General features: G+C 41.5%; 1 long non-coding RNA gene across 1 annotated transcript; it reads right to left on the reverse strand.

Annotated features, from left to right (window-relative positions):
• Nucleotides 1–38,982: 38,982 nt before the first annotated feature.
• LOC115933576 (uncharacterized) lies at nucleotides 38,983–59,838 on the reverse strand. The gene is made up of 4 exons (XR_004069451.3): nucleotides 59,377–59,838; nucleotides 58,063–58,283; nucleotides 54,220–54,350; nucleotides 38,983–40,268 (listed from the first exon to the last, which is right to left on the reverse strand). It is a non-coding gene; the product is annotated as an uncharacterized lncRNA (long non-coding RNA).
• Between the last annotated feature and the right edge of the window lie 1,110 nt (nucleotides 59,839–60,948).

The following is a 60,948-nucleotide window of genomic DNA, read 5'->3' on the forward strand; positions in this document are numbered from 1 at the left end:
AATCTAACCTCATCTTTCAAAACTGTGTTTTTGGACAGGAGAACTTCATAATATTGGATAGAATCCACAGTAAACTGATTCTTCTGAAGGCGTTAGTGAATCTGTGGTCCTTTACCATGTGAAAAACACAGTTTGGGGTGTTAGGGTTTTGTAATTGAATCAAAGCTCAAAATACGTTGACTAAGATAGACACTGGTGTGAAAAATATTAATTAATGCTCAGAGAGAATAAATGCCTGGTAGGCTGTTATTCTAAAAAAATCTCAGAATCAGCTCATTAATTCAATATAAACATGGTGTCTTTAGTCTTTATATAGCGACTGTTTGTATTCCAGATGTCTTTGTGCTTATGAACTGCCTTTGACACACATCTGTAAGAGATCCATGAAGCAAACAGCACTAAGGGAGACTGCTCAGGCTGGGGATTCGTGGTCATCCAAAGGAACTTTTAGAAGAAAACACCTTTATACTCTTTGCTCCAAGGCTTATAATGAAAGCAAATATCTGAATCAGAATTCATGTCTCTAAAGAGAAAATGCTTCATGTAAGACTCGGCAGTGCGCTTTGGAAAGCAGTGATTTTCTAGGGAGCAGCCGGTCTTTAGCCACGTGTGACAGAAGGAACACGGAACTCGGAATTCGGGCGCCTGGTTCAGGATGGGGTGTGGAAGACACGGATGGATGTTGAAGGAGGAAGCGAGACCCTGAGTATTTCCTAGAGGAAGAGGAAACCTTGTTTCAGGTTGGCTGGTGTGGGAGGGTGTGGACAGCCATGGAGGGCTGCTGAAGAAGGCAGACACCCTTAGAAATGTAGGTGAGTTAAGGATGCAGTGTAAGTGCAGAACCCGCTTGGGGTGTGTGTTCATAGAAATGTGCTTGCACAACGTGTGACACAAAGACACCATTAGGATGCAATATGGTCAGTATTCCACCTCACTAAGCGTCACAACAAAAAATCTCAATTCGCTGATTTCTTTTGCTCCTGCAAGGTGGTTTCTCTGTCCTGCTTTTTATTGGTTTTGTCCCCGTGGCATGTCCTCCAGCCAGTGGTAGCTTTCTAACATAGTGTTCACCTTGCACTGCCATTCTGGGTATTATGAAAAACTCAGGCCATGGGTTGCAGATGAGGTATCTTCCTTTTGTGTATCTTGAGACTGGTCTGTATCTGGGTCACTATTCACGCAGCTGCCTTGTATACTACACCTAACTGCTGCGGTTCGCACAGCAGTTGAAGAAGCTTCCTCAGAGCACATAGCACACAATGGCCATCCACTCCACCCCGCAGAACCTGTAGGAATATGGTAAACAGGAACGCTGTCATCTCGTGGGTCATAGTGGCTTTGGATAACCATAATTTCAATCCTAATACTGCCATCGAGTTCATTTGTGATTTTGGAGCAGTCGTTTATATTACTGGTCTGGCCGGGCGCAGTGGCTCATGCCTGTGATCTTGGCACTTTGTTTGAGAGGCTGAGGTGGGAGAATTGCTTACGCCCGGGAGTTTAAGACCAACCTAGGTAACACAGGAAGAACCGTCTTTAAAAAAAATTAAAAATTAGCCAGGCATGTTGGTGCATGCCTATAGTCTCAGCTGCACATGAGGCTGAGGTGGGAGAATTGCTTAAACCTGGGATTAAGAGGTTGAGGCTGCAATGAGCCATGATTGCACCACTGCACTCTAGCCTGGGCAACAGAGTAAGATCCTGTGTCCAAAAACAAGACTGTTTGCCACTTGTTTGTCAAAAATGCAAACAATGAATATCGGTTGAGCCAAATACTGATTTCTAAGCTAAAAAAAAAGTAGACTTACTCATTGTTATTTGATACAGAAATTTAAAAGCCCTAAAAAGATGTTAACAGGACACCTACCTGAGTCCAGGTTGGCCAAGGACCTTAGAAGATATCAGCTACCTTTGCAGACAGCGTTGCCTGCTTGCACAGGAGTCACCCACTTTTACATCCCAAATCCACCTCAAACTCAGCAATCTCTGATCAAGTGCAGCAACTTCACCTGGCTCCTGATGACCCCTGACCTTCTGTGAACTCCCTGCTTCTGCGGTATCACCAACCCCCATCCAGTTACACAGACCATGTCCTCTGCCTTCGTCCTCATGGTCCATTTTCCACCTAAATATCTCTTAACACCACTCCTTTCTGCACACCTGCTCATCCCAGCCATCATCTCATGCTTGTATTGGCCCAGATTTAACTCTCAACATTCCTCTGAAATAAAGACGGTTCTGCTAGAGTTGCTAGTGTGGGCCTTGGGGTGAATTCTCAGTACAGCTCTTTGATTCAGTCAATAGTCTTTCTAGTGCCTCAGGAAAATTAGAATAAGGAACAAAGTTAACACGGCAGGAGGGGGCATGTCAGGAAGACTGGGTTTGTCAAAGGTCCTGATGGCTTTGCCAGACATTTGTACAATGCTCCTCTAGTCACTACAGGGACCTGCTGACAAAGCACGTGAGCCATTTGTCAGAAATCACTCAACTTCATGATGCATGTGCGCAAGTGAATACCATCCAATAGCTCAATCTAAACACTGTCTGTGTCCTGGCATCTGGTAATTCACTCTTCCAATGTGTAAACAACTTCCCTGAGCAGTAAATTTACCCCTTTCTTTTTAAAAGTTAGGTAAGATCTCTCCTGTAGGGAGAAGCTTTGTTACAAAATAGCATCCTAGCACACTACTTCTTAAGAAAGTTCAAGGAAGTCAACAATCTGACCAAATATTATTCCATGGTAAACACCTGGGGAGCCCCAGCCCTCCACTCTCAGAATCCCCTCAGACTCCATTCAACCTTCTTTCTCCTCCTTAGTTATCCAAATCGTTCAGAGAAAAGAATCCGTGTGAAGAAGGTAAGTGAGACATCCCAGTCACAAACCTAGGAGGTGGCAAAGCCAGGGATCCAGTCCAAGTCCACACAATGCCAAAGTCATGCTCCATGCCCTGTGTCATACCTTTGAATTAGTCTGAAAATAACCTGTATTAATCATTAAGAAGAAGAGTCTAACCTGAACCCAGGTAGTCATCACAGCTGGTGACACTTTTCAGAGGTAATACTTGCCGCATAAACTGTAGCATGCATAGGAAATCACAAGGAATACAACATCTCAGGGCCCCAGGATGAGCATGCATCAGTAAAACTTCCTTAGGAGCCACACTCCACCTGTGCTCATACATAGCAGTCCCCCCACAGCTGAACACAGCTTCTCCTCAAGCACACGCAGAACACTCTTCAGGACAGAGCGCATGTTCAGCCACGGATAAAGTTCTAACAAACTTAACAAGACTGAAATCATAACAATCACCTTTTACAAACACAATGATATTAAATTAGAAATCAATAACAGGAGGAAAGCTGGAAAATTAAAAAATATGTGGAAATTAAACAATGCATTCTTGAACAACCAAAGGGCCAAAGAAACTTTTTAAAAAAATTAAATATCATGAAACAAACAAAAGTGTTTTCATCCTCCCCAAAACTTTTATGCAGCACAAGTAGTTCTGAGAAGGAGGTTTTTAGTGATGAATGCCTACATTAAAAAAAAAGATCTCAAACAAACAAATAAATTGGATAAAACAAATTGGATAACCTAGAAGAAATGGATAAGTTTCTAGCAACATACAACCTACCAAAACCAAATCATGAAGAAAGAAATCTGAACAGACCAATAACAAATGAGAGAATCAATAATCAAAAATCTCATCAAAGAAAAGCCCATGATCAGATGGCTTCAGGATTGAACTCTAACAAACAGTCAAAGGAAAATTAGTGCTAACATTTAAATTACTCCAAAACCTGAAGCTAGAGAAAATACTTCCAAATTCATTTTATGACCCCAGCATCACCCTGATACCAAAGCCAGACAAAGACACCACAAAAAAATGATAGTCCAATATCTCCAAGACCATAAGAAAATGATAGTCCAATATCTCCAAGGAACATAGATATAAAATTCACGATAAAATACTAGGCAAAGAAATTCAACAACAAATTAGGAAGATTACACATCATGACCTTGTGGGATTATCCAGCAGATGCAGGGTGGTTAAATATACAAAAATCAATGTGATGCCCCCCTTTAATAGAATGAAAAATAAAAAACTCCCTCTTGTCTCAATAAATACAGAAAAAACATTTGACGAAGTTCAGTTCCCTTTCATGATGAAAACTCAGCAAAGGAAGTTTAGAAGGAAATTTCCTCAACATAATCAATTCCATTTATGAAGACTGTAGCTAACAGCATAGTCAATGGGTGAAAATGGAAAGATTTCTCTCTAAAAATCCAAAAGAAGGTAAGGATGCCCACTCTTACCACTTATTTTCAACATAGTCCTGGAAGTACTAGCATGAGAAATCAGACAAGAAAAAGGAATAAAAGTCATCCAAATCAGAAAGGTAGAAATAAAAACATCCCTACTGTGGATGACATGATCTGGTATGTAGAAAACCCTAAAGATTACACACACACACACACACACACACACACACACACACACACACACACGTTAGAAGTAATAAATGAATTCAGAGAAGTTGCTGAATACAAAATCAACATCCAAAAATAAGTCTCATTTTTTTACATGAATATTGACCTATCCAAAAAAGAAATCAAGGAAATAATTCCATTTATGATAGCCTCAAAAAGAATGAAATACTTATGAATAAATTAAACAAGGAGTTGAAAGATACATACCCTAAATGTAAATTAGTTCAACCATTGTGGAAGACAGTGTGGCGATTCCTCAAAGATCTAGAAGCAGAAATACCATTTGACCCAGCAATCCCATTATTGGGTATATGCCCAAAGGATTATAAATCATTCTACTATAAAGACACATGCACATGTATGTTTATTGCAGCACTGTTCACAATAGAAAAGACTTGGAACCAACCCAAATGTCCATCAGTGACATACTGGATAAAGAAAATGTGGCACATATACACCATGGAATACTAGGCAGCCATAAGAAAGGACGAGTTCATGTCCTTTGCAGGGACACAGATGAAGCTGGAAAGCATCATTCTCAGCAAACTATCACAAGAACAGAAAGCCAAACACTGCATGTTCTCACTCATAAGTGGGAGTTGAACAATGAGAACACATGGACACAGGGAGCGGAACATCACATACTGGGCCTATTGGGGGGTGGGGGTCAAGGGGAAGAAGAGCATTAGGACAAATATCTAATGCATGAGGGGCTTAAAACCTAGATGACGGGTTCATAGGTGCAGCAAACCACCATGGCACATGTATGCCTATGTAATAAACCTGCATGTTCTGCACATGTATCCCAGACCTTAAAGTAAAATAAAATTTAAAAAAGAAAGATATGTACCCTAAAAACTATAAAACATTAGTGAAATAGAAAGACATAGAAGAAGACACAAATAAATGGGAAGGTATTTTAAGTTCATAGATCAAAAGAATTGACATTGTTAAAATGCTAGAGAGGCCAAGGCAGGCGGATCATGAGGTCAGGAGATCCAGACCATCCTGGCTAACATGGTGAAACCCCGTCTCTACTAAAAATACAAAAAATTAGCCAGGTGTGGTGGCGGATGCCTGTAGTCCCAGCTACTCAGGAGGCTGAGGCAGGAGAATGGCAAAAACCTGGGAGGCAGAGCTTGCAGATTGCGCCACTGCACTCCAGCCTGGGTGACAGTGAGTCTCCATCTAAAAAAAAAGTCATAATACCCAAAGTGATAAAGAGATTCAATGCAATGCCTATCAAAATTTCAATGGTATTTTCCACAGATATAAAAAAGTCCTAAAATTCATATGGAATCGTAAAAGACCACAAATAACCAAACTAAGCCTAAGAAAGAAAAATAAAGTTGGAAGCATCACACTTCCTGATTACAAATTATATTAGAAAGCTAAAGTAATGTAAATAGCATGGCACTGGCATAAAAACAGACACATATGCCAGTGGAAAAGAAAAGAGAGCCCAGAAATAAACCGTGGCCAACTAATTTTCAACAAGGGCACCAAGAAGACCCAATAGGGAAAGGATAGTCTTGTCAATAAATTGTGCTGGGAAAACTGAATATCCACATGCAGAATAATGAAATTAGATCTTTATCTCGCACATACATGAAAACACACTCAGAATGGATTAAAGACCTGAAACTGAAAGACTCTAGAAAAACAATTGGTTTTGCTCCTTGACATTGGACTTGGCAATGATTTTTTGAACGGGACAGTAACAGCACAGGCAACAAAAGCAAAAATAAACAAGTGGGATTACATCAAACTAAAAAGTTCCACACAACAAAGAAAATGATAAAAAAAAAAAGGCAGCCTACAGTTTAGGAAAAAATATCTGTAAAGCATATATCTGATAAAGGTTTAATATCCAAAAAATATAAGAAACTTACACAACTAAACAACAACAGCAACAACAAAAACCCATGATCCAACTTGACCCTCAGTGTGGTGGTACTGGGAGGTGGGGCCTTTGGGAAAGTGATTAATGCCCTCATAAAAGAGGCTTCAGAGAGAGTTCATACTCTTCCTACCCTCTGGCCCTCTGTCCCTCCCTCCATGTGAGGACACAGCCTCCGCTCCCCCAAAAAGCAGCAGCAGTAAGGAACCACCTTGGATGGAACCCCTAGGGCCTCACCAGACCCCAGTCCTGCTGGTGCCTTGATTTTGCACCTCCAGCCTCCAGAGCAGAGAGTTAAATTGCTGTTCTTTATAAATTACCCCATCTGAGGTATTTTATTATGGCAACACAAAGAAGCCAAGGCAGCTAGAAAGGAAATGAGCGAGACCACAGGAGGAGGTGCTCACGCAACACCCTCTATGTGAGGGCACACAGGCTCGGTGGGAAGAGCTAAGGAGGGCATCTCACGTCAGCTGAGAATATTCCTCACCAGCCACTGATAACGAGGGGCTCTCGCTGGCAAGAGGCCAAGCACGGGTGTTTCTCCAGCTGTCAGGAAGCATTATAAGAGTTATATGAACATGTATTAGTCTGAACCATATGAAATTGCTATTTGACCATTTTTGATGCCAAAAATATGGATTTGATAATATTCAACTTTGTGTGTCTTCTTGACATTTCAGTATTTTTGTTGTTAAATAAAATTGTTATTATTATATTTTTTCATACTTCATATTGTTTATATTGATAACTAAATATTTTTCAAATCATAATCATTTCTTATTTTTTATTTTTGAAATTTGTTATTTTCATTTTAAAAATAACTCACTTCCTTGTATATATAGTAGTTTTGTAAATGTTATACTTTGAGACAGAGTCTCATTCCCTTACTTCTTCAACCAGGCTGGAGTGCAGTGGCATGATCACAGCTCACTGCAGCCCCGACCTCTTGGGCTCAAGGGATCCTCCCACCTCAGCCTCCTGAGAAGCTGGGACTACAGGCATGTGCCACCATGCCCTGCTAATTTTTGTATTTTTGGTAGAGACAAGGTCTCACTATGTCACCCAGGCTGCTTTCAAACTCCTGAACTCAAGCAATCCTCCTGCCTGGGCCTCTCAAAGTGCTGGGATTACAGGTGTGAGCCACATTATAGTTTTATAGCTCTTTATTGTCTAGTTTCAACTCTCCTTTTATTGTGGTTTCATTTTGATTTCATTCAGACCATCGACGGGGCTGCCCGAAGCCTCTGCACTGCTCACCCCCACCCTTCTGTCTCCACCAATGATCAATGATAAATTTTAAAAATAAAATAAAATCTTAACATGGAGAATCATATCCCCTACCTGCATATATTCTCTCCATGACAAAAGTGCCCCTGAGCTCCTGTTACATCACACACATCACCTGGACTTGGATTTGCAAACTCAGACCCCTGCAGACACAGGCAAGGAACGACGTGCATGTGGCCTCTGGTCTGTGGCTCTGGCCGGCTGAGTCAATGCTGGGGCGGTTTGGATATTCTGGAGTCAGAATCATCCTGTTTCAAGGAAAACTGGCAATAGAGTTTTTTACATAAACTCCTGATTTCTGAAAAATGTTAGCCTACTTTTTAATGCTATGAGGGCCAAACAAAATATGTGAGTAAGCCATATTTGCCCCCAAGGCCTCCAGGAGGCCCCTGATGAGAAACTCTGAGACTCTGAGGGCCTTGGTGGCCTTCTGCCATGCAGATTTCTTAGACGTTGGCTTAGCCAGGGAGAGAGCTACCAAAACCCCTGATAATAAGGTCACAGATGCTTTCTCCTGGTCAGGATTGAGGAGGTTATTCCTCCTATTTCATAGCAAAATGCACGAACCCGCACTTACTAAGCAGGGAGAAATGGTGGGGGAGGGAAAAGGTAAAACAAGTAGAATCAATCTTTGCAGGTTTCTTCAAGCAAAGTGCACAGAGGTGGCAGCCGGCAAACGCACGCTCTGGGCTGCTGGGAACGGGGCCATCCTCTCGTGAGCTGGGCCAGCCTGTTTGGAAGCCTTGAAACGCCCTTTGCTCTTTTAGTTTACATCTAGACAGAGGCTGGCGTGCACCGCTCCAGTCTTTCCTTGGGTCAATCACTGTGTGGGAAGAAGTCTGACCAAATTAGACCCATGGAGATGGTAGAAGGAGGAGCTCCAAGTGCAAGCAGGGTTTGAAAGGAAAAGCAGTGCAGACAAGGGTGCAGGCGCTGTTCTCTTCAGAGCTGCCTGCTCCTCCTCCCCTTCCCTGGGATCACCCGGCTCATTGGCCACATGGCATCCTTCCAACCCCGTGGGGCCTTGATCCACAGCTGAGGGCCTAGGGGCAGTGGTGGAGAAGAGGAGGCGAGAGATCAGCCTCATCTTTCCAGGCGCAGTGGCTGTGCACACCCTCCGTCAGCCTGGGCACGGGTCATCTCCAGCATGCGGTACGAGAGCACGGCTGAGGACACATCCACTGTGAGATTGTTGATCGTGTCTTCCTCGAATCTCACTTTTAGTCAAAGATAGTAGGGGGTAAAACTATTGTTTTTTATTTATTAAAAATTAAAATACTGTGAAACAAGGGACAAAATTCATATACATTTTAATATAACATATCAGTGTTCAAATAATCATCCTAATGCACCCAAATGTTCTCTGGCCTCAGGCTCTGTGGATCACAGGTCACTCCTTGCCTTCAAGCGCATCAATAAATTGATGCCAGACAGCACCTTCCCCACAACCGCAAGTTTCTTGTTTGCTGTCAACAAAGAGAAAATATGTTTTCTAGAATCCATGTCACAGAGAAATCTGGGGGAGCCCTTCTGAGAGTTTGTTCGCAACAGCCCATCAGGATTCACTTCAGGGGTGGCTTTCAGTCATAGGAAGGTGCTCATGAAATCTGCCAGGCTGCACTGAGGATCGGGTTTTGGTTTTGTCCGTGCAGGCCGGACCCCCGTGATAATGTGGCCCCGCCTGAGTCCTGGCGAGGACGCTACCTCTGGCTCTCGGTCTCTCTCCTGCCCACTGGCTCTTCCTCACACCTGACCTCTGACTCCACCCCTCACATCGGCCGCCCTGGCTCAGTCTCTGCTGTTATTGGGACGCACACAGTGGGTGCCCCTGGGACCCCCCACTGGTGATGACGGCCAAGGTCCTCCAGCTTCAGCTTCTGCCCTGAACTCTTGACCTCAGCACACAGTCGTCTACCTCGCCTCTCCTCTTGAATATCCAGTCACCTAAAACTCAGCATCCCAAACACAGTCCTGGCCGCGGCCTCGCCCCAGCCTGCAGCCCCTCCCATCCAGCTCATGGCAGCTCCGTCTTCCAGGTGCTCTGGCCAAGCACTGGAGCATCCTTCATTCCTGTCTCTCTGCCCCCCAAATCCAATCTGACCGGAAATGCTGTCTTACCTGCTTTTAAAACATTTCTAGGAGCCGGGACACTGCCCACCTGGTTCATGGCACAGCACCCAAAGGCTGTTCCTCTTCTGCCCTTTCAGGCTGAGCACAACAGCGCAAACCCACCATGAGGCACAGCCAGTCACTTGCGCAACGTCCTCAGGGCTTGCTGGGGTAGGGACAGCACTTCTGATCTTACTCAAAATACCAATTACATCATTTTCCTAACTTCCCTGATCTGGTGATTCTTATAACTCTCAATTCCTCAAACACGAGTGTGCCTGGAGCACCAGTGCTGGAGACTGATGTACTGACACTTCCCTAGAGGAGATGTGACAGGGTATTGAACATGCCTTCTTTCTTGACACACGGAAATAAATGTGCAAGAAAACAAAAAGATACAGAGAGAGCCACCAAGGCCTGGAGATGAGAGCCGTGGGGCATCAGCCCAGGCGAGCCCCGTCCCCTCCCTCCCTGGCCTGAACTTTCTCATCGGCAACATGAGCGGCTCTGGCCGGGATTAGGTCATCGCCGGTCTCTGGTCTAGGCCAGCCATATGAGGCTTCTAAATCTGCTCTATGCTCATCGAGGTTTCTCAGATGCCAGGCAGAGAATAAGGCGATGCTGGAGACCCTTCTGGTGGTGAAGTTACCTGCGTCTCCCTCTCTCTGTAAACTGTGGACTCTCAGTTTCTGTTTGGGGCTTGTCTCTGTAATTAATTAAGATTGCACCGTATTGCTCAGGGCTCAAATGATGTTTGCAACAAAGTCTAATGTATTGATGGAGCTAATCAATGTCACTTAGCATTGATTTCACAGCCCCGTTCTCAGGGCTTGTATTCATCCACTGATAGGCAGTGTCTGGGCACTGTGCCTCTAGATAAGGGTGTGACCCGATGGAAACATTTGGCCTCTCACCTCAGGGTCACCTTATCCAGGAGGCAACATGGGCATAGTCACCCCCAGAACCATGAGCACTTCAAAGTTAAAAAACATCTTCAAAACTGGAAAAATAAGCTACAAACTTAAAATTAGCACCTTAATTATTAGTCAAAAAAGTTACCTTTTTCATCTTAGCCACGTGACTGCAACTCAACTAACATATTTCTTCATCAGTTGTATTTATCGTGTGATGCCACTGCATTTGACATGCGATCTGCTGTGAGGTTTGGTGCTCAAGGCCTGGGAAAGCCTCACAGAGGTCCTCCTGCAGCCATCTCCCTACCCATCTCTACAATCTAAGTCAGGTTCAATCATCAACTGGGAGACCAGCCGTTCAAACCCGTTCACTTTCATCTCTAACACTGTAAGTCGGGTTCCATCATCAGCCGGGAGACCAGCCGTTCAAACCCATTCACTTTCATCTCTAACACTGTAAGTCGGGTTCCATCATGAACAGGGAGACCAGCCTCTCAAACCCGTTCACTTTCATCTCTAACATGGTAAGTCAGGTTCAATCATCAACAGGGAGACCAGCCGTTCAAACTCATTCACTTTCATCTCTACACTCTAAGTCAGGTTCAATCATCAACCAGGAGACCAGCCGTTCAAACCCGTTCACTTTCATCTCTAACGCTGTAAGTCGGGTTCCATCATCAACGGGGAGACCAGCCATTCAAACCCATTCACTTTCATCTCTAACACTGTAAGTCAGGTTCAATCATCAACTGGGAGACCAGCCATTCAAACCCGTTCGCTTTCATCTCTAACGCTGTAAGTCGGGTTCCATCATCAACAGGGAGACCAGCTGTTCAAACCCATTCACTTTCATCTCTAACACTCCAAGTCACGTTCAATCATCAGCCAGGAGACCAGCCATTCAAACCCATTCACTTTCATCTATAACACTCTTAAGTCAGTTTCCATCATCAACAGGGAGACCAGCCGTTCAAACCCATTCACTTTCATCTCTAACACTGTAAGTCAGGTTCAATCATCAGCCGGGAGACCAGCCGTTCAAACCCGTTCACTTTCATCTGTAACACTCCAAGTCAGGTTCAATCATCAGCCGGGAGACCAGCCGTTCAAACCCATTCACTTTCATCTATAACACTGTAAGTCAGGTTCAGTCATCAGCCGGGAGATCAGCCATTCAAACCCATTCACTTTCATCTCTAACACTCTAAGTCAGGTTCAATCATCAGCCGGGAGACCAGCCGTTCAAACCCATTCACTTTCATCTCTAACACTGTAAGTCAGGTTCAATCATCAGCCGGGAGACCAGCCGTTCAAACCCATTCACTTTCATCTATAACACTGTAAGTCAGGTTCCATCATCAACAGGGAGACCAGCCGTTCAAACCCATTCACTTTCATCTCTAACACTGTAAGTCAGGTTCAATCATCAGCCGGGAGACCAGCCGTTCAAACCCATTCACTTTCATCTATAACACTGTAAGTCAGGTTCCATCATCAACAGGGAGACCAGCCGTTCAAACCCGTTCACTTTCGTCTATAACACTGTAAGTCAGGTTCAATCATCAGCCGAGAGACCAGCCGTTCGAACCCATTCACTTTCATCTCTAACACTGTAAATCGGGTTCCATCATCAGCAGGGAGACCAGCCATTGAAACCCATTCACTTTCTGCAGCCTCATGATGTCTTCTTGATGTATTTCCACATCAGTTTGGAGGCAAGTAAGTTGCTGACTTAAGGTTCTGACATTTTCTTGGTCTTAATCTTGTTGTTGAGGTTAAAACTCTGCACCGATAACTTAGTTTCTAAATTTGAGTAAAAAGCACATCAGCCTCCCTGTCTAATCCTAAATGCTCTGAGCATTCCATGCTTGAAAATTAGGTGGTCAGTTTTCAAAATATGGGTAGCAGACAGAGGCAGCATGATATAAAGATAGAAAACGGTTAACAATTCAATCGTTATGCACACTTATCTCTACTACACAATCATTACAGACATTGATCTCTTCATTTCCTTAGAGGAAAAAAGTGGAATCACTAAATAGAATTACCAGCTTAGGCAAGTTAGGCATTGATTTGCCAAACCACTCTCTAGATTAATAATAAACTTCAAGTTTCTAGGATGTTGGACTCTAAGATCAATACCTTGCACCTTTAAAATACATCTTTTGTCGCTTTCACTCACATTAAAAGGCATTGTTTTCTGGCTTTAGTCCAACAGAAGTCATTATATTAGAAGGCTGAAATAGTCTTTCTCAGTAGATACTAAAATTGCTTTGCAGAGAAGGAATCAAGTGTCTCAGGTCTTCACTTCACAAGCCCTTGTCCTCAGTTCCTCACAGCATAAGATCCGAGTGGTTGGTACCAAATCCCCCAGGGCCTGGCACTGTGCAGAGTAGAGCTCAGTAACCTATTAAAATAGCCAACTCAGTAAAATAGAACAGGTTATGAATGAACAGGCTGTGATGTCTGAAGATGGAGATAGAAAGTGTAAAAGGAAACCTTCTGCATGAACCTTTATCTTCTGTGTGAACCTTTAACTTCTGCGTGAACCTTTATCTTCCGCATGTCCCTTTATCTTCCGCATGAACCTTTATCTCCGGCGTGAACCTTTATCTTCCACGTGAACTTTATCTTCCACGTGTCCCTTTATCTTCTGCATGAACCCTTTATCTTCTGCATGTCCCTTTATCTTCTGTGTGAACCTTTATCTTCTGCATGAACCTTTATCTTCTGCGTGAACCTTTATCTTCCACGTGAACCTTTATCTTCCACGTGTCTCTTTATCTTCTGTGTGAACGTTTACCTTTTGCGTGAACTTTTATCTTCTGCATAAACCTTTACCTTCTGCATGTCCCTTTATCTTCTGCATGTCCCTTTATCTTCCACGTGAACCTTTATCTTTTGCATGAACCTTTATCTTCCACATGAACCTTTATCTTCTGCGTGAACGTTTATCTTCTGCGTGAACCTTTATCTTCTGCGTGTCCCTTTAACTTCGGCATGAACTTTTATCTTCTGCGTGTCCCTTTATCTTCTGTGTGAACCTTTATCTTCTGCGTGAACCTTTATCTTCTGCATGTCCCTTTATCTTCTGTATGAACCTTTATCTTCTGTGTGAACCTTTACCTTTAGCATGTCCCTTTATCTTCTGCATGAACCTTTATCTTCTGCGTGAACCTTTGTCTTCTGCATGAACCCTTATCTTCTGCATGTCCCTTTATCTTCTGTATGAAGCTTTATCTTGTGTGAACCTTTATCTTTCGCATGTCCCTTTATCTTCTACATGAACCTTTATCTTCTGCGTGAACCTTTATCTTCCGCGTGTCCCTTTATCTTCTGCATGTCCCTTTATCTTCTGCGTGTCCCTTTATCTTCTGTGTGAACCTTTATCTTCTGCATGAACCTTTATCTTTCATGTGTCCCTTTATCTTCTGCGTGAACCTTTATCTTCTGCATGAACCTTTATCTTCTGCATGTCCCTTTATCTTCTGTATGAAGCTTTATCTTGTGTGAACCTTTATCTTTCGCATGTCCCTTTATCTTCTACATGAACATTTATCTTCTGTGTGAACTTTTATCTTCTGCGTGTCCCTTTATCTTCTGCATGTCCCTTTATCTTCTGTGTGAATCTTTATCTTCTGCATGAACCTGTATCTTCTGCATGAACCTTTTTCTTCTGCATGTCTTTTTATCTTCTGCATGAACCTTTATCTTCTGCATGAACCTTTATCTTCTGCGTGAACCTTTATCTTCTGCATGAACCTTTATCTACTGCATGTCCCTTTATCTTCTGCGTGTCCCTTTATCTTCTGCGTGAACCTTTATCTTCTGCATGAAACTTTATTTTCTTCATGACCCTTTATTTTCTGCATGAACCTTTATCTTTCGCATGTCCCTTATCTTCTGCATGAATCTTTATCTTCTGTGTGAACTTTTATCTTCTGCATGAACCTTTATCTTTCATGTGTCCCTTTATCTTCTGCGTGAAACTTTATCTTCTGCATGAACCTTTATCTTCTGCATGTCCCTTTATCTTCTGTATGAAGCTTTATCTTGTGTGAACCTTTATCTTTCGCATGTCCCTTTATCTTCTACATGAACCTTTATCTTCTGCGTGAACCTTTATCTTCTGCGTGAACCTTTGTCTCTACCTTGGCAGGCACCTGCCTCTCTCTTGGCCTCTGGTTCTCCCCCACTCTCATTAACTGTACTCAATTTTCTCTTTAATATATTGAACAGTTTGTGTTAGGAGAGTCCAAAGTTGATGCCAAGTGGCAGATTTCCTAAAGCTTTGGATTTTTCCTATATGTACATTAAGATAAAATACAGAAGAGGAATACAGGAAAGAATTGCCAAAATGTCTGTCACATAATATTGTAACGTTTAAAACACACGCTTTATGTATAGTGCAATGTGGAAAATACCTTCAGAAGTATTGATAGTATTTGTGAGAAAGCCCTCATTTTTACTGTATAAATAGATATTACATAATATTTATCATTGTAACCATTTTTAGGTGTGCAGTTCAGCAGCATTAAGTTCATTCACATTGCTGTGCAATCAGCCCCACTATCCACCCCCAGGGCGTTTTCATCTTCCCGAAGTACAACTCTGTATCTGTTAAACCATCACACTCCTCCCCACTCCCCCAACCCCTGACAGCCTTCATTCTACTTTCTGTCTCTGTGAATTTGACTTCCCTAGGGAACTTTGCACAGAATCACATATGTTATGCCTGGCTTCTTACAAGTAATGTAGTGTCTTCAAGATTCATCCATGTTGAGGCATGTATCACAGCTTCATTTTCTAAAGGCTGAATAATATTCCCTTGTGTGTATACACCACGTTGTGTTTATCTGTTCATTCGTTGATGGGCATTTAGGTGGTTTCTACCCTTTAAATACCATGTAAAATAGTGTTTTGAACACTGTTGTGCACATATCTGTTCAAGTTCCTGCTTCCAATTATTTTCAGTATATAACCAGAAGTGGCATTACTGGATCATGTGGGAATTCTATGTTTAGTTTTCTGAGGAGCCCCGATACTGTTTTCTGCAGTTGCTGCACCATTTCACATTCTCATCAGTGTGAAAGGGCTCCAATTCCTCCACATCCTGGTCACACTTGCTATTTTCTGTTTGCTTGATAAGAGCCACCCTGATAGTTGTGAGGTGGTATCGTGTGGTGGTTTTGATCTGATTTTCCTTTGACTAGTGATGTCAAGCATCTTTTCACATGCAATAAAGTTATTGGCCATCCATGTGTCTTCTTTGGAGAAATGTCCACTCAACTTCTTTGCCCATAGTTTAATTAGGTTGGTCCTTTTCTTTACTTGTTGTGCTGTAGGAGTCCTTTATATATTTTGGAAATTAATTCCTTATCAGATTTATAATTTGCAGGTATTTCTTCCAATTATATGGATTGCCTATCCACTATGTTGATAATTTCCTTTGCTGCACAAAAGTTTTCAATTTTAATAAAGTCCAATTAATCTATTTTTTCTTTTTTTACCTGTACTTTTGATGTCATAACCAAGAAACTACTGCTAAATTTAATATCATGTAGCTTTTCCCTATGTTTTATTTTAAGAATTTTATACCTTTACCCTTACATTTAGGCCTTTGAACCATTTTGAATTACATTTTTGTATGTGGTGTGAGGTAAGGCTCCAACTTCATTTTTCTGCATATGGATATCAAATTTTTCCAACACCACTGATTGAAAAGACAGTCCAGAAGGTTCTCATTTAAAAAAATAATATTCAAAAGGATGCATTATTACCAGTTTTTAATTTAAATGCTAATTATTATATTAAAATACAAAAATGTTTATCATTTTTCTGCACTTACCCTATGCCAGGCACTATAGTAGACACTTTGTACCTATAATCCCTAAGGCTCGCAGAAGCCTTGGAAGTTTATTCTTTTAACAAATATCTGTTCAGTGTCAACTTATTTACCAGCTACTTTTATGAACACTGGATTTAGCATTGATTAAAAAGCAAATGAAAATCCCTGGTTTCTTGAAGATTAATTCTAGTTGGGGATATAAACAATAAATCAAGAAAATGTAGAGAATCATAGCTAATTAGTCCTGGGAAAATAAACAAAGGAAAGGTGATAAGGAGTGCAGGGCAGTGGGGGCTGCAGTTTAAAACGCAAGCCCTGGGGCTCACAGCAGATGCCTCTGACTGTGGACCTGGAGCTGAGAGGAAGCTAGCAGGGGAAGTGGGAAGGTCACGTCATCCACAGCCTGGAGAGCAGGTTCAGGGAGGGAACAGGCCAAGTCAGTTGCAGCAGGAGAGGTCAAAGACAAGGTCAAAAAGTTAGTGGGGTAGGGGAGGGTGCAGACCTACAGGGCCTGGAAGCTGATTCGAAAGACCTCGAGAGATAGGGGTTGTCATTCTCATCATTCTCCAGCACCCCACTTTATGCACCCCACACAGCTTTGAGAGGTTTGGTATCATGCCAGGATGCCACAGGGAGCAAATCCTGCAGGTGGATGAGAACCCAGGTTGGCCTCACTCCACAGCCTACACTTTTTTCCACTGGGCCCTACTAACCAGCCCCAACTGAGAGGGACACAGTGACTTTTAGGATGTTGATTAAATCACAATGTGTTCACTGATTGCAGAGTGAAAGAGTAGCTTCTATTTTTTATCACCCAATACAGGGAATGTCATGCCTTCTGCCTGGAGTGCCCCTCTGGCCCTCTCTCACTAACTAATTTGTATTCATCTTTCAAGTGACACTTTTTCCAAGCACTGTCCTTGACCACTGGATCTAAATCAGTGCTGCTAATCACACCTGCCTGTTTACTAGCGCCCTTGTTATAAATTTCAATTACATCTTGATCTCTGGCTTTATTCGAGTAACACATTCCACCGACACTGTGTTGGGAATCCCTAAGACCAGAGCCTGTGACTTGCTCCCAGGGTCTCCAGTGCCTCCACTGCTCCAGGGTCACCGTGGATGCTGGGAAAGGCAGAGCTCAATGATGTGTACAGGAACATACAACGCCAGAGACGAGCCACATTGTCGGGCCCTGTTAAAACACTGGTACCTTGTATCTGTTTAGAAGATCGTGATGTTTACACAGCAGCTTTTATTCCATGCCATGGTCGTGTGCCACTCAGCCCGAAAAATGCTTCCTTTCATCTTGAATCTCAGCCCCAGCAAACACGACACTCCCTTAATGCCACTGAGCAGGACATCAGGGACATGGCTCCTGTAAAACACAGAAATCCTTACGATAATGAGCTGTGTTACAAATCCTACTGCATCCTGACATAAAATTCTATTTTCTCAACAACCACATTTTTGATGTGTGTTTTTCAGATACAATAAATATATTTTAGGATCAAGTAATGTCAATTAGTTTTGAAAACACACACAGGAGTGAGTCTGCTTCCTGAAACTCTTTTTTCACGACGGAACAGAGGAAGTAGCTCAGTGGGGATGATGACCTGCAGGCTCTGGGGCCCTGGCTGCACCCTGGGTACTGTTGGGACTGACCTTAGGACTTCCTGTTAGGACTTACCCTCTTGGACCCAGATACTGGACCTAAGATACTGGGACAGTCTGCCTGAGCATCTTGAATTTTGTATGATCCCTGAACCTTTTTGCAGCTCAAAAATTTCATGATTCTAATTACACCACCCTCTGAAATTCCTGGTAATATTGTCATTTGAAATATGATATTGGCAAGGTCTCAAGCTAAAAAATATTCATGAAAGAGCCTTTTCCCCCTTTCCATGTGGACCATATGGATTTAGAGTCACTTTCAAGTATAATATTAGGGTTTGGGAACAAACTGCATTATTTTTTGGAACAACTACAGCATTTTTTTATGTGTACTTTGAGCATTTGTGGAAAAAATATACATACTAAAAAAATTGAACTGGTCTTCTGTGCTATTGAAGCTTTATAGCTCCATCAAGGATAAATTCAAAGGCATCAGTCTCTCAGCAAAATGACAGACACTGGAGTCATCAAAGGCAGAAAGAACCACACCACAGTTCATCGACCCACATCTGCCTCTCAGCCTCAGCACTGCTGACCATCTGGACTAGATGGGTCTCTGTTGTGGGGGGATGTTCAGCCGCATCCCTGGCCTCCATCTAGTAGATGACGGTGCCGCCCTCGGCGTTCCCAAACAAAATGTCCCTAAAAAGGGCCAAATGTCTCCTGGCAAACCTGCCCATAGTTGGGAACCCCTGGATTACATGGAATGACTACAGGCCCCATACCCTTGGAAGAAAGCCCCCTACCCACCCTCCCACAGAGTGACAAAGGTGAACACAAGTCCTTGACCCCACACGAATGCTCAAAAGACCACTTGCTGTTGCAGACTGTAGGTGAAATGACTCCAGTACCTGCTGCCCAGTGCAACTGGCCGTACCCATGTAAGTAAGTCAGTTGCTGCAGCCTGTATCCGAGATTTAATTAGAAATCCAGAGAGGCTGACACAGCTGTCAAAAGTCACACAGCCAGTTCAAATTATTAATGTAATCTGTGTTCTCTCTAGATTATAAACGAAACCCCAAATTTTAGACTTGGAGGATCAAGTTAACAAAGTAGCTCAAACAAATAGTGAAAGCCTCTTCTTCATCATCAGAAATTTAAAATGTTACTGTTTCTAAACACTTAAATCTTTACGTAGTAAAATATTTTAAAAGTTTAAGTTCTGTCATATGAATTGACATTTATCAAATAATTACATGCCCAGGTTTTCCTAAATATCAATAGACTTTTGACCTAATTCAATTGTCTTTTCCTTCTCTAAGTTCCCCAACCCAAGCAAGTGAGAAAGGGTGTGGGCAGAAGACAGTGAGCGGAAGCGGCAAGTAGGAATTTAGGGAGCGATGTAAATGCAATCGTGACACCTCTCCAGACTCCCTGAGGTCTCCCCCTCCTCCCCATGAAGCCATGAGTGAAAGGAGAAGCCAGAAGTGTGAACACGGAAGGCAGGGTCCACCCTGCAGGGCACAGACGCACAGCATCTTTCCTCATTGTGGGGCCGACGGAGCCGCAGTACAGAAAACATGCCCAGCTGTCCCTCCTCCCTCCGAGAACTCCTTCTCCTACAGAGAGGAAAGGAGCCTTGGAGCTCTCAGCAAACCTCCCTCCCTATGTCCAGATGCCTGTCATCCTCATTCTGTCATGTTTTGAGCTCTCACAGCAGCCAGAACACCACCTGCCTCTTGGCCTGCACAGCCTTTCTTGGACTATTCAGAGGCCACAACCTCAAGCAAACTTCGGGCAGGAGCGTGTGTGTGAAAGCCACTAGGGTGGTGTGGACCAGCAGTGCGTGGACCCCGGGGAGAGATAGTCACCACAGGTGCACGTGTGTACCGGGGCCGGGAAGAGACCAGAGGGGCAGGAGCATGTGTGGGGACCATGAGCAAGAATTCCATAGCAGCAAGAGGCATGCTCAGAAAGTCGTGAGAATGAAGTGGGCATCTGTAAGAACAGGAAATAGAATCTTCCCCAGGATCACCTGTGATCCATGGAAAGGGACTGGAGACATGGAAAGACAACAGGCAAAGGACGGGCGACTCCCCGGCGTTAACTCACATTCCCGCCGGCGGTGCACCAGCAACTTTTCTATCAGATGTCCACAGCTGTAAGCCTCTTTTGGGCCAGAAGAAAAGTGGTAACCTAACAGTTGACCTTCTCCTTGCAAAATTATCCCCTTGAAGATACCCAATCAGTTTCTCTTTCTGAAATCATTCTTGGAAGGGTGGATTGTGTGATCGTACCCCGTTATTTCTTCTCCTCCTTTAAGATGATGCACAGCTCTGCTCATTGTCACCTGACTTGCAAGACTTTATTTTTTATTTTCTCAATGCACATAGTTTATTAGGTGATTAATTATCCTTCTGTGGGGGAAAATCTTGCATCTGATGCTGTGTTTCTAGTCCAGTATGAATTATAGAGGCTTCTCAGGAAACTAAGAGTAAAATAGAACTTAGAAAAAATATGATCCAGCAGTCCCACTGCTGGACATCTCTCCAAAGGAAAGGAAATCAGAATGTCAAAGGATACCTGCACCCCACGATCAGCGCAGCAATGTTCACAATAACAGAGACATGGAATCAACCTAAGTGTCCACCAGCGACGGACGGGTAAAGAAACTGCGATATACATATTTACACACAAAAACAGGCACACACGCATACACTCCTGTGCGTGCGCACACACAAGCACACATGCGCACACACACATGCACGCACGCAGACACACACATGCACACACAATGGAATACTATTCAGCCAAAAAAAAAGAATGAAATTCTGTCATTTGTAGCGCATTAGGTTAAGGGGAATAAGCCAGGCACAGGAAGACAAACATCACATGTTCTCACTCGCATGTGGGAGCTGAAAAAGACGATCTCATGGAGGTAGAGGGTAGAACGATGGATACCAGAGGCTGCGAAGGGTGTAGGAGTGGAAGGATGAAAATAGGCTGGTTAGTGGACACAGTTAGATGAAAGGAATACATTCTAGTGTCTGTAGAACAGTAGGGTGACAATAGTTAACAACAATATATCGTGTATTGCAATATACCTAGAAGAGAAGATTTGCAATGTTCCCAATACAAAGAAATAGTAAGTATCCACAGTGATGGGTATCCTAAATACCCTCATTGGATCATCGCACATTCTATGCATGTATGAAAATATTGCATGTGCCCCATAAATATGTACAATATTATGTATCAGTAAGAAAATAAAAAACCAACCATCTTGGGCTGAAAAGAATGTGTGCCGTCATTCCAGACCAAAGCAAAACAAACCAAAAATAAAAGATCAGTGAAGACTGACAACAAATAGAGTCGTGTGTACAATAATAACAAAGAAAAGTCTAAAATCTACCAGCAACTGGGCAAGGAGGACAATTGCCTACCCAGCAACCAAAACTTCATTTTTCCCCTAAAAGTTAAGTGTCAAAATGTCATGAAATAAGGCCTCCCAACATTTGGAAGAGAACGCATGACTACAGAAAGTTTTAAGCAGCAAGATGTGTTTCATCCGATAAGCATAGATAGCAGTGCTCAAAAACGCTCCCACTCGTGGGCCCTTCCTGAAAAGTATCCTCTAAGGGAAGTTCCCCTCCACCATGACGTGGATCAAAGTGAAAAGACCAAGAATGAAAAAATCACGATAGGAAACAACTACTAGTGAAAATCAGAAACAATTTAACATCGACATGTCTAAAGAAATCTGTTTACAAAGGCAGATTCAGACGTCAGAAGTCTGTTCATGCACTAGATGATGAGAAATATCAGACTTTCTATTAAGGAACGGATTGCGTCTGCCTCCCCGCGATTTTTGTGTGGAAGTCCTGAATGCCCTATTGGAGACGGGGCCTTGAGGAAGCGTAAAGGTTCCAGGAAAGCATAAGGGTGGGGCCCTCATCCAACAGGACCAGCGTCCTCATAAGAAGAGAAAGAGACACCAGAGATGAGCTGCACAGAGGAAAGACCAGGGTAAAAAGTTAATTCTGAATCATTATTTAAAATGCAAGCAGTTGACCCATATACAAACTGATATTGAAATGTATTTTAACGTTATAATAATTTTAAAAGTATTATAATTGTACAGTAACTGATAAATATATAAAAAGAACACACTTAAAATACATCCAAGGAAATATATAAATGTTTTTATATGGTTAATATAGTTTTTTCTCTCAATATATAACATGAATTAAAGCATTAAGTATAATAAACGAAAAATTCTAAAATTATTTTCAAAAAGATTCATGACTATGGAGTCTAACTGTAAGGAATTTATTTTCAGAATGACAGATTCATTTCCTTGAAAAGAGAAAAAAGTCTAAATGAATGAGACTGTGGAGCTGTTTGGAAACACATAACGAGAATTGTTTAATTTTACTCTGATGGTAAAAGAACTCATTGATTATAGAAGATCTCCAACCTGTATGAAACTATAAGGTAAGAATATAAAAAACATTGTAAATAAGAATTTACAGTGTAATTGTAAAAATAAACATTGTGAAAAAGAGTAAGCTAACTGCTCAGAGTAGCCATTGCTGATATTTGGGTATATTTGTATTTTTTGTTTAGGAATAATAATGATAATAGTAATGAGAACTATAATAACAATAAAAACTACCATTCATTGAAGAGTTGTTGTGCACTGGAAGCCAGGTCTGTGATTTCATTTAATGCAACAACAATTCAAGGATGCAGGTAGCAGATGGGGAAATTGAGGCTCACGAGGCGAGCGAGGCTCCATTCAGTCAGGGTGCTGGGGCTGGGAGCCACACTTAGAGCTCTTTCTGACCACAGACTCACTCAGCCACAGCAGCATCCCCACATCCTGCAGGCATCTTGGAAGTCATTGAAAATTGCTCTGCATACATTTTTTCTGATTTTTTACTAGGCAATCTGCCATGAGCAGTTACACATGGCTTTAAATGGTTTTAAAAAATATTTATGTCTGTACAGCATTCCATTTTAAGCTATGCCATATTATTTTTACTTTTTCTTCTATGGCTGGACAGCTAGGTGATTTTCCATGCATTAGGCTACAAAAATGCAACACTGAACAACTTCGTAAATATATAAGTCCACAGAGATGTGCACACGCCTCTGACTGTTAAGATATATTTCTAAAACTGGAATTACTAGGTCAAAAGGTGTGCACGTGTGTAAGACTAAAAATATTTTGTCTAATTACCTCCCAGAATTTTGACCAATCTGCATTCTCACTAGCTGTTTATGAGGATGTGCATTCCGCTGCGTCCTGCCGCACATTGATGAGGACTACTGTGAGAACCGTCCACTTGGTGATGTAGCCAGATTTTAACTTTAATGTATTTTATTTCTAAGAAGCTTACATGTTTTCTTACTTTTTAAAGCAATTTATTTTATTTTTGAAATTTTTGGTGATTCATTTGTATTTTTCTTACTAATTTGCAATGGTTCATTATATATTATGGAAATTAACATTTCTGTTTTGCATATGGACAAATATTTTTATTAATCCATTATTCATTCTTAAAGCTGTTTTGATGCTTTGAAGACAGATTTTAAGTTGTAATATATGTTAAACCTTGATGTTTGGTTGCTATATATACCTAAGCCCTAAAATATATCCCTTACCAAAAATCTAAGACACAGGCCACTGCTTTCAAAAGATTGTGGTTCCCTACTTTAATAGAAAGCAATTCCATCTCTACCAGTCAATAAATTCATACATAAAAATTAGCTGGGTGTGGTGGCACCTGTGGTCCCAGCCACTTGGGAGGCTGAGGCAGGAGACCTGCTTGTGCCCAGAAGTCTGAAGCTGCAGTGAGTCGTGATCACACCACCACACTCCAGTCTGGATAGAAAAGCCAGATCCTGTCTCAAAAAAAAAAAAAAAAAAAAAAAGAATGAAAGAAAAAGAAAAAGGCAATTGAATTTCCACATACTTTTTCATCCTAAATTTAATTTTTAAAAAATCCCAACCAAGTTTTATAGCTTTAAGCCTCATATCTTTAGTCTATTTTACATTGATTGTTGTCCATGGTGTGAAAAAAAAGGCTCTAACTTCATTCTTCTGGACATCCAGTCTCCCAACATCATTTGCTGAAGAAACTGTCCTTTCCCCATTGTGTGCTCTTGGCACCTTTGTCGAAAACCAATAAACTATAAACGCACGAATTTATTTCTGGCCTCTCAATTCTGTTCCATTGGGCTTTGTGTCTGTTTTTATACTAGTATCATGCTGTTTTGATGTGTATATATTTATAGGTTTGTAACATATCTTGAAGTCAGATAATGTAATGTGCCCAACTTAGTTCTTTTTGCTCAAGACTGCTTTAGCTATTTGAGGTCTTTTGGGGTTCCAAATTAAATTTTAGGAATACTTTTTCCATTTCTGTGAAAAATGTCAGAGGAATTTTGATAGGGATTGAATTGAATCTACAGATTGCTTTAAAGAAATTATGGGGGACACACTCCAAGACATTCATCTGGGCAATGATTTTTTGGAGATGACCCTAAGAGCATGGCAAAAAAAGCAAAAATAGACAAATGAGATTGCATCAAATTAAAAAAAAACTTCTATACTGAAAAGGAAACAACAGCATGAAGAGAAAATCCAAGGAATGAGAGAAAATATTTGAAAACCATACATCTGATAAGACGTTAACATCCAAAATGCATAAGGAACTCAAAAACTCAATAGCTATAAAACAAATAACCTAATTTAAAAATAGGCAAATATCTGAAGAGACACGTTTCCAAAAAAGACATACACATGGCCAACGGTTATATTTTTTTAAATGTTCATCACTAATCATCAAGGAGATACAATAAAAATCACAATAAGATATCATCTTACACCTGTTAGGCTATTATCAAAAAACGGAAGATGAGTGTTAGTAAGGAATTGGTGGAAAAGGAATCTTTGCACACTGTTGGTGAGAATGTAAATTGGTACAACCATTATGAAAAGTGATTTTTTTGTTTTTTTTTTTTAGACGGAGTCTCGCTCTGTCCCCCAGGCTGGAGTGCAATGGCACTATCTCAGCTCACTGCAACCTCCACCTCCCAGGTTCTAGCGACTCTCCTGCCTCAGCCTCCCCAGTAGCTGGGATTACAGGCGCCCCCCACAACATCCGGCTAATTTTTTTATTTTTAATAGAGATGAGGTTTCACCATATTGGTCAGGCTGGTCTCAAACTCCTGACTTCAGGTGACCCACCCACCTCAGCCTCCCAAAATGCTGGGATTACAGGTGTGCACTGCCGTGCCCGGCCCTCATTATGAAAAGTTTTGAGTTTCCTCAAAACATTAAAAATAGAACAACCATATTACCCAGCAACTCCACTACTGGGCATATCCAAAGGAAATAAATCAGGATCCAAAAAATATCTGTAGTCGTGTGTTCATTGCAGCATTGTTTACAATAACCAAGGTGTGGCATCCACCTGAGCGCCCCCAATGGATGAACTGATCAAAGAAACATGCATGGTACACAATGGCATACCATTGCCATTCAGCCTTGAAAAGAAGGAAATCCTGTCATTTGTAACAACGTGAGTGAACTTGGAGGACATTACGTTAAATGAGATAACCCAGGTACAGAAAGACAAATGCCATATGATCCCACTTCAACGTGGAACCTAAGATGGCTGAACTCAGAGAAGCAGAGAGTGGAAGGGTGGGTACCAGGGCCAGGGAGAGGGCAGGGGAGATGTTGGTCAAAGGATGCAAAATTCAGCTGCACAGGAAGAATGAGTTCCAAGGTCTGTTGCACAGTACGGTGACCATAATTAGTAGCAACTTAACATATACTTGAAAATTGCTAAGACGGTATATTTTAAACGTTCTAACCACAAAAAAATGGTAAGTATGTGAGACAATGGATGTGTTAATTAGCTTGATTTAGCCATTCCACAATGTATGTATATAAATATGTATCAAAATATCATGTTGCCCATCATAAATATATAAATTTTACAATTAAAAAATTAACTAATGTTAAAAATTTCAATGCAATATAAAACAGTCATTGAAAAATAATACCATAGTCAAGAAAATGCAGTAAAAACTGATTTGTCTGGGTTTTGTCATCTGGAGTTCTGTTACTTCTAAAGTTGCATATCTGACAAATTATTTTGACATGCAGAGATAAATTTTAGGTAAACAACCGGACACTGGGGTTTTGGGTGAGGCAGTATCTCCTAGGCTGCATGATGGCCTCACTGCAAATAGACCAGCTTTCTCCCAAGCATGATGCTGACCCTGCAGCAAGACTCTGAATCACCAAAAGAAAGTCAAATTTTGTGCACTATGATTCAGGTTCTTTGTATTTTCATATATTTGAATTATTATTGTTTTTGAGACAGGGCCTCTCTCTGTGGCCTAGGCTGGAGGGCAGTGGTGGGATCACAGCCTACTGTCACCCTGACCTCCTGGCCCCAAGTGATCCTCCTGCCTCAGCCTCCTGAGGAACTGGGACCACAGGCACACACCAACACACCCAGCTAATTTTTACAGACATTTTTAGAGATGGGGGTCTCACTATGTTGCCCAGATTGGTCTCAAACTCCTGGCTCAAGCGATCCTTCCACCTCAGCCTCCTAAAATGCTGGGATTACAGGCATGAGCCCCCATGCCTGGCGTCTTTGAATTCTCTGGGAACGAACTGATGGTGACGTCAGGCTGTAACGTAGCCACTGCTCTTCCCTGCACTTCTCTTCTCTCTCCACCTCTACCTTTCTTCAGGACTCAAATAAAACATAGTCTTCATCAAAAAGAATTGCTATTATATTCTTAATTATTCAGATAATTTATCTTCCTCAGCCAGGCTTGGAAAAATATTATTTTTTACTTCAATATGAGGGTTAGAGTTTGAATATTTATTTACAAAAATACAGCTCCCATTTTCCAGGGCATATTTTTATGAAAGAATTTGTCTGTTTCAAAGACACATGGGTGGTGTGGTTTTTTATGGCTTTGGTAAATTGCAGCTGACAAAATAATGAGGATATTAAGCCTGCGTCCTCGGAGAATATGAAGAATGGCGAGGAGGGGAAGAGTCTGACCGAGTGTGAGACACAGCCAGCTCTGGCTCTCGGTCTGACCTCTGACATCTGAGGTTTGGATTCGTTACTCTTGCGAATTCCTTGTTCTAAGAACAACTTGAGAAAAAATGAGGGATGTCTCCCAGGCATTGAAGGGCTCTTGAAGGTCAAAGGCACATGATTCAAATTTGCATCAGACGAACAGTTCTTTGTGACTAAAGGAAATGTCCTAGATAAAATATGCTGTTGCTGTGTTTGACTCACGTGTGGAAAAGCCATAGAGTCACCGACAAGAAATCATGTTGGAAAGGGTCTATTTCATCCTAGGTGCCCTCTTGGGTGTGAGGAGATTTTACCGTTTTCTAATACCCAACCAATTATATCTCTGTTGTCAAAACAAGCAGGCTTCAGCCTAAGAATGAGGATGTAATCAGAATGTAAAGGATGTAAAGCAGTTACCAAATTTTCTTCTGGTAACAAATCAGGATTATCAAGGTACATTTATTATATTCTCAATTATGTTATTTTTTATTTTTGCAAGATACTGTATGAGAAGTATAGGGATACTATGAAAAGGAAAGTATTTCAAACAATATCTGGAACTACAGAATTTATACAACAATATCTGGAACTGTGGAATTTATGAAATTCATTATTCAATTCAATCAAGCAAACTAAATATCATAGCATTTTAGGATACAATCAAAGGCATATATTAAAATAGATTATCTGGATGGGAATAAGATATAAAATCACTACTTAAGGTACACGATTTTTCAACAAACATGTAGGAAGGAAAGGTGGCAAAAGAATGGGAGAGTTGAAGAAAAACAAAGAAAAAATAAGAAGAAAAGAAACAGAAGATGAGGAGGAAGAAAGAAGGAAATTACCGCATGCCAAGCCCTGCACTAACTTAGAAGTGGAGACAGAAGTGAAGACCCAGCCCTGAAATTAAGAAACTGACATTGGAGCCAAGTGGCAGACACTGGAAAAACTCACAGCGATACAGTGTGGTAAGGAGGGAAAAAGACTTTACATACACACACATTTCATTTTAATTATTTTAATTGTCCTCATAGCGAAACTGTATAGTACGATAAATCAAATTCTAACAGATAATTACCTAAAATGAAAGAAAATTAAAAATTGTATTTGATTTTCATCTATTATTGGAAGAGATCACTTTCAAAAGTGTAAAATAAGAGTTTTACCCTGTAATATCTTCAGAAGCATATGAGGAAAGAAGAAATACACCAACTTAAAGAAAATAGATATAAATTTATATGCACACACAACAGTTTTTTAAAGAACATCTTAGGAAAATATAACTACTTTAAGAAAGATACTATTTTTTATAAAGCCCTAAATATTATTAACAAAGACATAACTGTAAGAAATCGTTACTTTGGTAACCCAAGTGATAAATGGAAATTAACTTCAAAAGGAAAACTAATTCCATAGCTGAAGATAATGTTACAGAGAAAAATCAAAAGTCAATGAATGTTATGCTCTTGATACATACAAAACAAAAGCATAATAAAATAATACTTAGGAAATATTTAACGAGAAAAAAAGCTAAATGTGATTTGAAATTACTATTAGAAAAAAGAAAAATAGTTCATATTAAGTCACATTTCATATGTCTATATGGTCTGTAAAAGAAGTTAGATAAAAAAGACAAATGTTTCACTATTCTCATATTTTAAAACCTATAAATCTAGTAAGTATTCATTGCAGCATTACAGAGTTGCTGACCAGGTATAGTAAATAATCTATTATGGAACTGAAAATGCCTAGAAACAGAAATCCATTTATGAATGCCTGTTTTCCTTAATTTGATTAATATCCATTTCTGTGAAATGCCCAACTAGCAAATGTGTGACCAATGGCTACCCAAGTAACTAGCTTTGGGTCTTCACCTGAATTCTTTAAATACAATTCAATCTAGGTGACATGACAAAGATGTTAACATTTTTAAAGATTAGCACCATCACTTAGCACACTGAATCCATCAACACATCAAAAGGATTGTATACCATAAAGGGATTAGATAACAGGAGATTTATCCCCAGAATGCAAGGGTAGCGCAATACAAAAAAAATCAATCAATGTAATCACATTCATAGAATAAAGGAAACACACACAAAAGCAACTCAATAGATGCAGAAATAGCATTTGACAAAGTTCAATGACATTTTATGATAAAAACACTCAACAAACTAGGAATAGAGGGGAACATGATAAAGGACAATTGCAAAGTCCACAACTAACCTCATATTTTATTGTGAAAGCTTTCACCCTAAAGTCCAGAACAAGATAAGAATGAACATTTCACACTTCTATTCAGTATTTTCCTGGATATCTTAAGAGCAATAGGTAAGAAAAAGAAGAGCATCACATTCAAATTGGAAAGGAAGAAGGAAAACTATATTTGCAGATGACAGGACTTTGTATATAGAAAATCCCATAGAATATACACACACGACACACATGCCCACAAAACAAACAAGCAAAAATCTACTAGAGCTTCTAAACAAATCCAGTGATGTTTCTGGGTTCAACATCAAGATCAACATCCAAGAAACAGCTGTGCTTCTATACAACAGCTATAAATAATTTGAAAAGGAAAGTAAGAAAGCAATTCCACTTACAATAGTATCCAAAAGAGTAAAATGCCTAGAAAGAAATTTAACCAGAGAAGTGAAAGACTTGTACACTGATACTACCAAACATTGCTGAAATTAAAGATCTAAATAAATGGGAAGATATCCCATGTTTATGAACTGCACTTAATATTGTTAGATGAGAATATTCACCAAAGTGATCTACAGATTCAGCGCAATTCCTATCAAAATTCTAATTGTCTTTTTTGCAGAAATGGAAAAGGTGATTCTCAAATTCATCTGGAAATGCAAGGAGTCCCAAATACCTAAAACGACCTTGAAAATGAAAAACAAAGTAGGAAGACTCACACTTCCCAATTTCAAAACTTTCACCCTAAGGTCAAGAACAAGATAGAAGAACACTGCGGATGAGAATGTCATATGAGGCAGTCACTGTGGAAAGTAATCAAAACGGTATCATCCTGGCATAGGGATAGACGTGGACCAATGGAATAGAATTGCAGTCCAGAAATAAGCCCAAACATCTATGGCCAAATGATTTTTCACAAGGGTACCAAGACTGAATGGGGAAAGGAGACTCTTCAATCCCTACCTAACATACACAAAAAGTTAACTCAAGGTTAATCAATGGCCTAACCATGAGCTAAAACCAAAAAACTCTTAGAAGAAAGCACAGGTAAACCTTCTGATTTTAGATTTGGCAATGAAGTCTTAGATTTGGCATGAAAAGAACAGACAAGAAAAGAAAAAAACAGATACATTTGACTTCATAAAAATTGAAAACTTTTGAACATCAAAGAACATTATCAAGAATATGAAAAGGCAATCTACGGAATGGGTGAAAACACTTGCAAAATTATATATATCACAAAGGCTTCATATTTAGAGCAATTTTAAAGAACTCTTACAACTTAACAACAAAAAAGGCAAAAAATATTTTAAAAATGAGCAAAGGACATTTCTTCACATAAAATATACAAATGGTCAACAAGTATGTGAAAAGATGTTCCCTGTCACTGGTCATTAAAGAATTGCAAATCAAAAACCACAATGAGATACCTACTGCTTCACACCTACTGGAATGGCTTTCATCAAGAAAATGAAGAATAAAAAGTGTCGACAAGGATGTGGTGAAACAGGAGCAAGAACACTGCAGATGAGAATGTCATATGATGCAATCGCTGTGGAAAACACCCCAGCAACTTCTCGAAACGTTAAACACAAGATTATCATATAATCCAGCAGTTAGTCTCCTAGATATATATCCAAGAGAAATAAAAACATGTGTCCACACAGAAACTTGCACACAAATGTTTATAGCAGAATTATTTACAATACCCAAAAGGTGGAAACAGCCCAGATGTCCATCAACAGATAAATGGATGAACAAATTGTGGTGCACATGCAATTAAATATTACTTAGTCATAAATATTATTTCGCTATAACATGGATGAATCTTAAAAACATTATGCCCAGTAACAGAAGCCAGGTACAAAAGGTCACACAGTGAATTACTTCTTCTATGCGGTTTATCTTGAACACACAAATCCATAGAGACAGAAAGTGGATTAGACATTACCAGGGAGAAGAGACTCCCTCTATTTCCCATCCTCTCATTCTAGAATTCTGGTTTATTAACATAGTGGAGTGCCAGCACTAGTCGTCTAATTTGTGTATGTTTTTCTTCCCTATTTTTCATCTCTTTGTCTTTTATCTCTAGCTTCCAAAAGATTTCAACAATGTTTTCCAACTCTTTCACTGAGTCGTAACTTTTTGTCATATATGGTTTTAATTTCTAAATGTTCATCTTTATTCTCTGAATGTTTCTGTCCCATAATATCTCATTGCATTACATGATTACTTAGGTACAAAGTGTTTTTCTGGGGTAATAAAAACGTTTTTAAAATACAAGTTGCTAGAAATTGCACAACATAGTGAATGCACTATCACTGAACTCCACTTTAATATGGTTGATTATATGTTATGTGAATTTCAACTTGATAAAAACATAAACATAAATAAATGGAAATGGAATATTTTTAAAATTTTCCTTTTAAGACAATCTTGTTTTCTGATAAATGCCACAGGTTAAAATTACTACTTTGAAGAAAAAATAGACAAGGATTCTGTTCTTGCATAAAATAACCATTCTGTGGGGAGCTGTCCAGAGCCACCTGGGACTAACCTCAAAACTTTAAAGAAGAGAGGGTGGGAAAGGAGGAGCAGGAATAGGAAACCCAATTTGTGACTCATGAAGATGAGCTCCCTAAGTATGATTCTACCAACGCTGTCCACACGTCGGGACTTAGTCCAATGATGCCTGTTTCCTCTCGATATGCTACAGGTAAACATATTATATATTCTACATTACTTAGACATATACTAGAGAAATAAACTTTAACAGAATAAAGTTGTCAAATTATACAAGTATGAAATAAACTGAAGAAATGAATCAGAAAAGAAAAACGAAACCAGAAAATGGCACTAACTGACCCCATCTTTGGCCCTAGGATAGAAGGTATTTGCGAATTCACCTGCTCACTAGAATTTGGTGGCAACCCCAACATCAACATTTGCAGTACTTCCTGGGTCACTCATGGCCAAGTGCAGAGTGGTGAAAACTCTGAGCCTCCTGCATGCATGTTCACACGCCTGCCTCTTGCTTCTGTTGCCTTCTGTAAACAAGCATCCTTTTGCAGCATACTTCCTGCCACATTTTTGCATTTTTGCACTTTTTGTTGCTGATTTCTGTCTAGCGTGCCTTCCCCAGGCCTGATGCTGAAGTGCTGTCTCGCATCCCTGAGCAGAAAAAGGCAAAGTCTATAATGAAATCACACTCACATACACACAAACAACTTTGTCAGGAGGGTTTATCTTTCATTTGTCTTCATGTATTTTTAGTTTTAATCTTTATTTTTTACCAAAGCTATCCTTGCACAGAGGCAACCCTTTTTCCTCCTTTACCAACACTTTGGACAATAGCTCCCTCTTTCTATATCACATGCTTGCGATGACCCTTTTCTCTTGAGCTCCTACCTAGGCAGCCCAGGACTCAGCCTGCTCCCGCCCCCAGGCCCCATCATCCTCAAACGGTTGCACTGTAACTTGGGTTAGATCAATATTCAACATTTACGCTTTTGTGGTTGTACAAATTCAGTTGACAGATACAATGCGGAATAAACCATGAGCCTGTTATTTAACAAAGATTGTGTTGTTTCAAGAGTTAAGAATTGTTTTTAATTTGGTTATTCTCAACTAATACAATGCTAAATCTTCTCTCAAAGATTTCAAACACATGCAATTTCTCCCATTTCTTCCTGAAGAGGGAAGCATCTAGACAAGCTATCCTCCACTGGATGCACAGACACCATTCTGAGACCTCCCTGACCCACCATCCTGGGAAAGCCCTTTCCCCTTTCTCAAATCCCTGCTTCCTTCCTTCCTGGTCTTCCCTCCACTTTGGTGAGGTGCCTGCTCCAGCGGCTTCCTCAGAAAGAGTGTAGAGGTGAATGTTGTCTGAAAATGCCTGATAATACCTGAGAATGTGTGTAGGCTGATTGAGAGTGGGCTGGCTGTACAATTTGCAGGTGGAAACCCTTTCACGGCCACGCTGGGCTGGCCTCATGGCTGCCCTGCAGACGGCTCATTGCTGGGCCCACGCGTTTATCTGCAGCCTCCACAGCTTTGCACACTAAACTGAAGTTTCCCAGTGTTGTGTCTTAGGTTGGGCTCTTGTTTTTTTATTTCAATCAGAAAAATAATGTCTTTTAGTTCTGGAAATTTTTTCTTGAATTATTTTAATGATGTAATTCCCTGTATTTCCTCTGCCTTCTCCTTCTGGATTCCTTATTTATTAACATAATGAACCTCCAGGACTAGTTGTCTAAGTTTTGTATTTTTCCTTTCATATTTTCTGTCTTTGCCTTTTAGCTCTGGCTTCCAGAAGATTTCTTCAACAATATTTTTCAACTCAAATTTTAACTTGTGATCACAGGTTTTTAATTTCTAACAGCTCCTCTTTATCCTCTGAATGTTTCTAATAACATCTTGTTCTCATTTGATGGTTATGACATCATCTCTAACCCTCCTCGGGATATTAATGATTATGCATTTTAGTTTTCTTCTGCTTAAAAAGTCTTCAAATTTTTGTATTTGTTCTTTATTGTTTATTCCATTCTCTATCTTTCCAGCTATGAATTTTCCTAATATGCACAGTAACTGTTGGTGCTCTGTTCCTAGTTTAAATGAGAAGTATTAAACAGCTGACTGATCAGGAAATACAGACACACTGCATTTCAAGGCACCGTGTCCCCCCTGCAGTGGGCCCCAGATACATTCAGTCCTTCAGAGGCGGAGCACAGACTTCCCTTCAGTTGCTCATTGAAACCTGAGTTCTAGCAATGTTCTTTCTCTTCAAGCATCTCCAGGACTAGATTTGGAAAACACACCCTCTCTGCTTCCTTCTTTAAGGCGACCGACTCCCTGAGGGCTGGGAGGCTGTCATAAACCCCTCTCCAAACACAGCTTTCTTCCTCTGGGGCCAGTGGAGTGAACGCTGCCATCCATGATGCCGAGATTCATCTGTCCCAGGATCATCTGTGATGCAGCCTGAAGCGTCTCTTGCTAAAAAAGAAGAACTACAAGTTAAACTTCTCTAAGGGAGTGGGAGGCTGGGCATGGTGGTACACGCCTGTAATCCCAGCTACAGGGGAGTCTGAGGCGGGAGAATCGTTTGAACCCAGGAAGTGGAGGTTGTAGTGAGCAGAGATTGCACCACTGCACTCCAGCCTGGGTGACAGAGCAAGACTCCGTCTCAAAAAAAAAAAAAAAGAGTGGGTGTAGGTGGGAGAGGGGAGAGAGTGTGGGGGTGGGGAACAGCTCAAGTGCAGGTTGGCATGCCCGGAAAGGGACTTGGTCCCTGCACTCAGGATCAGCCATGCAGCTTCCTGAAGCCTCCACACCAGCCCACCCAGAGTACGCTGGCAACCACCCAAGTCCAGGCAGGCACCTGCAGGGAGATGCTGCCAACAGGAAGAAGATTTGGATGCTTGGTCGATTTCAGAGAAAATAAAATTTTATATAAAATTCATATGCACACAAAGAGTTTTAGAATCACTGTCAGGTGGAACATTCTACAGAATCAATACTGTAAATAGGGATCAGTCCAGCGACACTTGTGCTGCCTAGCACGGAGGGCTGTCAGTCAACGTGCTTGCCCTTTCTTCAATCGCAGTAAACAGGCACCACAGCCTTGGAGTGCAAAGCACTGGCTTTTCAGGAGACCCAGCTGAGAGGTACAGATTGTGTATCCATAGAATTACATTTTTAAACATGTTCAAGGTTATTTTTAACCTTTTATACTCCTTTCTGGTTTTCACTGTTCAGAGGCTATTTTAAAGCTCTTCCTCCTTCATTAACTATGGGAATGCAGAGGACACTTAACTGCAAATTGTGAATGGAGGAGGAAGGGGCCACCACAAGCAGGGAAGCCTCTGAGCTGACTCCGAGGAGAGAGGGGCACACCTGAGTGAAAAGAATAGCACACCTGGGTCAGGGGAGGGGCACACCTGGGTCAGGGAAGGGGCACACCTGGGTCAGGGGAGGGGCACACCTGGGTCAGGGAAGGGGCACACCTGGGGCAGGGGAGGAGCACACCTGGGTCATGAGAGGGACACACCTGGGGCAGGGGAGGGGCACAGCTGGGTCAGGGGAGGGACACATCTGAGACAGGAAAGGGCCAAGGCTGTGGACAACCCCCTGGATCACTGTCCATCCATACCCCATCCTAGTTCTCATGGCCCCTGGCTCCAGTGTATCACCTGTGCTGTGACCCCCTTGGTATTCTGTTCCCATGCTGGCCTGGGGCACTGGCCCCAGCTTATGTCTGCCTGCAGTGATTGTATCTGTGTGACGTGCAGTAGCAGCATCTCATATTTTCAAGTTTGTCCTCTGTTTCTCCCCCTGCAAACCAGACTGCATCATTGCTGGTGGTTGCCCCACTGCACTCTCTCTTGCTGCTGAGCCTGGCCTCCTCTAGGGGGTGGTTTCAGTCTGCACTCTGGAGCCTCTTCACTGCTAGATTTGGGGTAGGCGAGGGGTACTACTCATGCTTTCTCATGTAATAAAAACTGAGTAGCATCTTGTTTCCGTAAACATTCTTTAGGAATCTTCCATCCTGGATGCATCTTCTTTCCCCTTTAAATTCCTCCATGCTGTGCTCAGGCCTCACCTCTGCCATTCCACTGCCTGGGCCACCTCTCAAGGAATCTCACTCCTTCCAGCTTCACCTTCACTCCTCTTGGATGCAGTGGTTCCGCTGCTTCTTTGCAGAGCCTCAGCTGAAGAGAGACGTTGTGGACTTGGATGTCATCGTGAGAGTTTGGAAAGTGGATGGAGGGGAGGGAGTACAGGGGAGAGGGAGGTGCACAGCACTGTTCCCCCTACTCCTACAGTGGGGAGCTGACTGGTTAACACAAACTGGGATGGAACCCAGCAGTGCGGGGGAGTCTGAGAAAATGAGAATGAATATTAAACAAAGATGTGATGATTGGAAGAAAGTGAGATTTGACAGGTCCAGCTGAGGATTTATTTCACTTTAAAGCATAAGAACCAAACACAAAAGTAATGTGTCTTAATTTCCTTCAAAAGCGTGCATCAGACATTGTGGACTCCTATTTTGTGTGAGTGTGTGTGTGTATGTATTTCTGTATCTAAGTACAGATCAGATGCTGTTACTTATTTTTTGTGGTTTTACTTATTTTTTGAGATTTTTAAATTATTTTTTGTTTTTACTTATTATTGTTTTTCAGAGTTTTTCTTTTTCATTGAAGTAAACTACTCATGCAGTCAAATGCCCGTATCTGAAGGATACATGTTGGAGTTTGGTGAACACATGCATTCATAGAAATACCATGCCAGTATCTGAAGAGTACATGTTTGAGTTTGGTGAATGCATGCATTCATGGAACTATCATCCCAGTATCTGAAGGTACATGTTGGTCTTTGGTGAACACATGCATTCATGGAACTACCATGCCCGTATCTGAAAGGTACATATTTGAGTTTGGTAACAACTCATGTATTTATGGAACTACCTTGCTAGTATCTGGAGGGTACTGTATTAGTCCATTTTCATGCTGCTATGAAGAAACACCTGAGACTGGGTAATTTATAAAGGAGAGAGGTTTAATGGACTCACCATTCTACATGGCTGGGGATACCTCCCAATCATGGCAGAACGTGAAGGAGGAGCAAAGACATGTCTTATAGGGTGGCAGGCAAGAGAGCATGTGCAGGGGAAATGCCCTTTATAAAACCATCAGATCTCGTGAGACTTATTCACTATCAAGAGAACAGCATGGGGAAACCCACTCCCATGATTTGATTACCTCTCATTGGGTATGGAAACTACAATTCAAGATGAGATTTGGGTGGAGACACAGCCAAACCATGTCATTCTGCTGCTGGCCCCTTCCAAGTCTCATGCCCTCACACTTCAAAACCAATCATGCCTTCTCAACAGTCCCCCAAAGTCTTAACTTATTTCGGCGTTAACTCAAAAGTCCACAGTCCAAAGTCTCCTCTGAGACAAGGGAAGTCCCTTCCACCTATGAGCCTATACAATCAAAAGCCAGTTAGTTACTTTCTAGATAGAATGGGAGTAGAGGAATTCGGTAAATACACCCATTCCAAATGGGAGAAATTGGCCAAAACAAAGGGGCCACAGACCCCATACAAGTCTGAGATCTAATAGGCAGTCATTATACCTTAAAGTTCCAAAATGATCTCTTTTGTCTGCATGTCTCACATCCAGGTCATGCTAATGAAAGAGGTGGGTTCCCACAGCCCTGGGCAGCTCTGCCCCTGCGGCTTTGCAGTGTACAGCCCACCATCCTGACTGCTTTCACAGGCTAGTGCTGAGTTTCTGCAGCTTTTCCAGGTGCATGGTGCAAGCAGTCAGTGGATCTGCCATTCTTGGGTCTGCCTAGACCCCAGCTTCACTAGGCAGTGCCCCAGTAGGGTCTCTGTGTGGGGGCTCTAATCCCACATTTCTCTTCTGCACTGATTTAGCAGAGGTTCTCCATGAGGGCTCTGCCCCTGCAGCACACCTCTGCCTGGATATCCAGGCACTTTCATACATGCTCTGAAATCTAGGCCAAGGTTCCCAAACCTCAATTCTTGTCTTCTGCACACCTGAAGGACTGGAATCACGTGGAATCTCCCAAGGCTTGGGGCTTTCACCCTCTGAAACCATGGCTCAAGCTGTACATTGGCCCCTTTTAGCCATGGCTGGAGCAGTTGGAATGCAGGGAACCAAGTCCCAAGGTTGCACACAAAAGGGGGGCCCTGGACCCAGTCCAGGAAACCATTTTTCCCCCTACGCCTCCATGCCTGTCATGAGAGGAGCTGCTGTGAAGGTGTCTGACATGCCAAGAGACATTTTCCCCATTGTCTTTGTGGTTAACATTTGGCTCCTTGTAACTTATGCAAATTTTTGCTGCCAGCTTGAATTTCTCCCCAGACAATGGGGTTTCTTTTCTACTGCATCATCAGGCTGCAAATATTTCAAAGTTTTATACTCTGCTTCCTCTTAAACTCTTTGCTGCTTAGAAATTTCTTCCACCAGATACACTAAATCATCTCTCTGAAGTTCAGATTTCCACAGATCTCTAAGGCAAGGGCAAAATGCTACCAGTCTCTTCACTAAAGCATAGCAAGAGTGACCTTTACTCCAGTTCTCAACAGTTGTTCGTCTCCATCTGAGATCACCTCAGCCTGGACTTTATTGTCAATATCACTATCAGCATTTTTGTCAAAGCCATTCAATAAGTCTCTAGGAAGTTCCAAAGTTTTCCACATCTTCCTGTCTTCTGAGCTCTCCAAGTCTCTAGGAAGTTCCAAACTTTCCCACATTTTGCTATCTTCTTCTGATCCTTCCAAACTGTTCCAACCTCTGCCTGTTATCCAGTTCCAAAGTCACTTCCACATTTTTGGGTATCTTTACAGCAGCACCCCAATCCCAGTACCAATTTACTGTATTAGTCCATTTTCATACTGCTGTGAAGACATACCTGAGACTGGGTAATTTATAAAGGAAAGAGGTTTAATTGACTTACAGTTCAACATGGCTAGCTATGCCTCACAATCATGGCAAGAATGTGAAGGAAGAGCAAAAGCATGTCTTACGTGACAACAGGCAAGAGAGCATGTTCAGGGGAACTGCCCTTTATAAAACCATCGGATCTGGTGAGACTTACTCACTATCATGAGAACAGCACAGGAAAAATCCACCCCTGTGATTCAATTACCTCCCACCAGGACCCTCCCACAACATGTGAGGATTATGGGAGCTACAATTCAAGAAGAGATTTGGGTGGGGACACAGCCAAACCATATCAGGTGCATATTTTAGTTTGGTGAACATATGCATTCATGGAACTATCATGCCAGTATCTGAAGGGTACATGTTGGTCTTTGGTGAAAACATGCATTCATGGAACTACCATGTCCATATCTGAAGAGTACATGTTGGGATTTGGTGAACACATGAATTCATGGACCTATCATGCCAGTATCTGAAGGGTACATGTTGGGGTTTGGTGAACACGTGTATTCAGGGCACTACCATGCCCGTATCTGAAAGGTACATGTTAGTGTGTGGCAAACACATGCATTCATAGAACTAACATACCAGTATTTGAAGGGTACATATTAGTGTGTGGGTGAACACATGCATTCATGGACCTATCATGCCAGTATCCGAAGGGTACATGTTAAGGTTTGGTAAATGCATGCATTCATGGAACTACCACTCCAGTTGTGTTAGTTTCCCATGGCAGCTTTAACAAATTACTGCAAATTTCATGGCTTAAATGAACACACATTTATGCTTACACAGTTCTGGCAGCTAAATGACCAATGGGTTTCACTGGGACAAAATCAAGGTGATGGCAAAGCCCTGCTTCTTTTGGGGGCTCTAGAGTCCATCTGCTTCCTTCCCTTCTCCAGCATCTGGAGGTCACCTCATTTATTGGCTTGGGTCCCTGAACTGCATCACCTTTTCTTTCTTGTGTCCATTGTTTTCTCATCTTCTTCCTCATCTGTCTGCAAATCTCCCTCTGCCCCCCTTTCATAAAGACACATGTGATTACATTTAGAGCTCACTGGGGTAACCCAGCATGATCCACAAATTTCAAGCTCCTTAACTTAATCACATTTGCAAATTCCTTCATCCATGCAACATTCCCAGGTTCTCAGGATGTCTTTGGAGGCCATTCTTCAGATGACCACACTAGTCAAGATGGGTAAATATCTCTGTTGTCCCAGGACATCCCATTCTGCTCCAACTGCATCAGGAAACAGCCAGTAACTCCTGCAGACACTGAGGCTCTGGTTCCTGTCAAGACAGTGTCTGTTCTTAAACTTCCTATCAAGAGAATCATGCAATACTTACTCTTATGCCTGGGTTTTTTTTTCCTGACCATATTTTTCAGATTGTGTTGTTGTGTGCAATTCCTTTATATTGCTCAGTAGTATTTTGCTGTATGTATGATTGTATCATCTTTTTAAAATCTGTTTTCAGATTGATGGGTACTTGGATTGGTTAAGTCTTTGGCAATTATGAGTAAAGCTACTACAAACATTCTTGTACAAGTATTTTTGTGGATGGTTATTTTTATACTTTTGGGGTAAATATCAGTGCAGTAAAAGAGTCATAGAGCAGGTGTATTTTTACCTTAATGAGAAAATGCCCGTTTCCAAAGTGCTTGCAAGTTCTATGGCCCTTCCTGAGCATCTGTGAGTGTTTAAGGTGCTTTGCAACCACCTCAACAATCAGTGTGGTTGAATTTTTAATCTTAGCAAATGGTATACACTATGCAGAGTGGTATCAGCTGACATTAATTACATTACCCTCATATCTAATATTTTTGATATTTTAATGTTTTTATTGAACACGAATATATTCTTTAGTGGAATATATGTATAAGTCATTGAATCATTTGTATTTATTTATTTTTGTTTGTTGGAGCTCTATATGTTCTTTACAGAAATGTTTTGCATGATATGTGTATTATGAATATTTTCTCTAAGCCTGTTTTGCTTTTGTGTTGTCTTAATGATCTGTTTTAAATAGAAGAATTTTTAACTTTGATACAGCTTAATTTTTCAATTTGTTCCTTAGGTAAATGCCTCATTTTGTTCTCTGTAAGAACTTTTTGCCTACTCCAAGGTTGCCAGAATATTCTCCTATGTTTTCTTTTAGAAGCTTAATAGTGATAGCTTATATTTTGTATTAATCTATGAAACATAATTTACATGTGTAGTGAGAAGTAGGGATACAGGTTGCTTTTTCTCCACGTTTTCTTTCAGTTACTCCAGCACCGTTTAAAAGAAAATATTCCTTTCTCCATTTAACTTCTCTAGAACTTTTGTCAGAATTCAATTTACCTCCCATGTGGGTGTCTATTCTGTGCTTCTGCTTGTTTCATTGATGGAATGGTCCATGTGTGTACTAATATCACACTGTCTTTTTTTTAAATTTATTATTATTGTACTTTAAGTTTTAGGGTACATGTGCACAATGTGCAGGTTAGTTACATATGTATATATGTGCCTTGCTGGTGCGCTGCACCCACTAACTCATCATCTAGCATTAGGTATATCTCCCAATGCCATCCCTCCCCGCTCCCCCCACCCCACAACAGTCCCCAGAGTGTGATGTTCCCCTTCCTGTGTCCATGTGTTCTCATTGTTCAGTTCCCACCTATGAGTGAGAATATGCGGTGTTTAGTTTTTTGTTCTTGCGATAGTTTACTGAGAATGATGATTTCCAATTTCATCCATGTCCCTACAAAGGACATGAACTCATCATTTTTTATGGCTGCATAGTATTCCATTGTGTATATGTGCCACATTTTCTTAATCCAGTCTATCATTGTTGGACATTTGGGTTGGTTCCAAGTCTTTGCTATTGTGAATAGTGCCGCAATAAACATACGTGTGCATGTGTCTTTATAGCAGCATGATTTATAGTCCTTTGGGTATATACCCAGTAATGGGATAGCTGGGTCAAATGGTATTTCTAGTTCTAGATCCCTGAGGAATCGCCACACTGACTTCCACAATGGTTGAACTAGTTTATAGTCCCACCAACAGTGTAAAAGTGTTCCTATTTCTCCACATCCTCTCCAGCACCTGTTGTTTCCTGACTTTTTAATGATTGCCATTCTAACTGGTGTACACTGTCTTTATTGCTGGAGTTCTATAGTAAGTCTTGAAATTAGGTAGATTGTGTCCTGCTGTTTTGTTCTTCCTTATCAGAAGTATTTGGGTTATTCTGAGTCCTTTGCATTCCATATAAATTTTAGATTTAGCTTGTAATTTTTTTCAAAAGCATACTGTTGAGATTTTGATTGGGGTTGCATTGAATCTAAAAATCTATTTGTGGATATTTGAATTCTTAACAAGATTGAATGTCTAAATTAATGAAAATAGTTCTATCTCCATTTGCTTAGGTCTCCTTTAATTTCGCTATATATGTTTTGTTCATTTTTATAAAATATGCTCCTAAATACTTTGTTTTTTCATTCTATTATAAATAACATTTCATCTCATTTTCCACAAGATTGATGCTACCATATGGAAGCATCAATTTTTATATTTATTTTGTGTCTTATAGCCTTGCTAAATTCACTTACTAATTCTCATAGTTATTTTGTATATTCCTTAGAATTTTTTGCATAAATAATTGTGACACTGTGAGCAAAGACAGTTTTGCTTCTTTCTTCTCAATCTATATACCTTTTTATTTCTTTTTCTTGTGTGATTGCACTGACTAAAAGCTCTGGTTCAATGTTGACTTGACATAATCAGAAAGAATATCTTTGTCTCATTCCTGACTGTAGGAGGAAAGCCTTCAGCATTTCACCATTAAATGAGCTGTAGGTTTTTCATAGATGCCCATTAACAGATTAAGGATGTTTCTTTTTATTCTATGTTTACTCTTGCTGAAAGTTTTCTTTAACATGAATGCATGTTTAATGTCATCAAATATTTTCTACATATATTAAAATGATCGTATCATTTTTCTTCTTTATTCTGTTAACATACTGATTTTTATTGATAGATTTTCAAATGTTAAATCAACCTTGTATTCCTGGGATATATCCCACTTGATAATGATCTTTTATCCTTTTATTTGCCAGTATTTTGTTACAAGGCTTTTGAGATTATGTTCCTGGAGAATAATGCCTTTGTCATGCTTGGTATCAGGGCTGCGTGGGCTCACAGAATGTACTGCAACGTGTCCTCCGGTGTCCTCTACTCTCTGTCAGAGTTTACGTTTCTGTTATTCCTTCCAGCATTATTCTAGACAGCGCCACCTAGACTCAAAGCATCTTTATGGCAAGGTTGTTTTTATAAGCTTCAATATCCTTTAATACAAAGGTTCAAATTTTTTACTAGACATATGGTTATTCAAATTTTTAACACATTTTTGTGCCATTTTTATTAAGTTGTATGTGAAGGAATTTCTCCATTTTCTCCAAGTTATCAAATTTACTGGAATAATTTTGTTCATAATATTCCCTCATAATATTTCTAAATTTTTGTAGAAATTGCAGTGAGATCTGCTTTTTTATTTCTGATGATAGTAAGTTTGCGTTTTCCCATTTTTCTTGATTGGTATTTCTAGAGGCTTGTATTTTTTTTTCCTGTTCAAAGAACCAACTTACAGTATTTATAATTGTCTTTATTGTTTACATTTCTCTATTTTACTTATTTCAGCTCTTTATTATTTATCTTATTCTATTTATTCGGGTTTAATTTTTTTCTTTTTCTAGTTCCTTAGGTGGAAATATAGAATACATTTATTGTTATTTTCTAATATCAGCATTAAAAGCTCTGGATTTTCTTATAAACACTGGTATTGCTATGTTTATTTTCATAGAGTTCAAATATTTGTAAAAATGTTTCTAGGGCTTTCATCCTTTTCCCATGAGTTATTAAAAATGTGTTGATTTAATTTCCAAGAATTTGGGTGTTTTCTAGATTTGGGGGCAGTTGTATCAATTTCTGAGAAACGATGTTAAAAATCTTCACTATAATTTTGTATTTGACTTTTTCTCCTATTCATTCTATCATGCTTCTTTCATTTATTTTGAGGCACTATATTCAGCTACCTACATCACTAATGATTATTTGGTCTTCCTACAAACTTGAAATTTTTATAACCATTAAACACTCCTTTTTATTTCTTGTAATAATTCCTGCATTTAAGTCTACATTATCTGGTACTAATATAACCAATTTAACTTTCTTATATTGATTGCCTGGTATTTTTTTTCATCATTTTACTTTCAACTTATGTTTCTTTATATTTAAAGTCTCTTGCAGGCAACATGTAATTAAGTCTTACATTTTTATTCAGTCTGACAATCTCTGCAATTTAATTGTAATATTTGGCCCATTTACAATTACCATAATTATTGATATAGTTGGGTTTCCAACTTGAAATCTTAAGACTGGCATGCGAATGAAGCTAAGCTATCCTGATAAGTGAAAAAACAGATGGTGAATAAATAAAAAACCTCAGCTGATAATTAGCTAACCCCTGGCCAACACCCTGCCAAACACCAGACTCTTAAGTGAGGCCATCCTACATCATGCATCAGCTGCCTCCAGCCACCAACAGACCTGCCAACTATCCACTGAATGAAAGAGCCCTCCAGAGAGTGGCTGAAGAACCACCTGTCTAACCTACATAATTGTGAGCTGAATACAATGACTATTATTTGAACCACTAAGTTTTGGCGTCATTTGTTACCTAGCCAAAATTAACTGATACACTATCTCACTGACTACTGTTCAATTAATTGACTAATTTAATTATACTTTCCTCTGATTATCCCACCTCTAATTTAGTCCAAATATTTTTTTGCCTGATAAATTTCCCACATTATGGATCTATCAAAAAATCTGTCAAGCCCACTTTTTGATTAAAAAAAATTTTTCCTAAATTTCACTTAGTGGATGATTTGAGATTGTTTGATGTCTAAGACTTCTTCCCATCTTTGAGAGATGACATGTTTTCTCAGACCATCACACTTCACCTACCTAAGCTTTCATTCTAATAATTAGGAGCCCTATTTTTCTTTTACTATATTTACTCATCCTTTACCTTTCCCGTTCTTTCAAAAACGTATCTTCAATATTTTATCAATTATAGCACCTTACCTAGGCAACCAAAACTCTCACTCATGTCTACTATTGAATCAGTACTTAGGTAGGAACTATAGTGTTGCTGAGAAGAATTAATGGCCCTGAAAATCAAAACACATGGGAATATTTGTATATTTATATATAGTCATCCTGAAAATATTCCAGGGAAAGAATGAGACCCTTTAAAAAGTGTTGCTGGTCATCAACCCACAAATATGTCTAAACATAATAAGTTTGTGGATATAGGTCATGGGCACATTGTCGTCAATATATGTCACTGATGAGAAAAACTAGCTCTCAAGCTTACCTCCATCCTGCAGATAAATCAGGATATAAACTGAGAACTTTGCCACAGCCAGTGCAGAGGGCACTCAACTGCAGTCACATGCTATCAATACTGGTGAGAGTCCCATGTTCTTGCTGATTATGGCATAAAACAAGATTTTGCACAAAAATGCATTTAACATTTTATTTTACATATATATATGTATATGTATATATAAATTTCCATTTACTAACATATTTGGAGCCCCAGAATAATTTTTACTATAAAATTCAGGGTGCCTGAGAAACAGCTCCAAAGACCAGAATATGAGGTATTGCTGTTGGCTAAACTATATTTGTTTTCATGCCCTTGCATTCTCAAAGCACAATGTTGTATTTATGGGAACGCTATATAAAACTTGGAAAATTAAACAAAAACAAACAGATATGGTTTGATTTTGAGTCATGGGAGTTCAAAAATTACCAGCTCAAAATGTGTTCATGGGACCTTCATGACTCTCATCTTTTAAAACAATATCATGATAGACGTGGCAAAGATACTTAACACATGCCACCAATCCCACACCATCACTCCACTTCTGAGCCATAAAATGTTTCTCTTGGGCCTGACATAGCAAGAGAGAGTTCCAGGTTCAGCAGGAGGCATCCCAAGGGTGTGGAAAATAAGAAACCATGAAACTTGGTACATCTGGAAACACTGAGCTGTATGTTGCAAGACAGGGGTGGAGAAGTTGACAGAGGCCTATAAGCAATCTTTGCCAGCCAATTTGCTCTATGAAGAACTATCTCTTCATCCATCTTCTTCTCATGATAGCTGTTGGGCATAACTATGGAACTTCAGAACTTAAGCTAAGTTCAGCAAGCAGAGATTCATTTTCATATTTACCCTCATAGATTCTAAAACACCCAGTAATTGTTTTAGGTATTCTAATTATTTATATAACCCTGTAAAGTCTAGAGACCTGCATAGAAGGACTGAAGGTAGAGACAATGTCCCCCAGCTGCACAGGATCAATTTAAACCATTTTTAGAATCTTGTTCTAGGTACCAAATGCCAATCTGCAAATCTCTTAGAGAGCCTGGGAACCCATGCTTAACCAAAAAAATCCACACAAGAACACAAAAGCTCCATCTAAAGGAAAGATGTTTCCTGACAGCGCGCTCTCTCTGAGCTCAGCAGTTGCTGTTCTCTGACACTGATGTCCACTCATCTGGTCATGTGGCTTACTCTCCTCTGCATATCCTTCTTTCCCTTCATTTTCTCCCAAAATGTAGAGAATGACAAAAGACATAAAAAACAAATGTGGGCCCTGGGACATGAAGAGGACAGAAATGAAACACTTTATCTGTCACACAAATGTCTATAAATTTCTGAAATAAGTTGGCTTTTTCACACCAGCACTATCAAGATTTTGTAGAAACACCACACGGATGGAAGGAGGAAGACAGAAGCGGAGGAGATTAAAAAAATGGCAGACAGGAGGCAGGATTAACTTGCAGCTCCCACTCAGATGGACAGAACAGCATGTAGAGACCCACATTGTGAACTTTTGCTCCAAGAACTACTGCAAAAACATACCAAGAAAGCCGAGAGAATCCACAGACTCTTTAAAGCAGGTGGATTGCTGCTGCAGGCTCCATGGAACATCTGAGGAACTGTGAGTCTGCTTGCTTTCTCAGCGGGAGGCTTGTACCCTGGGGCAAGTTCTCAGCCCTGCTCACCAGCTGCCTAGAAATAAACTCGGTGCTTTTGTGAGGCACGGTGTGAGTGAGACTAGCCTTTCAAGCTGTGGGCTGTGTAAAAGCTGGGTGAGGCTTGGCTGCTGGCATTCGCCCACCTCCATGGCAGTCTGTGTGATACAACAGAGATGGCCCCTGGGAACATAACTCCATTGGCCTGGGAACCACACCCCTGTCCCCCACAGAAGCCACAGCAAACCCCGCCCAAGAAGAGTCTGAGCTCAGACATGCCTAATTCTGCCCCCATGTGATGGTCTTTCTCTACCAGCCCTGGTAGCCAAAGAAAAAGAACATAATATCTTGGGATCTCTATGGCTCCACCCACCACCTGATCCTCCCTATACTACCACAGCTGATGTGCTCTTGAAAGCACCACCTCCTTGACGGAGGCCAACCAACACACAACCAGCACACTTAACAAAAATACAACCAAGGACCCCTCACAGAGCCCACTTCAGCCCCCTGCTACCTCCATTGGAGCAGGTGCTGGTATCCATGGCTGAGAGACCTGAAGACAGATCACGTCACAGGGCTCTTTGCAGACACTCCGCAGTACCAAGCCAGAGCCCAGTAACTTCACTGGGAGGCTAGACCCAGAAGTGAAATAACAATCACTTCAGTTCAGCTCTCAGGAAGCCCCATCCCTAGGCAAAAGGGGAGAGCACCACCTCAAGAGAGTACCCTGTGGGACAAAAGAATCTGTACAGTAGCCCTTGAGTCCCAGATCTTCCCTCTGACATAGTCTACCCAAATGAGAAGGAACCAGAAAAACAATTCCGGTAATATGAGAAAGCAAGGTTCTTTAACACCTCCAAAAGATCACACTACCTCACCAGCAACGGATCCAAACCAAGACGAAATCTCTGAATTGCCAAAAAAAGAATTCAGAAGGTCGACTATTAAGCCAATCAAGGAGGCACCAGAGAAAGGTGAAGTCCAACTTAAAGAAATTTTTTTAAAAAAAGATACAGGATATGAATGAAAAATTCTCCAGTGAAATAGATAGCATAAATAAAAAAACAATCACAACTTCTGGAAACGAAAGACACAGAGGATTGCAAAATGCACTGGAAAGTCTTGGCAATAGAATTGAACAAGTAGAAGAAAGAACTTCAGAGCTTGAAGGCAAGACATTTAAATTAACCCAATCCAACAAAGACAAAGACAAAAAAATTTTTAAATGAACACAGTCTCCAAGAAGTTTGGGATTATATTAAACAACCAAACCTAAGAATAATTGGTGTTCCTGAGGGAGAAGAGAAACCTAAATGTTTGGAAAACATATTTGAGGGAATAATCAAGGAAAACTTCCCCAGCCTTGCTAGACACCTAGACATCCAAATATAGGAAGCTCAAATAACACCTGGGAACCTCATCACAAAAAGATCATTATCTAGGCACGTAGTCATCAGGTTATCTAGAGTCAAGATGAAAGAAAGAATCTTAAGAGCTGTGAAGCAAAAGCATCAGGTAACCTGCAAAAGAAACCATATCAGAATAACAGCAGATTTCTTAGGAGAAACCCTACAAGCTATTATAGAAAGGATTGGGATCCTATCTCTAGCCTCCTTAAACAAAACAATTATCAACCAAGAATTTTGTATCCAGCAGAACTAAGCTTCATAAATGAAGGAAAGATACAGTCTTTTTCAGACAAACAAATGCTGAGAGAATTCGCCACTACCACACCAGCACTATGAGAACTGATAAAAGGAGCTCTAAGTCATGAAACAAATTCTTGAAATACACCAAAATAGAATCTCCTTAAAGCATAAATCTCACAGGACCTATAAAACAACAACAGAGTGGAGGAAAAAAAAAACAGGTATTCAGGCAACAAATAGCACAACGAATAGAATAGTACCTCACATCTCAATACTAACATTGAATGTAAATGGCCTAAATGCTCCACTTAAAAGATACAGAATGGCAGAATGAATAAGAATTCACCAACCAAGCATCTGCTGTCTTCAAGAGACTCACCTGACATATCAGGCTGACATAAACTTAAAGTAAAGGGGTGGAAAAAGATATTCCAGGCAAATAGACACCAAAAGCAAGCAAGAGTAGCTATTCTTGTATCAGACAAAACAAACATTAAAGCAACAGTAGTTAAAAAGACAAAGAAGGACATTATATAATGATAAAAAGGACTAGTCCAACAGAAAAATATCACAATCCTAAACTATGTGCACCTAACACTGGAACTCCCAAATTTATAAAACAATTATTACTAGACCTAAGAGACGAGATAGATAGCAACAAAATAATAGTGGGGGTCTTCAATACTCCATTGACAGCACTACACAGATCATCAAGACATAAAGTCAGCAAAGAAACAATGGACTTAAACTATACCCTAGAAGAAATGGACTTAACAGATATTTACGGAACATTCTACCCAACTGCAGAATATACATTCTATTCATCAGCATATGGAACATTTTCCAAGATAGACCCTATGATAGGCCACAAAACAAGTCTCAACTAATTTAAGAAAATCAAAACTATAGCAAGTAGTATCTCAGACCATAGTGGAATAAAACTGAAAATCAACTCAAAAAGGAACCCTCAAAACCACGCAAATGTATGGAAATTAAATAACCTGCTCCCAAATGATCATTGGGTCAACAATGAAATCAAGACGGAAATTAAAATATTCTTTGAACTGAATAATAGTGACACAACTGCAGCACTCAAAGGAAAGCTCATAGCACTAAATGCCTACATCAAAAAGTCTGAAAGAGCACAAATAGGCAATCTAAGGTCATGCCTCAAGGAGCTAGAGAAACAAAAACAAACCAAACCCAAACCAGCAGAAGAAAAGATATAACCAAGATCAGAACAGAACTAAATGATATTGAAAAAAAAATACAAAAGGTAAATGAAATAAAAAGCTGGTTCTTTGAAAAGACAAATAAAATTGACAGGCCATTAGTGAGATTAACCAAGAAAAGAAGAGAGAAGATCCTAACAAGCTCAATTAGCAATGAAATGGGAGATGTTACAATCGATACCACAGAAATACAAAATATCATTCAAGGCTACTATAAACACCTTTACGTGCGTAAACTAGAAAACCTAGAGGAGATGGATAAATTCCTGGAAATATACAACCCTCCTAGATTTAACCAGGAAGAAATAGAAACTCTGAATAGACCAATAACAAGCAGCAAGATTGAAATGGTAATTAAAAAGTTACTAACAAAAAACAGTCCAGGACCAGACAGATTCATAGCTGAATTATATCAGACATTCAAAGAATTGGTATCGATCCTACTGACATTATTCCAAAAGATAAAGAAAGAGAGAATCCTCCCTAAATCATTTTATGAAGCCAGTGTCACCCTAGTACCAAAAGCAGGAAATGACTTAGCAAAAAAAGAAAACAACAGATCAATATCCCTGATGAACATAGATGCAAAAATCCTCAACAAAATACTAGCTAACTGAATCCAACTGCATATCAAAAAGATAATTTACTGTGATCAAGTGGATTTTATACCACAGATGCAGGGATGGTTTAACATCCACTAGTCAATAGATGTGATACACTACATAAACAGAATTAAAAACAAAAATCACATGATCATCTCAATAGACACAGAAAAAGCATTTGACAAAATCCAGCATTCCTTTAGGATTAAAACCTTCAGCAAAATCAGCATAAAAGCTACATACCTTAAGATAATAAAATATGTCTATGACAAACCCACAGCCAACATTATACTGGAAGGGGAAAAGTTGAAAGCATTTCCCCTGAGAACTGGAACAAGACAAGGATGCCTACTTTTACCACTTCTATTCAACATAGCACAAGAAGTCTTAGCCAGAGCTTAGACAAGAGAAAGAAATAAAGGGCATCCAAATCGGAAAAAAAGAAGTCACACTGTTGCTGTTTGCTGATGACACGATCATATACCTAGAAAACCCTGAAGACTTATCCAAAAAGCTCCTAGAACTGGCAAATGAATTCAGCAAAATCACTAAAACAGCATGGTACTGGTACAAAAAAAAAAAAGACATATAGACCTGTGGATCAGAACAGAGAACCCAAAAATGAAGCCAAATGCTTACAGTCAACTGATCTTCCACAAAACAAAAATATAAAGTGGGGAAAGGACACCCTATTCAACAAATGATGCTGGGATAATTGGCAAGTCACATGTAGGAGAATGAAACCAGATCCTCATCTCTCACCTTATACAAAAATCAACTAAAGATGGATCAAAGACTTAAATCTAAGAACTGAAACTATAAGATTTCTAGAAGATAACGTTGGGAAAACCCTTCTAGACATTTACTTAGGCAAAGAGTTAATGACCAAGAACCCAAAAGCAAAACCAACAAAAACAAAGATAAATAGATGGGACTTAATGAAACTAAAAAGCTTCTGCACAGTAAAAGAAATAGTAAGCAGAGTAAACAGCCGACGCACAGGTGGGAGAAAATCTTTGCAAACTATGCATCTGACAAAGGACTAATATCCAGAATCTACAACAAACTCAAACAAATCAGCAAGAAAAAAAAAATCCCATCAAAAAGTGGGCTAAGGAAATGAACAGACAATTCTCAAAAGAAGATGTACAAATAGCCAACAAACATATGAAAAAAATGCTCAACATCACAATGATCAGGGAAATGCAAATCAAAACCACAATGAGATACCACCTTACTTCTACAAGAATGACCATAATCAAAAAATCAAAAAATAATAGGTGTTGGCATGGATGTGGTAAAAATGGAACAGTTTTACACTGTTGGCAGGAATGTAAACTAGTACAACCACCATGGAAAACAGTGTGAAAATACCTTAAAGAACTAAAATTCCTTAAAGAACCACAATTTGATCCAGCAATCCCACTCCTGGGTATCTACCCAGAGGAAAAGAAGTTATTATATGAAAAAGATAATTGTACATGCATGTTTATAACAGCATAATTTGCAATTGTAAAAATATGGAATCAGCCCAAATGCCCTCAATCAATGAGTGGATAAAGAAAATGTTGTATATATATGTATATATTATGGAATACTATTCAGTCACAAAAAAGAACGAAATAATGGCATTTGCAGCAATCTGGATGGAATTGGAGACCATTATTCTAAGTGAAGTAACCCAGAAATGGAAAACCAAATATCGTTTGTTTTCACTCATCAGTGGGAGCTCAGCTATGAGGATGCAAAGGCATAAGAATGATACAATGGACTTTGGTGACATGAGGGAAAGGGTGGGAGGGGGGTGAGGGATAAAACACTACACATTGGGTATGGGGTACATGGCTTGGGCGATGGGTGCACCCAAATCTCAGAAATCACCACTAAAGAACTTATTCATGTAACCAAACACCACCCATTCCCCAAAAACCTATTGAAATAAAAAAAAAATAGAATCTGAGCACACACATACACACACACATACACACAAATAAATAAATACATTTTTAAAAAGTGAAAAAAAGAAAGAAACAGCACACTGCATTGGTATGAGCACCGCACCAGAGCAGGAGATCACGTCGGAGCCTCTGTCTGCCTGCCACACCCTGCTCAAAAACAACAACTACAAAAAAAAGAAGACTCCAAAAAAGAATAGAGGTCTCTAAGGTTTCCTTGTAGCGCTAAAGGTTTCTGTTCTCAATGCCTGTTGTGTCCAGCCTGCCTCAGGGCTCAGAAGGCTGCCTGGGAGGAGCCGACCCCTCCCCGTCCAGAACAGCTCAGCGCTGTTCATAACTTAAGGAGCCGTGAGACACCATCATTGTCACTGAGATGCTCATCTGGGAAGCTGACTCACAGGTTCTTTCTGCAAAGCACCAAGGACAGTTTGTTGAAGAGAACCTGAGAATTCTAGTTGAAATTCATGGGAATCGACTTCTGAAGAAACCTAGTGCTATAAGGGACAAACAAACAAAAAGGCCCTCAAGTGTCTGGCCTTGAAGCATCTAGAGACGCCAAAGAACTGACTGCTGAGTGGAGTGTTCCTGGGAGGCCAGTGACATGAGTGGTGACAGGCCAGGTGTGGGTGGCGACTTTACACTGCCCGGTGTAGCTTAGAAAAGGTAAGGGAACATGAGCGTGTCAGCACGGTCCGCAGGGTCCTGCAGCAGGAAGACAGTCTTCCCATAGCTGATCACCCCTTTAAAGTAGGTTTGCCACTCCATCTTGAGATTCTCATCCTTCTCACCAATTTCCCAAAGTAGCAACACGTTTTTCCCTATCTGTTTGCTTCATGTGATCTCAAAATCAAAGTATCACATGCGCAACGCCCTTCCTTCTGCATGCTCTCGACCAAGAGCTCCCTGGAGCAGGGCAGTCCTGGTGAGCCTGCCCTGTGTCTTACAGCGGTATTTATAATGGCCAATCCTCAGGATGGGCCCACTTTCCCACGCACCCTCCTTGTCACATGGCTCCTCTCGCCTCTCTTGCCACCCGGCTGCTTCCTGGAGGTGCAGCAAGTGAAGGTGGGCGTGATGACTGAGACAGGTTTTATACTAATCTTTTTAGATCCAAAGTAAATGTGTTTTAATGTCTAAACATTAATATTACTTTAGATGCTTAATATACTTTTAAATTTATTTTATGGCACGGCTACTAGCCTGAAAGAGAAACACCACACTACCAGCTGCATTGGAAAAGAGGATAAATTACTACCAATTGTTCCTTTAGGTTAGACACCAGGTTAAACATTTTTCATTTATGAGCTAACTTCATGTACACAATTATCCTACGTGATAGGGACTCTTGTTCCTGTTTTGCAGACAAGGAAGCTGAAATGTAAAACTTGCCTAGGGTCACATAGTCTGAATACAACTCTGGGATTCTGACTCCAAAGCCACACCCCTCCTGCTCCTCCCCACCTGCCCCACCCACATCCTCCTGTCCCCCTGAGCACATCCTCTGCCATCCATGGCTTCCTTCTATCTGGGGACACAAAAGCCTCTCTTTATGCCTGGCCAGACATCGCAGACGAGTATGGTAAAAAATGACCTTATACATCACAGTTGACCTTTTCGCATGATTTGCCATAGGTGGAGTGGGTGGAACCTGTACACACATTTCCATCTTTCACCTGTGGGATTCAAGAACTGTAGAGAACAGTGATTTACCCATGCTTTTTGTCAGTAGCAAAGCTAGGATCTGCTTCTCAGTCTCCATCTCTGTGATCACCCACAAGCCAAGTCCTACTCCAGCTACACACAGGACACAGGCATCCACACAGGGGGCAGAGCACACTTCCCTGAAAGCAAATGGTGTAAGTATTGGTATGTATCACTTGAATGAGACTTTTATGCAACTTATTTTACCTTATCTTTTCAAATCCAAAGTAAGTGTGTTTTAATGTCTAAACATTAATATTATTTTAGATGCTTAATATACTTTTAAATTTCTTTTCTGGCATGGCTATCATATTGTCTATAAATATAGGTTAAAATGTTCTACCAAAAGTATTATTACGTAGGCCATGGAACCTCATGAATTGTCTCAACTCTTGCCTAAAATGTCAGCGCTGGGTGATTTCCAAGTTGCAGGGACTCTGTGACTCCGATAGAGCCCTGGGCTTTTGGGTCCATATCACTGGGGTTCATTATCCAGCACCCACGGGTGAGTGGGACCCTGGGCTTTCAGGGCCATTTCACTGAGATTCATTATCCAGCATCCGCGGGTGAGCACGACCCTGGGCTTTCAATGCTGTGTAACTGGGGTTCATTATCCACACCCACAGATAATATATCTGTATGTCTCGGGCTGTGCTGGTCACCAGAAAAACAAGAAGTGAGATGGGATCCTTGTCTATTGAGGGCTCAGGGCTGAGTGGAAATCCATCCCATTTAGCCTGGTCCATGGCTCCAGCTGCAGACATGGTCCCCGTCACTGCAGATGGAGCGGAAGCTGACATCTGTGCTGCAGGACAGAGCATCTCCACATGGGCTACCTTGCACTGGCTGTCAGGAAGACCTGAATGTCTAGAGGTTTTCTCTCCCCGGTCTTTTTCTCTCTTGCTGTGGCCTTTGCCTTTCTCAGCAATGTGCAGAGCTTCTGAATTGACAGGCTTAAGAGATGAATATGGGTCTAAGCCAGCAACAGTTTTGATCGCCCATTGTGACTAACCTCACATCACCTGATGACAATTTCCACAGCAGCCTCTCCAGAGCCACTTCCGAGAAGGATGTGGTCAAGATCAGCATCCATTAGTTGGTACCTACAACCAGGCAGGTACAATTCAGATGTCACATTGCACCCAGGACCAGAAGGCTAGGTTTGACTGGGGCGAAAGCATGAGCCCCATTGACTGGGGTGAAAGCATGAAACCTCCCTGTGAAAAGCGCTCAGAGATGAAGAGAGGGTGTGGGGAGCAGCCCATGGCAGCTGGCATCACTCTGTGAAGTCAGGAGGCACCTGCTCATCCAGGAATACAGACGCAGTGCCCCAGGCCCACCAGGCAAACCAAGTTGGAGCAGAGACGTAGAAGCCTAGGGAAAAAATGTTTTCTGCTTTTGTTTCTTTATTTTACGTGATAATAAATGGGGGAAGAGAAAGAGTGGCCCAAGTTTATAGAAAAGAGTTGGGATTCCTATTACTAAAGGCTTGCTAATTCTTTTTTCTTTCTTTTATAAAAAAAATAACAATCAAACTTTTAAAATATATCCATGGATGGAATGAAAGGTACAAAGCGGTGCGGTAGACAGTTTCTCAGCACACCTCTACGTGGCCAGCCCCTCCCTGGAGTCACCACGGCACTGCCTGGCGCTTTTCCTCCAGACCAGGCCTTGCTCGCTGAATCCTAAACCCAGGAAAAGCATCCCAGGCTCTAGGTCCTGCCGTAACCAGCGTGGATCAGGAGTTCCCACCGGAAATTTACCTCTTAAAAACTTAGCAGTGAGCTGTGACCACACCACTGCACTCTAGCCTAGGCGAGAGAGTGAGACCCTGTCTCAAAAAAAAAAAAAACCTACACTAAAAGTTTTCCTTCCCTGAGCTCTCCTCCTCCACTCTGTAGCTGAGAACTTTAAACATGAAGGAGGCAGTGACCCCACCTGCCTTTAATTAAAAGCTCAATCCCACTGCAGAGCACCCTTAGACAACAACTTCTTCAGGATATTTGAAGTGTCAAGTCCAATCGAAAATGGAACCCGCATTCTAATCTCCGCTTCATAATGAGCACATGCTGCGTTGACTGCACGTGAGGTCCAAAGTGAAGGGGCTGTGGGCCCCGGATGTGCCGGCTCAAATCAAGCAACCCTGTGGCAGGTGCGCGGAGTGGCTGGCCCCCTCCAGCCTCTCTGCAAGCGTAGCACCGGCTGTTTACATCTTGGTGCTGTTCTGTCACTTACTAAGCCACCAGGGGAGATGAAACATTCTAGCTTTGGTGGTGCACAAGTGAGCGCCAGCTGTTTACATCTTGGTGCTTTCTGCCCGCACACACGCCCACACACATGCACCCACACACGTGCCCGCACACACGCCTGCACACACCCGTGCACACACCCACACACACACCCGCACACACGCCCACACACACGCCTGCATACACGTGCCCAAGCACACACGTGCCCACACACACGTGCCCCCCACACACGCCCACACACACACACCCACACACGTGTCCACACACACGGCCGCACACATGCCTGTGCACACAAGACACACACGCCCACACACAAGCCCACACACACGCCCACACACACATGCCCACACACACGTGCCCACACACACGCCCACACACACGTGCCCACACACACGCCCACGTACACGCCCACACACGTGCCCACGCACACACAGCCGCACACACCGACACACACACATATGCTCACACACACGTGCCCACACACACGCCCACATACACGCCCACACACGTGCCCACGCACACACAGCTGCACACACACCGACACACACTCACACGCCCGCACACACATGCCCACACACATGTGCCCACACACGCCCACACACACACGCCCACACACACGTGCCCACACACACAGGGCCACACACACTGACATGCACTCACACACACCCATGCACACACACCTGCACACACGTGCACACACACGCCTGCACACACGCCCACACATGCCTGCACACACACACGCCTGCACACGTGCCCGCACATACCCGCACACAGGCACACCCGTGCACACACACCCACACACCCGCACACACACACACCCACACACACATGCCCAGCAGATGTCTTCTACCAGCAGGGGAACGTGGGCAGCGAGGCCTGTCTCATGTGTTCCTAAAATGTGGACACGGGAGGGCACATCCTTGCCGGCCTCCCTCGCCATTCAGCCACGTGGGCTCAGCAGCGAAGCTCACCGCCTTCATTCACATTCACACTCGCGTTTATTCAGAGCAAGTGAATAAACGTGTCCTGATATTGCACTGTAACTGGTAAGTTCTTTTTCAAAAAGAGGGAGTATTCAGTATTTTATTATTTCTGCTTATTGAAACAGGCTCTTTTTTGGCTGACATCAGATTGTACAAGCATCTGCTTGTTGCTCCATTCCAAAAGCAATGTGAAAATCTGGTTTCTTAGTCTTTCCTCATATTATCACTACTACAACCATGGCTTGGATTTCAGATTCATGCATCCCTAAGCTTGGAGGCCCATGTCTGGTGAAGCTGATTAGCTGCAGGGCAACAGGAACTGGATCCTCGGGGATAACAAGAAAGAACCAGTCTCTTTACAAACACAGAAAAACTTTTTGCCAAAATGACAGGTTCTCCTGAAACTGAGAAAGTGTGTGTGTCACCCTGATACCACATCCCGTCTCTGACTCATCAAGTGTTTCTCTTGCAATCCCCCTGTTGAAAGCTGGTGCAAGGGGCTGTGAGAAGCTGGGAGCGTCCAGGCGAAGCCCAGCTCCTGCCAGGCCCTGAAGCAGCCGTAGCCATCACAGCACCATCGCGGCAGCCCTGACCTGGCCAACGTCCTTCCACCCTCTTACCTGAACCCCAGTGTCCGGGCCAGGACAGGAGACAGACTCTCAGCTTCCGGTCCTTAGAAGCTGCCTTCTGCTTCCATATCCAGGTCATTGTCACACGGTACAAAGCCTCTGCCACCAGCAGGGCCGAGAGCTGCGGGCTCTGATGTTCGTCCCATCATATAAATGTGTTCATCAAACTAAAGCCTTAGACTCTCCTCTTTTGTGTGGGCTGACAGCTCTGACTGTACAAGAGAAAATGGTTTTGCCAAAAAGTGAAAAATACCATTTACTTGGGGGAATGGTGAGTCATTCTAACTGAATTTGCAGGAAGCCTGCAGGGGTCCTACAGGACAGAGGTCAAGGAGGTCATGCTGCCGGGGTCATATGCTAATTAGCAGAACAGCTGGGACCAAAACCTGCCTTGAATGAGGTGAGCTGTGCAGAGCCGCTGGGTCAAGACCCGGCTACACCACGCTCAGGAAACGAGTCTGCATGTCTCTCGCCGCTCGAGCGCTGCCTCCTACAACACTCCTCCCTGAGTCAGCTCAACAAAACTCGTCCATTTTCCACTATTCAGGGAGTTAAACTAAATTTCTTATCACTTGTTTCAGCCACACTGGCCCATGCCGGGCAGCTCAGGACCATCCAGGCCTCCCTCAGGCCACCTACATTCAAGTTTCCCAGGATGCTCTCAGACCAAGGTGGGTGGTGACCCTCATGCACCCCCTATTTCCGCCTCATAACCATCTATTCAGCAATGAGACAAAAATCCCATCTGAACTCTATTACATAATATGCAAAGCATATGCCCTAAATTACAAGCGCTATTCAGTTTTCATACAGGAAACACTGTCTGGGTCCCCATAACAAATAGAAACACTCTGGGCCTACCCTGTCTTTTGGTGAGTGCTTGCTGGTTGTCCTAATAAGAGAATCTTCCTCTTGGAATATTAACTGCTATTTTTATTAATTAGGCTCTTCTGAACAGTCTTTCTGCAATAACCATTGTAACACTGTTTAAATAGCTTTTTGTGTTAAGACAGGGCCTTCAATATCATCTAAGTAAACCGTTTTGATTTAAAGATAATTAAAAACCTTTCTGACTGAAAATTTTCCCCAATGTCCTGTTTAAAATTTCCACTCTTGGTCAAATGAAGTAAATGAATTGATTTAACCATTAAAAATATTTATTGAGCATCTACCATGTTTCAAACATTCAGCTAAACAGAGCAGTCTATCAGAAACACAGTAGGTGCATTCCAGTCTCACCACACAGCTTTGCTGACCCCACAGCCCCCCAGGTGCTTGCTGGCATCCTAGCCTGTGGGCACTGACCTGCTGCCATGGCTGAAAGCTGCGTATCCTCAGGAGAATACGAGAGAGCATCGCAAGGGACGCATCCTTGGGAGAAGGTAAAGAACACCGCGAGGGACGTGCTAGAAGCTGCTGGCCTGTTTTCAACCCACAGCCCCAAGAGCCACTGGCTCAAGACTCCTGGGCTGAGGGGCCACGGGGCCACCCCTCTGCCTTCCCGCACCCTGTGCACTGCATGGCTGTCCACTTTGCAGCCTTGGTTGCACTTTCTCCAGCTACTTGCTGTGGAAACTATAATAAAGTTCAGTCTTGAAGTCACTGGGTAACCTCTGTTTTATGGTTTTTAAAAAATCATTCCTCTTCTTTCTCCTCTCCTCAATTCAAAGACACCTGTTTCATAAAGACCAAGTGAGAAAATTAGTTAAGTGTTAAATAAATGCATGTAGAAACTGTATTAGTCTGTTTTCATGCTGCTGATAAAGACATACCCAAGACTGGACAATTTACAAAAGAAAGGGGTTTAATTGGACTCACAGTTCCACGTGGCTGGGGAGGCCTCCAAACATGGCAGAAGGCCAGGAGGGGCAAATCACGCCGTACGTGGATGGCAGCAGGCAAAGAGAGAGCTGTGCACTGGAAACTCCCGTATTTAAAACCATCAGATCTCGTGAGACCCATTCACTACCACGAGAACAGCATGGGAGAGACCCACCCCTGTGATTCAATCATCTCCCACCAGGTCCTTCCACACACGTGAGGATTATGGGAGCTACAAGATGAGATTTGAGTGGGGACACAGAGCCAAACCATATCCACGAACAAATACACTAAAAGCCAAAACCAAAGCAACCTCTAAGCCTGACAAGTCAGCTGTCCAGGGGCCACTGCCCCCCCGCACCCAGAGAAGCTTCCTGGTGGCAGTGAGATGTCGCCAGGACAGGGGACCAGAAGACAGGAGGGTCTGGCCACGGTGGTGAGGGACCCCCAGCAGGTGCCTGGGCTGCAGACAGACGCCTCAATGTTTTCAACTTGGGCAACAGAGCCACACCATCAAGACAGACAGCCTTTCACTCACTGCAGCCAAGCCTCTCCATACCTTCCCAGTCAGCAGCAGTTGTTTCAAGAGATTTCGAAGAAGAAACAGGTTCGACCTCGATGCCAGCTCTACACAGCAGTGACAGAATAGCCCCAAGGTTTAGTCACCTAAAGCTAGTGAGAGAGGAAGTACAGGCGAGCCCCCAAAGCTCCTGTCCAAATGGACAGAAACCTATTTGTCTTGGTTGCCTCCTGATCCCGGCCTCAAACGGTGCTTTGTAATCTCTGTGTTTTCTTTGGATTCACTGAAGTGGGGGATTGTTACGCATTTGTGAGCTGCACTAAATGCTACCTCTTTCAGTAACAACTCTCCCAGGATTAAAGATGACAAAAAAGCCACTGGCTGGCAAGCCCCGAAGCTGAACACAGACCTAGATGTGCATCACCCTCCCCACAAGTTATTTTTTCCACCGAATTAAATTCCAGTTGTTTACAAGCACAGATACCTGTGTTTCTCTGGTCAGAAACGTGATGTGGCCCATTGTGCGGAAGCCCAGA

This window comes from Gorilla gorilla, chromosome 12 (assembly GCF_029281585.2).
Source record: "Gorilla gorilla gorilla isolate KB3781 chromosome 12, NHGRI_mGorGor1-v2.1_pri, whole genome shotgun sequence".
Classification (NCBI taxonomy): domain Eukaryota; kingdom Metazoa; phylum Chordata; class Mammalia; order Primates; family Hominidae; genus Gorilla; species Gorilla gorilla.